Consider the following 72,089-nt stretch of genomic DNA (forward strand, 5'->3'; position numbering starts at 1 on the left):
TCCGTAACTGTGCGGCAGAGAGGCCTGACACGCGCCCACCCGAAAAGAAGTGCCAGTTGCTGTTGTCTTCCGAGAGGGGGAATATCAACACCCGGGCGCCCGCAGGTAAACGTCGTGGTTATCGACTAGCCAATTTTCGGCGGGGAGCAGTCGTTGGCGGGTATTGTGGGAGGGATCGAAAATCTATCTATAAGTGTGTTCTTAAAACTGGCCCGTTGCGTCGGATCAGCCCTAGAGGACCGCGATCAATTCTGGCGAAACCTGCCGAGGTCTTGGTGTTTCCGGCTTATCATCGAGCTCATGCGGACCTAATAGAACCTTGCGCCAATTAATGGCACGCTATTCCTCGGAAAGGAGGATATGGTTGACGTACGTGTGTACGTGCATACGTGCATTTGTATGACATATGCTGGCTTGCCTGACAAAACCAGGAAACTGCGTTACCTTATGATTCGTTGGCAAAAACCGTTGGCACTGGGAGGGCATCGATCCTGCGACGATCACTACGTCTGCTGCTTCGACGACACGATGTGCTTCAAAATGACGGCAAGTTCGTCATTGTTGATGCCATGCAGTCGTGCAGGATACCTTGAATAGCATTAAATACGAACTGCTAAGACATCCACCAATGCACTAAAAAAAGCTTTTCCGCCCAACGCGCGGTCGGAAGTATCCCGGAAATCGATAGCGCAGTATGAATCCACTGCGCGCTAGACGATACCGGCTGCGAAATGAAGACATCTGGTTCGATAAACTTGGTCAAGTTGTAGTGGTGAAAACATATTACGTATTTAACGGATAGAAACACGCGTATGGCTCTATGAAAGTGGACTGAATACCTGTGAAACGCTAATTCCCTTTATAGTTTCCTAGTTTACTTTATATCTATATGTAACGAAAGGTAATCAAGGCTGACGACGTATCGCGTTCTATTAATTGCCTATGTTATATGCGATGTGTGCTCTTCTACAATGATAGGCTTGGCTTAGGACTCTGACTACCGCTGACTAGGTCGACAGTGAACTCTCCTGGTGGCTATGTTGTAGCTCGTCAGGAGACGATTTTTCTTTTATAGACGCAAACCGCCCATCTAACCTCACACAAAATACGTGATCAAGGTAACTGTAAGTTAACAGAAAAAAAAGTTCGATCGCCACTACGTACAGGGTACACCTCGGCCTTCTACTCATTTTATTGTAGAGCACTAGTACAATTATTTGAAAATTTCATTTCTAAATTGATCTTGACCGGTAAATCTAAACATATAAGCAGAGCTGGCAATAACGAATCGTTTTAATTATCTAAACATTATGAGTGCCGGTTATGCGCGCGAAATCCGTAAATAATTCCACGCTGCTACATGAAAGCACCGCTTTGATCTGTCATTGTGTCCTGCCAACAAGTTATGCCCATTTCGGCAACGATTTCAACAAACTACACAGACGGAACGCTAGGTACGTAGATATATTAAATATCGTATAAGCTTATACAGAACATCAATAGATCTACTTGCCTGTAATATTCGTGCTATTATTACTATAAGGCAAGTCGAACGTACCTTCGACCCATTACACTACCATTTCTCCTCTAGCCCAACTTTCGTCGTATGTCACCTTTTCTCTCAAGTCGTTTTTCCAGATGCGTTTTTGCCTTAGCGATCAATTGGTTTCGACTGGCCTGCCTTTCTTTGGCTGCTCCGAGCAGGCACCAGGAGCTCGATCACAGCCGTCATCATTTGATTTGTCCTTGCCTATGTGCGTCTGTGCCTGTTTTTTTGTGTGACGAGATATCTACGTGTGAGGCGCTAGTTGTAAATGGTCAGCAATTAATAAACAGTTGATGCTTTTGCCCCTCTCGCTGCGTGTTTCTCTCACTGTTTGATTTGATTTAGAGAGAAGCAAAAATCATCTACATTATTCATGAACTTGTGGGCGGCTTACTTTACGGACTAATACACGAACGAACAAAAACAAATGAACGTCGGATAGTATTTAGGAGGCCATCAGCCACCAGAAACACCGTGGCCGACCGATTCGCTGTTCGGAGCGTGAACATTGCCAGGCTTCGCGTATTGCTGCTGCTGTGGCTGCGCCTGATGCCGTTGTTACCCAGACCACACGCACGATTCTGAGGATCGCGCACATTGAAGTAGTATAGAACCAAACGAAATCGGCTTTCACAAGTGTTCCAGTCATTGACACCCAAACAGCGACCGTGACGCCAGCGGCGCTGAGGACACGGCGACGGCGGCGGCATTAGTAACAGCGGCCACAGGTCAATTTCTGGCAGATTCTCGATATCGCCGCTACCAACGTCGTATCGTTTGTAATTTTGATACGTATGTTTGCTTTGTGTCCGAGTGTTTTAGGCTGGTTTCAACAATGTCGGTCTGCTGTTTTTACTAAGTACTACAATTGTAGCCTGTGGCAATTGTGACATTGCTACAGGTGTTGCATAGGTCAACGTTTGTCTATGGTAAACTGCAGATCGTTGATGTCGCATGCGCTGGCGTCGATTGTGCGCATCCGACACATCACTCAAACAACAGTAAAACGTTTCCTGCAAACTGATCTATTTTTTCGCACTATTACAACTACTAATAATACCTAATCCAACATGGCGCTGGACATATTTTCTTGACTGTTTCTCACGTTACCGCCATTGCGATTGTTGTTATTGTTACTACAGCGTAAGGCTAAATTTCGATCTTGTTAAAGAAGGATCGTTTATGAAAAATCAGCAAAAATGCTCTAAATCGTTAAATCAGTAAACTCTGTCCAGAAACTTTGCCCTCGTTCTCATTTCAGATTTATGAAAATTCGAAACTTTTTTTTTAAACAAATGTCATGTTTTACAGCAGCAACACCCTGGGTTACGTCATTCGGCAATTGTTAGATGAAAAAACAACGTACAATTTATATGCGAACGTGTATCATTATCTCTAACTACTTAATTTTCCCCAGAATATATAATAATAATAATAAGAAGAAGAAGAGGTGTTTTATGTCTAGTTATAGCTATAGTGAAAACAGCATAACTGGAACTGCAATACGACATTTAAGTTATATATTCGTATGCAATCGTTAGTACCGGCACAACACTGCCGAGTAACAAATTATCGGAGATAAAATAACGCATGATCCCAATTGTAAGAACCTCAGATCAGCTTATCAAGCTCTGTCGTGCGCGGAACACGTTTGAGTCTATTCACACCTTAATTGTTCATTTTCTACTATAATTGATTGTCAGTTAGAGCGTGCAGTCATATAACGCTTACAGCTTGGTAGCCAATGCGTTTGGCGCCATCGTTGGTCTTTCTGTCGTGACCGCTAGCGCCATCTATGGCCAACCTCGAAAGCTTTCTTGCTCGTTTAGGCTCACCTTAATTCTCCCTGTTTTTGGTGACGAAGAGATAATCAGTCACCCAGGCCCATTCAGCCAACCGATCGGAAAGGGAATGAAACGACTGAGCCTGAACTGTGCACGGTGTTCACTATGTCATCCAGAATATTTAGTGTGATAAGTCAATAAATCTGTAGCAGTCGAATAGGGCTTATTGACTTATGCTTGTCGTCTTTCTTCGCATGCTTTTCCTTAGCGTCCACTTTTCTTTTTCAATTTTTAGGTGTCACTGCGGCGGCGGCGGCTGCTGCTGCTGCTGCTGCTGTCGTCTCCTCAACGGCACCATAATCATCATCAGCGTCATATTTATTTTCATTTTCAGCAGCACGGGACGACAGACGGGCGGTGCCCGCCTCGCCAATTCACGAATTTGAATTGAATGCATAATCAAGTAGAAAGTTACAGTCAACAAGTAGTAAGCGTCCTCATCGTTATTAATGTATATGGTGTTATAAATGTGCACAAACGGACCGTCTTCCTGCTTTTTCTTCTGCTCATTAGTCCTTTTTCTGTCGATTGTTGTCAGTTTAGTCTGCGCCGTGGTGCTTAGAGCATCACTTGTTCGGGCCATTTGATTTGCCTCTTTTATAACGTTATTTAATTGGGCTGGCTGAGCAACGGTGATCGGTCGGCTGATGGAAGATACATATACGAAGGAGCGATCACGTGTACTTTGATCATCGCGTTGACTGTCGCTAATTCCGATCATTGTGATGTTCAGTGACACTGCCATCTGCGACTGCTGCAATAAATATTACTTGAAGATAAAATTATTTTTTTGTGTTAACTGACTCACGCTACATTTTAGTATAAAGCAACATCGGTACTGTTGTTTCTAGGTGCTGTTACTCTTTCTAGCTTGTTCCAGTCACTTGATGAGCATCTGAGATCATTGGATTTTTTCGTAATGGCTACCCGCCACAACAGGCCGGACTGCGTAGCCATCTTCCCTAATTCGTTTTCTGTTTCTTCACTCTCACGCAACAAGTGCTACGTACCTATTATATTTTGTTCATTCATTTTCGAATTTCTTCAACGGATATATTGCATTTTATGCTCGTTCATAGCTTTGTTCCCCCGCCCCCCTCTCTTCCCTTTTAACTTGTATGTTACTTTACTCTAAGTTGTTTTTGTCTCCACAATTTTGCGTCCTTTTGTATTGGGCATCTTCCGCACATCGAGCACAGTAGTAGGTCTTTTTACCTTCGTCTACTATCCTATCTGAAGGTGATGGCCAATGTTGACATGTGACAGCTTTTCCCGTTGCAGCCGTGGGCGCTGACTAGCGTATGATGTTGCTTGTGACGGCTGTAACTTTAACTTGAGAGTCAACGCACGTCGCTTTTATCATCTTGTCTAATTGAACGATAGCACACCGCGTGTCGAAGATTGATTAAGGCATACGATTTGGCGAGAACGTAACGCAATTCATAAAGTCGAACATGAGAAAACGCTAGACGACGTCACCAAATATGGCAGGAGTCAATAACTGTAGCAAAGTTTGCAATGGACCATTGTATTTTTCAAGCCGATTACAAACACTATACAGTTAATAGGTACACAGCAGAATCGTACGCCTTTCGTACCTAAAATCGAATACGCATAACTCGTGTAATAGCCGTGTCCTTATTCCATAAGGTAGTGGCCGTCAATCTCGACATCGGCGTGTGCATGTGTGCCTATTCTTATGAGTGATCCCTTGTTAATAACTGGTTTGGTCCCTCACATGGAGGTCAATAACGACGATCTACAATTTTACGCCTACTTCGTCGCTTTTTTCGTCTAATGCTACGAGTGCCGGCGGTACACAAAATTGACTATGTGCGCATGAACGGTACGAGCCAGGTGGGTACTGCAGTGGGTGTTGATATGGACGACTAAGGAAGCAAACTTCACGGGGTTCGGGCGATAGTTTCGTACAGTGGCTTAGACTGAGTTTGTAGGAGTCGTAGACATGGTATAATCATCTCAGCCATAGGAGAGTATAAACTAAAGGGGTCCTGTAGATTTGTTTACCCTTGATTAGCATTTTTGGAGAGTTGTTTCAAAGGATATTCGAGAGAATAGGCCTATCGCTCAGACTTCTCGCATTGTTATCTGCTGCTGCTGGCACTCTCACCGTTACTCTGTTTAGGCGTTACATAGCCGTCCAATGCAGGTCCCAGCTTCGTACGAGAGCAGAAGTAAGGTCTTATATAGGCAAAAAAGTGATCAAGAACAAAAAAAAAAAAGTAAAATATAAAAAAAGACGAAGCTGACGACAACGTATAAAACAATTATTAACGTAGTCTATTTTTGAGAAATAGGTGAACTTCATATTCTCGAAATGTTCAAAAACAAGCAAAATAGTTATTAATAAGGGCCTTTAGCAGAAGCCGTTGCTGTTAGGTAATGCTTTCTATCTTGTGACGAGCGTCACATTTGTTTCATAATAGCATCTCCTATTATATCACCTATTTAGTGAATTGTACTCTCTTATCATAAAGAAACGGGGCAAACAGGCAGCCTTCGAGTAAATGAAAACCTATTAGTTGCCACACAATAACGCACCGATCTATGTGTAGCTGAGGTACAAAAATAAGATTAAATAATAATAAGGAGAGTAACTATCATTATTGGCGCGCTGGTAAGTTTATCTTACAGTAAATGATTGATTAATCACCATATATATATCACACACACAAACCACATGGCCAGAACAGCAGTCTTCTATGCGGAGCAGTTCAATAGGTCGTTACTTTTAGAGAAGTAACATGGAAACCCTACAAAGCTCCGAAACACCTACAGTTTATTTACATATCCATTAGTGGAATTACTGAATACTATCTATATAGCAAAAAATAACAGCGACCACAAATATTAGACGTCTGATCAGCCATCACCGAGCCTAAACCTTAGCGAATGGTCATCCAAGTATGTGTTTCCTACGCATTATGTCTCTCTGCCAACCTACAAATAGCAATCATATAACGTAACAACGACGATATATGGTAGTAGCCGTCGCTAGGACTTAAGCGTTCTTGTTGTCGTGTGACGCAGAAGAGCTTTGAATATTTCAATTTGTCTGTGAAAAGCGGTTTGGCAATGATGGTGGCGGTGATTGTTATGCCATGGCCCGAGGGCATAGTCGAGGCCTCTCCCGAGTGTGATGCTTGCTGCATCAGCGAGTTCAGATCGTTCCTTCGCTTCTTCGGCTAGAGCTGAGCTTCCCCAGAGAGAAGGACTCCCTGAGGGACCTGAAAAGAGCGCTCCATCGTCATTGAGGCGGTCGGATAGTGGTGTGGTTCTGTTTGATGATATTTTTCATAATTAATGCACCTGTCACCATCCGTCAGAAACAGTAGTGGCGGCTGCTGAGCCTGTTAGGTGTCGATTCACCTTTTTTCCAACCTTTTCCGCTGTTGCTTTCAAGACGAGAGCTCACAGAAAACACTGCTGAATCATAATATCTACTTACACAGAGGATGGAAATTGTCGGCACAATGGCTTTGTTAAAAATCTACTAAAAAAGAAAATGGTCGTGCATACATACAGACATTGTTAGATGATCTCTACTTGAACGCACAAAATTCTCACAAGCATTTAAAGATCATCAATCTATCACAGTTTTATCAAGTACTTGGAGTATTAACACCGTACGTATCGATGAAAACAGCTTTTCTGGTTTGACTTACCATAGAGGAGAGAAAGTTTATTTATATTTATCTGACAGCGCTTTGTCAATTTTCTCATATTGACGGCACGTAGAAATTAAAATCGTTAGTGAACCCGTAAAACGTTGTCTTCTGATTGTATCAATTTATGTCTGTCGATATCTTTATTTTATCTAGCCAATTTTCACTGATGATAAACAGCATTCATTCAATTCACTAATTAACTTATGCAGTACTAATTATCTCTTTTTTGTTCCCCATGATAAATCAAATAGTCCGCCATATACCAGCTTGCTGTATCTGTAATGAGCCGTACAAGACATATGCTAGAATGTCGAGAGCGACATAGATGTTGGATGACAAATGCAAAAAGCTATACACACTCGGATTCAGCTACTATGTCAGTGAGATGTTTTTGAGACATATCTTTGAGCAGATACCAACTGTGTTTACATAATTAGGCAAATAATAGAAAATTGTTGAATATCATTCAAGCGTCTTACCAGTAATTTACCTAAGGTTTGTCCTGTTGACAATTTGTAGATTTCCATCGCTATCGTTATGGGTCCTAAGAGATATTTTACTAATGACTTATCACTACCGGCTGATTTTTTACGGATCGGCATTGTAATCGGGACTGGCTGATCACAATCAACAAGATCGATTGATTCGGGTTCTTGGCAAAGCTCTTGTGGGACACCAAGGCAAACCAAGTCCTTGCTAGCGAAAGAGTGTACAAGATCCCTCGAGGTGGTAACCAGAAGAGAAGGGTCCCGGTAGGAGGAATCAAATCTAGGTAAAGGATAGCGGAGAAAGCGGTACAACCGACTATGAGGGGTTGCTCAACGGGGATTGATTTCGAGACAAGCGCGGCGGAAGACGCTGTTGAGAAAGCGCATAAAGCTCATGAGCGACAGAAGGGCAATGTCTAAAGAAACCTGGATTGTCTTCTACGGTCCAGATCTCATTTATTGTCAAACAGGCAGTACAATACTGTTGTAGCAGAGCTGGATGCGTTAGTCATAACCGAGTACCGCACCGTTCTATTCACTTTGGTCGTCCAGTTGGTGAAGCTCGTTCCGAAGAGAATCGAAGCTGCCCGGATCGCTATATGAAGCGGGACAAGAACGTGGGCTGGTGCGAGTACTTTCGTGCAGAAGGTGACCGGTAGAGTGAAGGACACAAAAGCAAAATTAACCTTTCGAGTTTTACGCTCGTTGGTGACAAAGTTTGTAAGGTCCAAGACAATTGCGCTTACGATATAGCTAGGAACGGTAAATATTCGATAATCAACGGCTCCTAGAGGACTTACGAAGAGATGACAACAGTAAATAAAAGGTGTACAAGGCACGTGGATAGCGATATCAGCTAACTTCTCAACGTGATTTCCCACTGATTGGCCTTATTGAATGGACCTGTCTCACCATAACACACGTCGAGCAAGCAAATATCATGGTTATCACGAAGAACTTCTTCGCAGTACTGTTATTCCGCTCAAGCAAATACATCTTTAGTGAATCCATGGCTTTTGTTTATTTGTGTATGTTACAGGAGCCATACGTGCCCAGATCCACATATATACATACAGCAAACGAAATCGCAACATACAACGACGTCTACAAACAAACCAACACAATCTCATAGTCTACGTACATCATTTTCAGATATAAACGCACCGGCAGCTCAGACTACGCACTGTTAACATCGCTACCTCATCTTGTCATACCAAGTGAAACAATCGGTCCATTGTTATTTGTATAGTTCAGTAGCTCGCAACGCGTTGAAGGCTCTAAGGTTAACTAAACAATATATTGAATACGGACACTAACTGGCCACTAAGTGGCCGACGTAAGAGCAGAAACGGGAGTCACAGTTTTCCAATCGATACTGAAGTTTTGCGGGTTAGCTAATTGTTAGGCAAGGGCGATGTTTACGTATCGTGATAACGGACCCACAGGCTCAGTTAACCCGCTATAAGGTAAGAGCCATGGAGGCTAAGCGGTTTTGCCACCAAGACTGATGGTTTGCGACCGAAATGCCTTAACCTACTCGTAGAAGAGGCACGGTAAGCAGTTGTATAGTTTGGTAGCGTAAACAGACTCAGTGGTCAGGCCAGGTACAGCCTACAGTTAAAGGCAACGGTGCTTATCAAGGGATAAACGGCAAGCCACGGAACGCAGTCACACGTCATAGTCCCGCGTTTTCATGATGCGCATTACTATGCGCTTTATCAAACTTAATAACGGTTGCTAGATATTGCATTTATTAATTCTACTGGCCTCAAGTTTAGGCATAGAGAACATTACATTTCTATTTAGCTTTACAGCAAACGGGAATAGAAGTGGAATGGCTAAGAAATACAGGACAAAAGCGTGTACAGAGGCGCGAAGTGGCACAGTACAATCAATCGGCGGCCCACGGCAACGGTATAACGCTGAATAATCTTGGCTGCTTTTGCATTTATTGCACCTTTAGTTTGCCGTAACCTCCGCATAAACATGATTACCAGTGATCCATCTACACATGATAGCAGTTAAATATGTCTTAAACAATCTAGTACTTCAATGCAGATATATTTTATCATAATATTCAGGTCTTAAATGTGTGTGAACTACATTTCTCCAGAACTTTTTTTACACCTTGCTGAAACAATAAAGCGCGTTATCAGCGCCTTCCCTGTAGCGGGAACACACGGTACATCTGTCATTCATTGCTATTACCGATGTGGTTCGTATTTCATCACCACGATACTAAACACTTCTTTAAGTATAGCCTTTACTGCTAGGTTGCTTTGTGGTCCCATCGCATCACATTAAGCACTTTGCCCTGGTATCCCGGTACTCAACATGACTTCGGTGTCCAAATTGCCCCAAGCTATGCCGTAAATGGATGATTGGATGAATGCCCGTGATAATGGCATCGACGGAGGCGCCCGCAAACACAAAAGCCAAAACAACGCGCCACGTCAGTTTTAGCTGACGTCCATCAGCTTTGACAGCCAGTGACTTATAAATGGAGAAAAAGTGCACCCTGCTGTAGTTATGGACATTGCATTCGCTAGCGATTCCCGTACACTCTTGCACGCACCTTCAAACAGGAACATACCGAAAAGGCCCGCGGCACTCACAGTCTCCTATGCCCTGGGGTGGAGTCGTCCGCCCACCCGCACCCAAACCCCTTCTTCCTGCCAAACGCCCGCCACCCGCCTTTACTGCGAGCCACTCCATTTTCTGGCTGTAGCGATGGTTGCAATGGAGGTAGCCACGCAATAAGCAGCGTATCTACAGGGGCTGACGATCACGACAGGATAATTGCAAAAGCATAGTACCAGTGGAAGAGAGTGAGTTTCTAGGCTTGGCCTAGCTCGGCCCCCGAGGTGGGTGGGCGTCCCGCATGATGTTAAGCTGATACGGTGCTACGGTACAGGTTTTGTTGTAATTGAAGGAGGAATGGACGTTTGGACGACCAAACGTTGGATCTTGATATAGAAAAAGAAGACCCGGACCAAATGAGATCTTTTGCCTCGAAGATCTCGTCTTACCTTTTACTCTGTTGAATATCTACTTTCACCCGATCGCACTGGGATTTTCCGATTCTCTTGAGTAGCTGAATAATAACAGCCGCTGGTGGTCATGATGGTGATCGTGTTCCTTCCGTTGCCAGGACCTACTAGTCGTCATGCTATTACAGCTTCAGTAGCAGAATCAACAACAATATTAACTGTAAAACGGGTCCGTTGCCAGCGACAGAGCAATTCACAGACCGACCGACGCTACCGCCTGTTTGGAGTTAAGTGGCCCCCCTCTCCGCAGCCGCCGCCGCCGCTTCCGCCCTCGTTATGGCCTGGATTGTTGTGGCACCGCCTCCGGCCATCACAATTATACTGACTTTCGGCACTCCACACATCGCAACGCCACTCCAGCGTTGCCACCAGCAGTTACTACATCTACTATTATATTACTACGGTTGCTTCTATGACAGAAGTAACCGAAATCACCGCCGCCCCTGCCGTCTTTGTCGGTGCTAGCCCTGTAGCAAAACCTTTGCTGTTGGGTCTTGCTAGGGATAATCCTAGCAGCGTCTTCTACACTAACTATACCCCGGATCGGTGACACGGCCGCCTCCACAATAGGCTGCATCGCTCACAGTCATTACAACCATAGCCGATGCGGCTAAAGCCAGCGACGCTGCCACTGACGCCGGTAGGGTCAGGTCAGGTCAGAAAGTGCATAATGGCTGATGGCAAGCAATCCTAAGCCTGCTACTGCCTGCCGAGCCCGGGCCGACCCGGCACAGACTGGCCCGCTATGCTCACTTGAATCTCTACTCGGTGACTGGCTGGGGACATCGCTACGGTATGAGACGGATGGAGTGCATTGTGGCACCAAATGAAGTGGGCTGGACGTGGATGAATGCGTGGTTTGGTTTTGCCCTCGTTCAGTGTCTCCGTGTGTATGTGCATGCATGTTGATGGTATCTATCGTCCGCACGGTTTGCTGGTGAGGCGACAGTAGCCGCGGCCGCCTCAGCGAGTTCGTCAGCTAGGGCTAATGCGATAGATAACAACGCAATACTGGGCTGCAGACTTGAATAGCAGCAACGATGAAACTGTTACACATGACTGCGTTACATAACACAGCTCACACTACATAACAACGAGTGACCCGTATCACCGTGAAGCGAGCAGAAGGGAATTCACCGAATGGCCGGTTCGGCTGGCAAAAGCGAACGCTCACTGACTATATCGACTGGGGCAATACGAGAACTCTATGGAAACGGGACGTCGCTGCTGGCATAGCCGTCCTCCCCGCCTCCATACACAGCGATTTGCCATAATGTAACAGAACCCGCTCCGCCGCTGATAATCGTTTACTAACTTATGAGAGAACAATGGCTTGTTCTGTGTATGTATTTCTGACGCCACGACGTGAAGAACTCGCGGCAGGAAGATCGCTCGTACTCACTGCTGTATAAGGAAGTCATCGTAGAACGATGTAGCACAGTAGCATTGTATGTGTAATTTTCTAACAAGCCGAGTAAAAAGTAAAAGCAGTAACTTTATTGAAAGCGAGCTCGTTGGAGGCAATATAAAGCACCTATCCTTGCTGTAACTCTGTGCGCATAAAAAGAAGGAGTTCCGCGCGGATTCATGCAGAATACTTAGAACGCTATTAGTACTTTGGAGAAAATTGCAGTTACTATTATCTCTTGGGCAGATGTATAAGTTGTTCATAATAGATTGGTGATCTACATACGTCAATACGCTTCATTCAAGAAAAATAAGTTATTCAACGAAATAATAATAATAATGATATTGAAACTGAGTTTAGAGAATAATATTCAATTTTCTTCTATGAGTCAATCCGACAAGCTATAAATATTATGTTTATATGTGACTCATATAAAATTGAGGTGAAACATCTCAGTCGCGTATACCGTTAGAGATCATTATATTTAAATGTGTGTCCACATAACTACAGATCCGTAGACACTTGCCACTTGCCTGTTATTTTCCGTCACAATTATGCAGAGAGAGAGAGAGAGAGAGAGAGAGAGTGTGTGTCGATGGGCTTGGACAAGATTGTTCCGTAAAATCAAGTCTGGTAAAAAAGGCAGCCCATTTTTCTATGAATGAATATTGTTGGTGTTTCACGACAGACATCTAATCGATAATCTAGGCTTTTTTTTACTGTTTCAATATCGTACAACGTAATATTATTACCTCCAGTTAGCCGACCTCGTGTATAATCCTTCAATATGAACATTCAATATTGTAGTCTCATGACCGGCAAGCGATTGGTTCCGACAGACAAATCCGTTCGGCCGGACACGATTTCTAACAGCTGCTTAAAACTTCCAATCAACTGTAACTTCATGAGCTTATAATGAATCTAGGTATCTATACATGCATAGTCTATGTATTTATTCTGGATACAATATATAGCCAACAAGTTAACATTGATACTAAGTTACAATGACCGCATGAGATTATTGATGCTAACGAGCGTGCAATCATCGTTCTATTTGACGATATAACGTATTCTATAATAATACATGCTTTATTCGCGTATTTATGATCATCATCTCTTTTTAATGTGTTCCGTCTATTCATCGATCCACGCCTTCTCCTCAATCGTTTATTAAATCAATCAATCAATCAATAGACATTTGCCTGGTAGCTCACCCTGACTCAGAAACGGAAATAGACATCATTTCCCCATTAGCGACAAACGAAGTGACGTCGGCCTGTAGGACAAGACCAAGCGCGTCACGATCGCAAAGTGTTTGCTCTATTTTCCTATCCTACCATTTGCCAGGATAACGTTCTCGATGCACCACCATCAGACAGCAGCGTTACACTGTTTCCTCGGCGGACAAAAATACGCGCGGTGTCGCTCTATCCCGTAACGACGGTCACCAAGATCCTAAGGTTCGTTTCCATTACCACCCTCCAGTGTTTGGTCTGCTCTCGTCGGCTGAGTTCCTGTCGAGAGGCAGATAGCCACCACCGAGACCATTTGCTGTTTTGTGCGGATCACGGCAAATACCACCATTCGTTGGAAGCTTGTTGTTAGAGTAAGGTCCCACAGCAAGAGGACGAACCATTACGTCTTGTGGCCGTCAGACCGGTTACCTGAGGGAAGCGAAGTGAAAACGCAGAGAAGTGCCCTCCGCGTCATCTGTAGTAAGTTGTTGTAAAGTACCGTTGTTATCCTCCTTATTCAAGATAGCCTCACAGTTGTTAGCCCTGCCCCTTCTTCACAGGCGAACACAGAAATCGCAAATATCCGTTGTCAATACCGCCTGTTTGGAACATGGTCTTCGCGTAAGTAAACGCATTCAGCAAATACACATCTGCAGACAAAGAAACGATCTGCTTCGGTATATCGTTTGCAAGCCTTGTCCGTACAAAACGACTCATGAAACGTTAGGAAGCACGGCATATTGCGCTCGTCCCGTATTTCCATAAGTTATTCTCGTATTTCCCGAAAACAAACACAATTATCGTAACTGCACCTCGAGTAGACGGTGTACACCCAGAAAGATCTCGAACAGCATCAAAAAGCACAGTATAGATAATAAGCATGCTGTTCTTGTTGCTGATGCTGATATATGATGGCAGTAGACGGGACCATGATGCGGCTCATTGCGGGACATTTACCTTGAAGCGTTCTTTTTTTTCCATTCCCGCTTCCACTGTAGGCATCGATCAATGCTGCTATCATATAGAAACTAGACCAAGAACACTTCTCTCATTCTTTCTCCCGCTCCTCCTCTCTCGTTTGAGCCTTTCTGGGTCTTATTCGTTGGTGCCCAGTTACGTTCACCGGATTCTGCTCAGCCCAACTTCAGGCCCCCGCTTGCTAGCACGCGATAGTTCCTCCACAAGTCCCGAAAGCATTCCCCCAAAATCCCACCTCAGAGAAGCGCAGAATCTTGCTTCCCTTACTTCTTCCCTGTTGTCCTTATGATGATGGTAACGGTGGTGGGGTAGAAAGCGTGTTGGCCGTTGTGATGGTGCTCCGTGGCCGTTGTTGGTGATGGCTAGATTTCAGAGCTGGCTAGCTAGCTGACTGGGCTCGAAGGTACTGTGGCGGGGAATAGTGACGAGTAGTACGTGCCGCATTAGCATCTCATATGCATTCCCTATTATATGCCGCCAACCCGACTTGCCCCAAGCTCCATTCCCTCCAAGTCCTGGAACATAGCCTCCTAGTGCTGAAACAGCCGGGGTTAGACCCAGTTGCCTGTGCTAGATCCTGCTGGTTCAACACCGCTTGGGGGTTTTCAGGAATGACTATCGTAAGGTGGCGGCGTTGGTGATGGTGTGCGGCGCAGCCTCCAGGTTCGCTTGTGCTGCTGCATGGCGCACTCCTCAAAGGGGCCTGTCTCGACTCTTTCTCTCTTTGACTCCCAGCCTCTTGTATATCCCCATTCTCCCTACCGACTCCTATACTCCTGCGGCTTCCGATGCGGCTGCTGCTGCTGCTGTTGCTAGAGCTAGCTAAGGCAAGCGGAGGATCCATCAGGCGGGAGGTAGAATAGTGCCGTCAATTTCATGTGCCCATGGGGCGGAGTAGCGTCAGCTAACGTGGGAAGTGGTAGGGCCGGCACGCGTGCGGTGTAGCGGGAATACGCGCGAATACGCCAAAGGGCCAAAAGAGGAAGAAAAGCTTGCGTTCAAGAGACTGTCAAGGGTGGGGGATACAACAGCAGCTCTGTTCAAGGGGCTGGGGCATGCGACAGGAACTCTTTAACGACGAGGAAACAGTCCACGACGATGACGACAACGACAATCACAATAACAGTCTACGTGTGTGCTTCTGTGAGAGCCAGTCACAAGAGCAGGCGACAGAAAAAACTTCAGCAACGTCTGCTTGCCAGCCGGCTGGCATCTATGTGATGCAGAATCGCCTTGCTAAATAAAGGCGATTCTGTATCACATAGATACTGCTGCGGCTGCCGCTCTTAGTGAAGAAGATTTGATCACCGAAATAATAGTTTGAATAGTTGTTGCAGAATGAATGAATGCGCTTATGACTTGTACTTAGAGAAGTAGATACAAAATCTTTTCTTTTGGCTACCTCAACGGAATTATTGACGAGTAGAAATCTGCTCAAATAAGCACTCAGGTTCGATTCGTGTCAATATATGTTTAATGAAGCTCATAACCCTCAAGCACCTGAACTATGCAAAGTTCTTACCACGTGCCCGTGAACTGCGAAAACCCTCTCCGTCGCGGTTTCTCTCTGACTCTCCCTCTCTGGGGTGTTTTTAGACATTAAAGCAAGGTCGGCGTATCGCATTATATGTTACAAAATGTGTTTTCCACGTCCCCTGACTGACAAGTCCGTCCTAAACCGGTCGTTTCCGATTAACGTCCAAAGTAGGCACAAAACGTCACAGCAGTGATGGGAGCAAGCGGCTTTTAAACATTCTGCAACTAATAGCACGTTTATACAATACGAATGTCTGCTTTAGCTATAATTTGGACACGCGGCAAATAGATAATAAATGATATACAGTTTATAATGAAGCTAGTGACAATTACGGTAGCACATCTGTGTGCACAAGATCTTATAATTATTAATTTAAAATTCTAGCTTAGGCTGCAACTTGTCGCTGTGGGCCTTGTTCCACCTGCGTAGGCCCAATCTCTGTCAACTATCTGATCTGAGGCGGCCTCTGACAGCGCGTAATACATACGCAAAACAGTTGAACAGCTTAAATATACTTTCATAGACATATACCATAATTGACATCTGCTCTCGCTAAGCGTATGAGCAACTACTGTCTGAGTAACTAAACCTTTGAGCTCTTCGAACGTTCTTCAGTATTAACTATTTAGAAATCTATAATCCGTAACGTATGAGTAGTACCCTTAATAGGTGCAACCAGTACTATATATATATATATAAAGTAACGATCCAAAATCGGCGCTATAATGGAAACAAAACCACTGAATTTCGGAGTCGACAGATATTAGGCAGGGATCAGCTAATAAATCTCGCATTGTCCCTTAGAGAGGAAGCACAGCCGGATTTTGGATACTAGCCTAGCTATATAGGTCAGTGGTACGCAACGGATCAGAGAAAAAGCAAGATAAAACTATACATTGCCAATAACAATTATGATGCTTTATTTTCCAATTACTGTTTTTACGAAGCAGCAAATTAATGGAACTATATAGATTCTCCATTAAACGAATATCGATGAGTTCGCGTGTTTTAAAAATAAAGGCTAGAAATCAACTAATTGTGATAATGCGTTCAAGTTTTTAATCAAAAACCCACCGCGCTCGACCTTGCCTACCGCCATTATTCAATGTCGAGTAAAATTTTTAGCTGGCTTTTTAATATGGACCATTTTTTTTCATCGACGCTAGGATCAAATTGTAAAAATGCGTATATTGCATCTTATCTCTGTTGTACAAACGCAATGCTATATTAGATCTGCTATTAGCCAATCAACGATAAGGTTGACTTCGGTCATTTTCTCCAATAGCGCAAAGTACGTGTGGGTTTAGGGCAAGACCCGTTTGATCTTTGGCGTTCGGGACGTTAAGCGCCATTTCAAAAGATCAAGAATGCGCATCTCGTGCTGAGTTAGTGAACCTCGACGAGTATCAAATCTTTGGCTGTGCATATTTTTAGCGTTATAATGAGTATACACACAGGCCCACACTCAACTTCTGTTCGAGTAGCTCGTATCGGGGCCTCCGCAGCAGCAGCAGCAACAACGACCTATGAAATATTCATAGGACTTGGGAGCATGCTGTTGAGTATCAGACGTGCCGGCCAAGGTTATGACCTCTAGGAATTAGCATAGCATTACGATGCCTTTGCATGATCTCTGTCTAGGTGTTGATACCTCAATCAAATGATATAATGTGATATATATGAAGGTTTAATCGCGTAACACATGCTGCTAAATATTACTGATGGACGTCGCCGATCGTGGAACAGTTGACGCAAACTTAAATTCATTTTCGGCCTTACGACAGTCAGCGAATCTTTCAAGCTTCCATTTGCACAGAATCTGTGGGTTGATCTCTTCATTGATAGGCAGATTGATAGCACCACTCAAATTTCCATGTCGATGAGGCGTGTCCAACGAACGGAACGACGATCGATGAACGAATCAGCGTCTAAAACTGTGTGAGAAAAAACGAAACTCGGTCATTGGATGATCCGTCTATTGTGTCAATGAGTGTTACGAAATGATATGGGACAAAGCGAAAGTCTTCATCAGAGCCGCTTGTTACATTCCATACATGATAAGCTGTATATTAGAACTTCTTCATACTAATCCTCTTGACGTACGTACGTACGTACGTACGTACCCCTATAGTGAAGTCGGTCGGTCGGTCTGAGTAATGCTTCAACAGATTCGATTCTCCAGTTGTATCTATCTCCAGTAAAAAATCAAAGTATAACTGTGTTCGCCGTGGTTCAATAATCCAATACATGAAAAGCAGCAATGCGTATTGATAATGACAACAGCTTGGTTGAGTTGCAACTCACACTTCAAGAACGTTAATGGCTTTCCTGATATTTTTCACCAAAACTAAAAAAAAAAACCTTTTCCTAAACCTATAATAGCCATATAGCAGCTATAGCATCCGAAAGGAGCATACGTTATGCAAGCGTTTACCGCGCATACGTCTCGTGTAACGAAGGCAGCCGATTTATTTTACGTCACCTCCGCCTGATAAGACAATAGGATTTCGGACACGCCGCTTATCGTCGTTGCTCCTGCTCCAGTATAGTTCTTCCCTTACCGCAACTAGGGCGTCGGCAACCCCTCAGTCTTCGGCAGTCTTTCCGATGACATGAACTACAGCAGCGTTTAGATCGCCTGTTGCCCAAATACTGGTTCATCCACATACAGCAGCCTAGGATAGGCACAGAAACGTGCATGGTTCTCCTCCATCGACGAACGTGCATATACGTGCCGCCTAGTCGATGTGTTGCTCGAGAGTCCTGCGCATTTTATCATAGACCACATTGCTCGAAAAAGGACTATTGTGTGGATAGCGCAGTCAGCCTGCTCTGCTAGTGTGTTTAATCCAGAAGCTGCCGCCGGCCTAAGCTATGACGCTGACGTTGGGATGTAACCATTTGCCCTGGCCAGTTGGCCGGTCGTGTTCCTCTAGCGGGCATCGGAATACATTTGCATTTTAACTAGCATACTGCCTTACTGCACGCGTTGCTTGTCCCGGTGACTAGCGGCTATCTGCCCTTACGTCTGCTTCCGTAAACCGGCCGACCCTCAACGCAATACTTTTAAGTGCCGGACCGCGTCCAAACGCGTCGTCGTCTTGCCGGCGTTCGAGTAACCAACAAAGCGACCTTAGGCTTTGCGGTTTCGTTAATCATCATCAATATCGGTGTCTATAGCAAGAGATAAGTTGAATAGATCCACAGTTGGAACAGAATCCGGCCGTGAAGTCGACGCTGCCAGTCTGCCGTAACTTGGGAACATTATGTATATAGTTCGGTAAAAAGATGGGTACAAGAGCTTCTTAAATTGGGGATTTGTTGTTTTATTACGAAGATGTTTTAGTTTTTTCTTGCTATACACTTAAAGTGTAAACCTAGAGTCAGTACTGACCCGTATATGAGATGTCACGACATTTGTAGCGGAACTTCGAAAAGGAGTCAAATTCTAACTTAATTGCATAATTGCTCTGAAAAGGCTTTATTAGTTTCTGGGAGTTGGGATTTCTGTTGTCTTCGTATTGACTCTAATTCTAAACAGAACAATCACTGGATTTCTATTTAGTAAACGCGTGATAATATTTCTACTAATAAAAATGGAATATTTACATCTATACATAACAAGTTACAGTTAGTAAAGTTTCGTACGAGGATATACACAACAGTAACATATCAATATTAATTTAGCAATTCACCTAATGACTATGCGATATCTTTAAAAAAACGGTAAGAGTGCTGTTCAGGCCGTCACCCGGGCCGTTGTCCTTTAACGATCTTCGTTCCATTGTCTTTTTTGTCTGTAGACTGCTGGACCGCCCACTCGGGTGCTTCGTCAAATATTGCCCGTTATATAGTTTTCAATTTTATTCAAGTTAAAGCACGTCAGAAACACCTTTTCGTCGAAAAAACTCTTGTTGAGAAATTGTTATTACATTTGAACAGCAGCCATTAGGCAGTCTTCATTCTGTGTAGCCACGTATATGAAAATATAGCATGAGGAAAAATGCCAAAAATATATGTTAATAATTTGGTTAAGTTAGTTAGAGTTAATTGGTGATGACGAATAGGATTGGTCCAGCTGAGGCGCTATCTTTCAAATTTAGACATTTCCATTTGGCTAGCAAATAAACCCTTAATACTGCATGTTTATATGGGCACAAACGATTGCCAGTGGGCCTATCATAGATAGGGCCGCAGCATCCTGTTTGCGCTAGGACGCTTCCAATATGACAAGGCTGTCGCAGCGATAGCAGTGTCTAACGGCGCTGCGTTGTCCTTTAATTTTAACTAGGTGTCAAGGTGTGTACATTTGTCAAAGCGTACTTCCGACCGTAAAGACGATATATCGGTTGAAGGAATATAAAGGCATGGCAGAACAACGGGCACATATGTTGATTCGTCTTGTTGGCGTGGCATCTCAACGGACGTCTGTAGAAAAACGGTTACAACCGTTATGATTGAATTGTTTTCTTTTCGACCGTGATTCAGCGATACACAGTTTACAGCAGACGAACAATTATCCACACACACACACGTAAAGGGTAACTTCGAGCTGGCACTGTCAACATGTAATTACTGCTACCATTTACACCTGGACAATTATCATGACCTTTTTGAATGAATTGTTTTGTCAGTTAGAATTTTTTCGTCTACGTTGCGGTTGAACCTGTTTCTTAAAACTGTGTAAGCTCGCCATCCTGTGTTGGAAGCCCATCGTTATGCAGGGTCCGTATTTCATTGTCTATTCTAAGTATAGAGCTCCTTCTATAGCTGTTGATTTTAACACAGAAGTTTTAACAAGTTGGAAACAGATACACAAAGTATCACTGCTTTGACGAAACGGTAATACTTTCACAAATGCCGCTATGCGGATCTTTTTATATAACCACTCGTGAATTTGATATTAGTGTTATCACTAATGAATTGTCATGAAGGAGACACTATAATTATTTCTAGAAATAAGATTTTAACTTAATTACTAATCATGTAGAAATTCTGGACGAATGATGAAACGTAAAATGGTAAATAATATATATCTAAGTCGCCATATTAAGTAAGGAAAGAACCCGTATGGTAATACGGGTTTCTTCCTTACTTAATAAGACGATAATGACCACTTACTTCTTATAGCTAAGATATAGTTATAATCAAGTGTCTGTTATAGATCATATGTAGGCTAAGAGTAATTCAAGGAGTGACTCGCCAAGCTTCAGCAAGTTCCGTTATAGGAAAATTGCTAGTCCTGACTCTGTCATAGCAGTCGTTATACATCTTAGGGAACGAATATCTTGTACCTAGTTGGGTACCTACAAGGACTAGATGATAAACGGCGTTACTAGAATTACTCGAAAGCCAAACGTATCTCTAGGCCTCTCTGAGAATGAGGATACGTGCTTCCGTTAAAATGATTCGTTGTCAAATGGACCTCTTTAGGCGGGAACTGTATTTTTGATCACAGAATTCGGAGGTCCGTACATCAGTCCATTCGGCAACACTCGCCCCCCGATGATGCTCTAAGAGTTCTTCTAGCCGTTGCTTCGTCCTTCTCGTTCATTCTCCTCTTTCGTCTTTTCGTTGTCTGCGCTTCAGCGGTTCTCAAATGGATTCGTTCGTCCACCGGTTCTTTTAACTTCCTTACTTTTTTCTCTTTCCACCTCTGGATCTTCGTCATTCTCTACGACTCTGAAGCTGCCTCCCCGCCCTACCCCAAACAATGCCCTAGAACCAAGGACCTTCCATCGAATCAGCCAAGCCGCCTAGTCCCTGAGATGGATGAGAGGAAGGTTTTTGTCGAAGCAGAAGCTGATCGTAAAGGACTAAAAAGAAAGGTAGAGATTCAATTTTTCCCTCTATCCGGTTCCAGCAGAAAACTGCTGCTACAACCGTTTGCGTCGACCAACTGAAAGGTCCATGGCGGCCCCCGATCCTGCTTTTCTTTCGTAGGACCCTGCCAGGTCCACGACCACTACCAGCAGCAGCACCATCACCTTTTAGCTTGCTAACGCGTCTCGAAGTTTCGTCGTGTTCCCTGGCTTTCTTTTGTACTCCTTACCGATTTTTTCCTGGTCTGCGTCTCATCTTCGTTCCTCCTTTGACTGTAATTCGACAGTCACCTTTCGTCGCGTAGTTTTCCTCTATTGCTGCTGCCGTTTTTTATTTTGCTTCTGCTCCGTTTTTCCTGTCGCCATTGCCGATGCCTCGTCTTCAGAATGCTGCCTTCCGGAGCTGGCTGCGTGACGTGGATCGTTCAACCATGTTGGGAATGGGCGATGGAGAAGGAAGCATGCCCTCCGCCCCATGGCAGAAATAGCGTCATTTCTAATGTAGTGTGATCATGGCTTGCTCGCCTGGCTTCTCTGCTTTTCCCTCTTAAACTCTATTCGAACACTCAGTTGCCGGCAGTTTCCTGGTAGAGCCAATATGAAGCAGGCCGTTTGAGCTGATCGGAACGGCAGACCCTGCATCCGGCCCGCCAGGCAGGGGGATCCATGCCGCCATCATGTTCGCACGCCCCATGGGCTTCTTGGTTAAGTCCAAGAGTTCGTGATCTTCTCCGCGGAGAGAGGGCAAACCCGCTGCAGGGCGAGAGTGACACAGAGTCGAGAGGGAGATAGCTGGAGCGGAAGGGCGTCCCTGGTCCTCCGGTCCCTCAGTGGGGGAGGTCCGTATTGATTATGTAAATGAGGACGGTCTCACCGTCACCACCAACACTATTGCGGCTGGCACCAACGCCGTGTGCCGGATGCCCCAGGACCGACTAACTCTTCCAGGTCACACAAACCCACGCATCGACCGCTGCTATCGGCAGCACGTTATCCTCGATGGGCTTGCCTCGACTAGCCATCAGCGTTTGCCTCACCATGACTCTCGACTCGACCTAGCCGGACTCATAGAGTGAGCCCCTTCAAGTGTGTCTGACTGCGTATACGTGTGGAAGCATGCGGACATCGGAGGAATCGGCTTGGTAGTTCGCTAGTCGTTGCGTATAGTACATCACAGTACCACACTGGTAGGACCAGTGAGCACACGTTTGGTCGATGTTCGTCGACAGGCAGCCATAGCGGCTATTGGACACTGCAGCCTGTGGCCTGTCAAGGCAGGACAACAAAACTTCTCCCTTTGTCAAGGCTCCGTTAGCGCTATGTCGTCGTTTCCCTCGATCGTCTCGGCAGTACTGCCTGTTCGACTTGGCTACTCAATATGCAGCCCTGCGCTGGGCTGTTCAGCCAGAGAGCTGCTTCCTTTAGTCAAGGTTTGCCCCTCTGCAGTCTCTCGATTCTGTTTTTCCCGGTTGGTTCTGCTTGCGCCGAGAGTCCACGCTCTTCCTGGTTCGCTGCTTAACTACGCCTGCTACTCGTCTAGAAGCTTCGCTAATGCCACTAACGCTAGTACTAGGAGTGAAGAACACGGCAAGAGAGAACAGCCAAATCAGCCAACAGCAGGCAGCACATCGAGTATGGGCGACAGCGACCACACCATAAACCGTTTTACGTCGCCGCTGCTAGGGACGGACCCTGTTAGGGATTGTGTAGGGCTGGAACAGTGCTGCTTCAGGCTGCAAAAGCAAGGCTGTTGGTGGATCGGCCGCTCACGCCGGCCGACAGACCGCCGGACTACTTGTTCGGAGAGGAGGATGCCACCATTCTTGTCGCCGTGTCCTGCACAGGCGGCGGCGACGGTGCTACTAATCCCTGCCGCCGACGGCCGTCATGGTCCTCGCCAGAAGCAGCAGCTCGAGCCACCTAACTATCCCTCCATAGCCCCTTCGCTCCGATCCAATAGAAAGTGGGGACTTTGTCCCCAAACTAAGTCAAGGCTTAAAACGAGCCTCACATAGGAACAGAGCCCAAGCAATGTCGTACTTGCAGCGGCAACTGTTCGACGGTATAGCGATCCAGCGGCAGTCCAAGAAGCCACAGATCAGCGTCCAGCTGCTCCGTGCTCCCAGAATCGTGTTCCGGTGATTGTATGCGGGTTGTTGGACGGTTTTAGCTAACGACTGCATTATATCTCGGCGTGGTCAACAATGCTTGTTGTCCGCGCCTTTTGTATAGCCCTAGAAACCACTTTAAAGTTGGACGCAATATAGTGTTGGACAGGTATTTCACTTAGTTTTTCTAATATGTGTAAGGGTTTGTAATAGCAGTAACTTAAGTGGCAGGGTATATATAAAATGGTTCCACATTGATAATATCATTTTAATTGAAAAATTGGATTCCATTTCGCACGGTACTCATACACGTAACTTGACATTAGCCTCCTGGAAGCATGTTTCCCCAAAAGAGATATTCAAATGTAAAAGGCATACGTACTGAAATATTAGGATTTAGCCTTAACTCACATTAGTTATAGTAATAGTCGTCTAGCTATAGGGTCTTTTTCATTTAACTGTGGCCCGTTTGCTTGTATACGAAGCGGGGCAGTCTCCCATTAAATAATGGGACGTATCTCCCATTTCTTCAGTTTAAACCATTTAAATTTGCCGATTTTAGCCAACGTTGTTTCAATATAAATATAATTCAATTGAAAAAAACTAATTATTTTGAGTGAATTAAGTAATTTTACAGATTACGTCATATCACTTATTCTCCGAGAGTCGTGCAGGTTGAATAGCTCTGTCCATATTATTTCATAGTTTTTGGAATTCTGCTATGAGAACGACTGCTGGGTGAGGTAACCAGACATACTATATTGATAGCGGGCTTTAGATATAAGTATATCTATGAATCGAAACTTTTGCGTAGCCAGCTAACAGCACAAATGTCTTACACTATACTTCTGTCGTTTCGAAATCCTATTCCACAGCTATTTATATCGTTGTTTCTTCAAATTGCAGAAGAGTTTTCTGCATTAGCTAAAGCAACGGGCATTGCATATTCTCCCACTAGGAGGTCTTTAATCCGAATCTGTCAACAAATTAGGATCCTAGAAGCCGCCTACCTCATTTCATCAGCATTCATCCACCAGCGTAAAAACTAAAGCTGTATACACCTGTTGTTACGCGGGCTTTTTCAAATAGCATAAAAGTCGTATGATCTCACTTCGGTCAGGTAGAAGGCATGTCGAATTCAAATGTCTAGTGCTTTCTGTATTGAAGTACAAATCTAAGAAACGGATAGTGTCGGACAAATAGTTACAGTTTGTCTAATGCGTCAAATGTTCATCATTAAATATAAGCAGAACTTAGATATGTGCACAGCCGTAACACCAATCTTAGCACTATCTCAATATACATCTCTATTAAATACAATGCAGGAACTATCTGTGCTAGTCGTAATTGAATCGCCACCGACTTACCATTTATATAAGATAGTCACATACCTCAATGCTACCACTACCTAAAACCAGCACGACATTTTTCCTTTGTGGCCATAATCACTGATTTGGTCGTTCCGTTTTTTTCTCTCCCGTAGCCTCGCGGGCACCCTCAGCCATTGCTCGCGCTTCAATGTCAGACTCAATGACTTTTACTTCAAATGAGCTAATGAAAGAGCTAACGAGCAGTTCGCCGTCCCTAACTCTTAGACTGCTCTGCTTCGAATTTACCATGCCTGTGATTCCCGTAACCCCTGTAATACTCTACCCTACCCAATTTTTCTACGTACCCTCACTGACTTCGCCAACTTTCATCGACCGCGCTTTCATCACCATGAAACCGTGCGTTCCTATTTAGGCTTAACTTTCATTTTATGAAGGGACTTTATCGATATATAGTAGCCAACCGATCGCAGCTATTATGTAACGGAGACGACTGTTGCACAAGGTTTATGTTAGCGGAACGCTGCGCGGCCATCCAGACCTATAGATCCTAGGGAGTCTCCCTTCAAGTAGAAGCTTTTGGCATGAGTTTCACCTATAGACTTTCAAAACTGCCCTGATAGCTGTCAGTATGGCTGACGAACGTGCAGCACTTTTGTTATTACGACCGAGCTGTCTCGATTCCCCTACCCCCTCACCCATAGGTGTATATAAATTATATTTCTGCGTTATGTGTAAGCTGGTGAATAAGCTAGACCCCCGACGTAACCGTAGCCCCGAGTCACATGAGAGAGTGACCAACAGCAAACCACAAGACATTCACAAATGTAATATATGGCTAGGACAAAGCGAGAGAGAATCTTTCTCGCTTTTTGCCCCTAACGAAAATGCTTGGGAGGCTGTCATCGTTCAACGCGGTCTCTGCTCAACGGGCTCGACAGTAGACTTGACTAAGGTGGAACAAAGCCATCACTTATAAATCATTCGGACTAGTGCGATCTTTTTTTGGAACTCCATGCGGCTAACGGCACACACGCACTGCACTCGTCTCCCATAGTAAGGCTTTTCTATGTCGGCGAAAGCCAGCTTCTCAGCGCTCCTCAGCTTCGCCTGAGCCGAGTAGCAACCTCCTTTTTCTTTATAAGAAGGCTCTATCTTAAACAAAGAAATACGGGACGAAGGAGGGATTAAGGGAATTACCTACTAAGGGAGGGTCACTGAATATGGTTATCATGGCAGCAGCGGCGGAGCAGAAAAATGTAAGCAAATAAATGTATTTGCTGTAACAAATAAAAAGATAAAATAAATACGAATCAGGAAGCATTTGAATTGGTAAGAGGGCAAGGTCGTGACGGACGTAGGACTTTGACCAATTCAATGCCAGTTGATTGCTCCAAATAACTTACAAAATACCAGTGTTGTTTACATACCTCAGACGAGATTAGAGAAAGGTCAGTTAACTTATAATTTCGTCGATGAATATGTTGTGACCCCATAAATGGTTAACTGATTGCCTTTAAGTTAAGGCACCGTCAATACTCTTTTTGTTAATACAACATATACAAAGCAACTAAACTAACAACAATTATTAGCTTCAATGCTTCAGGCCTAGGCCCGCACTCACACGTAGACGCTATCCGATCATCACTTGTTTCATGGCTACCCCATGCTGCTAGAGGAAATCTAGCTTTTCACCGTGACCTTGGAGAAACATTAATTGAAGCTGTCTGTAATTTCGTTAGATAGGTGTGTGTGGCCAATGATAGCTTGCTCTCGTTTACATTGACCCTAATCCTCAGGCGTCGTCATCGTCTCAGACGGTCGAGACATGGTCAGCTACCTAATTTTCGTCTGTTCTGCTGGTTTCGCTACACCCCGTCAGCTGTGAGGTCAGCATACAAAACAGGCCGGTAGCCTGCGGCCCGCGGATGTACGGTCTGACGTGAGCGCACTTTCTGATGAATTCTCGCCTGTTCTAGCTGTGTATTTAACCTGAACTTGAAATATCCATCGTCGTCTCTCGAACTAAAAGTCAAAGTAATGCAATAAAAAGTTGTATGGCGGAAAACATGTTTGAAAAAAACCTGTTGCATAAGCCAAAATGAGGTAGAGCTATTTACTTATAGCGTGCCGTGAGGTAAAGTGAAGCTCAAACTAACTATCAGTAGGATAATCATTCCATTCTATTGAATGCAGATCATCTAATGAAGGTGTGAGACGTCGAAACTTTGATTTATAGACGTGACAGTGTATCATCTTAATTTGAAAAGAAAATGTAGAGCAGACACATTGAAGAAGCAGCAGCAAAACGACGATGTACTGCACAGAAATCCATCACGTTTGCAAATTTGTGTATATGTACTTACGAATAACCGTGTACAGAGCCAATTTCTAGAGACGTTTCATTTCGTTTCACTAATTCTTAGCCTATAGCGAAGAGGATTTGTCAGGTAACAGGTACAGTCAAATTAAAAAACAATTTTTTTATGAAACTACAGCCGAAATTCTTGTAAGTTGGCCCGAGCTTCTGACCATCGCCTAGGATACGATGGTATGAAATTATCCTAAGCTCTCCAGTTCGAATCTAGATTGAAATCTTGGCACTAAATCTAGGATAAGAACTACGATATTCTGCCGGTGATGGGTTACCAAAGATGCTTAGTGGCGCTATTGTTGCATCCGAAAATTTCTAGTTTATGCTGGCTCAAGTCTCCTCGAAAGGGTCGATCTTAGATCCTACAGTAAAATAACAAATATTCACGCTTGTTATTTATGCAAAAGTAAATAATGCGCACGTTAATTTCTGCTTGCACCTAATTATTTGAACGTGAACCCCATAACGACGTTAATTTCCGATGGGAAGTGAACAGTCATGAACAAGCGGCGCCACCGATGTTTTGTTGTTGGACACCTTTAGATACAGCATGCGTCGGAAGCTCCAATATTTCGAAGTAATACTACCGTGCACATACAACGGATTGAAGGCATATACAATACGGGCTGGCAAACCGTAACTCCCTTGACGCATCCGTTTAAGTGACGCGCACACAGCACGCTTCAGTAGCTGACTTACAATGAGGCTCAATAGCTGCCCATCTCTCTGCGGCAACAAGCGATGTTCGAATGCAAGAGACAGCGATAAAGAGCTCGTTACGTGAGGGTTTCAAAGTATTTCTCATCGGAGTAAATGTCGCCGTCGTTTCTGTGGCCATCGCCAGCTTTCCCACTGATTCTTGTATGGGTTACCGGTGGACAGCTGCGGGCTGCTGGTGTCAGTTTCATAGTTCGGTGGCTGGCGCGCGGGCAGGCAGGTATAGGCCGGTTGAGTGGTGATTTTAATGCCTGGCGAAGCCAGGCCATTCCTTCTTCAACTGGTTGGCCATCGCTGGTCGATTGTTCGAACTAACGTATTGACTGGGCGTTTGGGTGATTTAAGTGACCGGTGTGGCCATGTATGTGTGTGCGCGAAAACATATCGTCAGAGCGCGCTATATATTGCTGCGCAAAAGAAGATTATCCACAGTATGTCGATGCCCAGCCCCGAACCATTGTTTTACCGGAGGCGGAACACCACTGGTCCTTCTCGTCGATATGCGGCGAACGCTTTGTTAAAACATCAGTTTGGCTAGCGACGCCTGCCTGCCGATAAGTTCGTGCTCATCGAAACAGTGCCTCACATACGATACTGCGCTGCACATGTCCATTATCCATCCATAGGCAAACCGCGTTTGTCCTCATTGGAACTGCCCTTCATGACGCCGATGCCGTTGTCACCCCCCTGACATGATGCTGTCTCATGGACAGCTGGTGGCGCTGCAGCGAACCGTCGGCCCCGAGCGAATAGATCAGGCGTGGAGGGCTGGAGATGAGGGGCCGCGTTCTGCTCCTCGTTCGACGATGCCGGTCAGTGCTGTTACAATGTTCTCCGGCGGAGAAACTACGAGGGAGAGCGTGGGAGGCAGAGGGTGCAAGATAGGAAACGTACGAGGGAGAGCAGGTAGACAAATTGCTACTGTGTGTGACCTCCATGCTTAATGAGGAGGACGCCCTACAGACCGATCTGCGCTGGTCTCCTTTGTCAGCTTAGTGAGATAACTTCAGGGAAGCCGAGGAGTGAGCGGACGGCCTTTCCTCTAGTAGAGTTTGGATAGCGTATAACCAACGATGTTTGCCAGCATTGACTTCAACGTTACCTCGCCAACTTTAACGATATGAACATTTACAAGTAGAAGAAAAACTACGTGGTATTTTTTAGCCTTTTCATGCAACGAAGTAGTGGAGAACTCAAAATCTTTCTCAGGGGGCTTTTCGTACCCGGGTGAAACTGTGCAACTTCAAATGAATTCACCAGATGTCGAATAGTTGTCATACCTTACGTTAAATACGGGAAAAAATAGGTACTTCTCGATAGATTAAGTTTTACATATTAACTGACAAATATGGGGCATGTGTTGACAAGGGTACAGCATTGAAACTATTTTGTTTATATCTTTGTAACGGCGGCACTGATCAAAAGCCCAACAAGAATGCTATTTTTTTATGTAACAGAAATATCGAGATATTTTTTTAGAAGAGACCCTTAAACAATTAGTGAGTTATGTGCAAAAGAGGTGATTTCTGCGATAGATAGGCGTGGATATGCTTGTAACATCTAGCAAATCTTATAGTTCTATTCGTGAATAAGCAGGAAAAATGGAAATATAAATATCTTACTTCAAGCGCCTCGCCCTCGAACCAGATATTACTTACGGAATTAAGTTCCGTCTACTTCGCGCAACACAAATTGCAACCGAATCGCATAAGGAGACGCCAAAGATGGGTCGATTTAAGACATACAAAGAGCAGATGCGGTAAGCATGCGTAACCCTTTTGTACGTTTCTGCCTCTCCGTTTGCCATCAATGTGGCTTGTGAGATGTAGTGGATGACTTAAGTAAGTATCAGTTTAAGCTTGCCTCACAAAAACATATTCTGAATAGCAACGTATGCAGTAAATCTAATAAAAATCCTATTTTCTATTATGGGTGATACATTGAGTTTCAGTTTTAACGGGAACTTTCAACATGAACACAGGCGTTTTTTAATTTCTAATGATTTATTGAGTTAATTAAAGAACTCCAATAGATCTACTAAATTAACGATCCAACTATATCCTGCTACTACTGTTCCGTTGGGAATTGTCTTGCGAAAAACCTAGATCCTCCAACATGAGCATATAAACACTTGGAGCTAAAGTTCATAAACTAATACAGTATATTTATCTTTATAGTACTGTGATCGTAGAGCAGTGCATGCTTTTGAGAAAGACAAACGCCCGTACCTAACAAGGTGAGTCGCAGGCACCCTAGTTATGTTTTAGCAATATATATGAATGTATACAAATGAGGACCTCTAAATGCGCGGTGAGATTATTTTGCACGGTGTTTTTTTATTAGGAAAATTATTACGCAAGGGTAATTGTTTGCAGAGCTTCGAGGTATATATCACAACACGATGCCTTATCTTTTTTAGTTGAGATTATTGTAAATTATTTTTATTCTTTTATTGACAGTTTGATAGTTTAAGTTTAATCTAATAGTTAGCTTTGCTAAGGGGTGGCTGAAGTCTTTCTTGATCGCTTATCGTGTCCTGCGCTATCCCTTGGTAGAGCCTTTGCTAATTGACAGGCAGCTTTTAGCTGCATTAATTGTAGCTGAGTTAGCGTGTATGTGAAGGACGTGAACTATATTTCTTAGCCTGTGTGTCGGCGATGGTTTCCGAAAAACTTTTTCCTTCTATATCCCTGCCTAAATTTCTGCTGTCGGGGCTAAGAAAATGCAAATCACTTGCAAAGTCAATGGGGGAACGACGCAGATGTGGTTGGCTTTATAGTGCCCTGATTAATTGTCAGTTAGTTTTGTATTTAATAAATAGCGCTTGTGACTTATTGTTCTTTTTCTATCCTACAGATGAATTGCTTGTTATAACTTTACCAAACATCCGGTTTGCCAATAAGTCAACTACATACAGGTAAGTTCTGACCCTTGTGTTGCCTTCGAACTGTATAGTGCAAAGACCTCCGATTTCCAAGCTTAGAGAAACGCTTGTTTGGGGGAACGTCCGCCTTTTTGTTGTGCAATAATGCTAGCTAGCTAGCATTGTCGTTCATCCGGAATCGGTAAATTTCTACTGCGTCTTGCCTAGCGTCAAACGTCCCTTTTTCTTGTTGAAAACCTCTTTAACGATTGCCTCGATATTTTTCTAATTTCTCATTTTGTAATCTGGGTATCCTACAGATACGTACATTTTCTATTTTTGCTTATTGTTGGTGGACTTCAGTTTCGGGGAGCTTCTCTACCTCTTTGACAATATCAAGCATTTTTGAAATTCGCCACTTGTGGTCAATGCTTTAATGTCTTTCAGAACCTGTTCCAGTACCCTGGGATTCGGGAGTCTCAATGACTTGAAGTTGACTACAGTATCGTTGGCGGCCGGCTGCAATTTCGCGCGCAACACCTCATTGTTACGAGTACTATGTCGTTAGCCCGTAACCTGCGCTGTCTGTGGTTGTTTTGATATGTGTCCTGATGCTTTTCCATTTTGTAGAAGAGGGAGACGTAGATAAGTCTGTGCGGGTTTTTCATCTTTTGGAAGTGATCAATTTCTAGAGGCGGAAAATACAACAATTTTTCTGCTATTTTTTTAGATTGTGAAAATTTGGCCTATCCGCATAGGATGCAGCACTTAGATCGTAGCAATGAGCGTGCACTAATCCAGCTTTTGTCTTTTTCTGACGCAGCATTAGAATTGCGCTTCTCTTATGAACTTCCGATAGGAGTACAAGTAACATTTTAGATGATTAAACTTCTCTCGGATTTAGACAACTTTAAACCAATCGTTGCTCGATCGCTAGTTTGCTATCACTAACTTTTGCGCGGGAATCTGCAAGTTTTGCACTGGATAACGACTTTGTTGTATTGTTTCGGGAACACAAATCTAGGCGAGCGGCCTAGTTAGCTGACGTGTTGAAACTATTCTTACATAGGTGGTATTACATCATGACAAATCACGAAAATGCTCAATTGGAAATCCACGGTGGGTCTGGCGACAAATGAAAGTAGGCGACACTTTTTTCTCCAATGACTTCCCAGATTGCGAACATATTTTGTTGCTGCCTTCAATAGTTTACGGGGTGCTTTTATAGTCTCCTGGCTTGAGTTTTTTGTACTTGCCACCGACTAGTTGGATTCATATTTGTGATTTTAACAGATACATCGTATGCTTGACATGAGGCATAACATGGAGTGCGCTTAGAATGCCTCTTGGCCCGACAGCCCGAGGCGAGATCGTATAGCGTTGTTCCAGGCACGTAGGCCCCTGGATCTTTATCTAAAGTCTAACATTGATGGCTGAGTCTTGAGTTTAGTCTCGTGCTGCTTCGCTTGCATTCATGGGTAACGAATCCCACCTAACAGAAATTCATTTGAGACTCGTGCGAGGATCAAGAGGCTCGGTACGATTTATCTTTATGTAGAAGCATCGCTTCAAATGTATTTGTAAAGTAATAAATTACTATATAGTTAAGTTATGCTACACGTAATTTAATTGTAGGTGATCTTGTCAAGAGGGTCAATGTCAACCACAAAATAACACAAATAAAATCATCTCGAGACACCCAGTAGCTCGTTTAGTATTTCAGTCTGCTTGATGTCACCGTTTATTAAACGCCAGATCCTCGTACCTACAAAAGTAGTCGAGCAAAGGAACGGAATAAACACAGGAGACGAATTAGCTTTTCGTTCGACTCAGATCGTCACTGACGGCGGCAATGAAGTTCAAGTTCGGAGCGCTCGAGCAGTAACTGTAATACGAACGGCCCGATAACCGGATCTGTTCAGAAATGGTACTCGCCATACGAGAACTACCAACTGTGAAGTCTCATGATTGAAACAAGTAGAAATTGATTTGTCTCGTCCATCTTTGTCTCATCTATTTTTGTTGGGCTTGTCTCCATTTTAGCGTGTTCGAATCCGTCGTCCGACGCGTCCCGTTCTCAGTGAGCCGTCGTGACGGATATTATTAGCTGATGGATTCGAGTAGGTCAAAGACGACCGCAGTACTTCTTATGTAAACAGTAGTAGCAGCAGCAGCGACATGTGCCGAAGATCTAATAACAGTTTACTCGCTTGAATTTAGCGGGCTAAAAGAGGCTAGACCATCCCAGCAGGTGTCTGGCCCTGCTAATTCTATTTCGTTCTCCTGTTCATTCACTGCCATTACGTTACTCAACGAGAATTACTGTAAAATCGCAGCATAGCCCTACTGTAGATTGTGCTTTGTTCGAACGCACTGAGCTATTGCTATCAGCCGCGGTAAGCAGCGACTCGGTCTGACCCTCATGACAACGAGGCGTTCGACGGTTGGTTTTCGTGAGTGCTTCTTTTGTCTGTGTCGCGATCTACAATAGCTACCAAAACGAAATATTGACGCGACACGAATCGAGATGCTCCGAAACATTTCCATCCCAAACAATGGCTTTATGGAACAAGCGACTAAGGCAATCATCGTTCGACAGCTCGGTGAAAGGAAATACAGTTTATTTCTATCACGACAAGAACCTACTTTAAAGCAATCATTGCTTTCATTCATTGCTGATGGCTGAATATGACCATTTCTTCATTTAAATACCGTTAAACCAGCTTAATTGATAAGGCAGGTGGTGCCTACACGGAGACACAGTGGTAGCCGCCAGGCTTTCATAAAACATGTAATAAAAATGGCTGGAACATCTCATTACAACAGGAAGCAGATAAATCTCACGTTTATCATCGGTGGGCTTATTTAAGGAGGGCAGCTGATACTCATAGCAAATTGTTAAGCAGAGAATATATTTAGAATTAATCTACGTTTGCGATTGTGGCGTATGTTTCTTTGCGGTATAACCACTACAACCAGCAAATAAATACCGTATATCATGGTTTGAATAAGCTAATCAAACGGGGGCAAAAGAGCTCCTAGCCTCCAGTATAGATGCATAGAGCAGAATTCGTTGTGGCAAGCTTTTCATCTATATCTCTTGCGTGCAGGCGGCTACTCCCAGTCGAGGAGGCCAACGAAAGCACACGCGCAATTGCATTTAGTGACGTGAATTGAGGTAAGATGGTCGCATGTGTGGTGGTCGTGTACTTAGTGGCGTGCTGGCACGATCGGTGATCTGCGGACGAGGCTGTTTCGGCCAAGCACGTCAAGCAGTGGCTTCGGTCTCACCTCAGGGGGGTATATTGAAACTACTGAAGTGCGACGCGTTGCTGGTTGTGTTGAGCCCGATTGAGCTGAATAACGGCAAGCCGGCATCATTTCGAGAAAGGGTTATGGGTTTTGCATAAATTAGTCTCCTGAGCTACCGAGCGAGTGCTGTCTCTGTTCAAGCAGATCTGAACGGACGGTGCAAGGTCTGCGAGCAGGCTTCTCTTCGGTTTTTTCACACCGCAGCAGAACTGCTTGTATGTAGCTCGTTGTAACAGAAAGCCTTGCTTTGTGTATAACATCGCGCGGATGCCGCTTCAACTTAGAGCCGAATGCCAACTCCATCCCTATACGTTATCTTTGCATGGCATTGCAAACGTAGTTGTAGCAATTCACCACCAGCAATCCGCTCAATAGCAGGCTGCTGCTAGGACTCCAAATAGCCTTTTTGCGTTCACGAACGCAAACAAATGCGGACGCCCTTTTGGGAGTGCTATCAGCAGCGGCAGCCTGCTGCGGCCTGGCCAAGCACGACAACTTTCCTAGCTACAACTAGCTGGAACGGGATGATATCGTCAAGCGTCGCCGGCTCTGTTCTGCTCGCTCTCTAGAGGCTCATGCGCTCCCCCGGGTCGCGCTCGTGCCTGCTCCGTCTGCTACCGATGATGACGCTCGAGCTTCTTTTAGGACTAGAAGGGGAGGAAGAACGGAGTAGCCCCCAGAGATAAAGGTTTAGCAATATAACCTGCACAATTCAAGGGCAACAACAACAACAACAACGAGTTACTACAAGTGGGCGCGAGGCGACAAAAGTAAAGCGAGGCTCCATGTGCGATTCGTTAGAGGTCGACAATAACATTGCAACAAATGACACTAATGCCAAGCAGGTTTCAAAAAACACATTCGCCATGTGTATGACACGAATGTTTCTAAGGAAAAGATTGGGAACTCTCGACGATGATTCTGGAATTCAGTGCATAGCGAATGTAAATATTACAGCACATTTTTGAAGGACTGGTTTCGGACCTCGACGAACTCGTTCTGTGTAAAGCAAATTGAAAAGATCCTTCGAACAAAACTATAGGGAGCTAACTCGGCCCAGGTTTTGGAAAATCGTACTGTTATTATTATTATTATTATTATAGTTCATTCATAATCACTTAGCGTCATGAATCGTCATAATTGAAATATTCTCAATCAGTAGTTTTTAAATTCGCAGTTCCGTGAGCATACGCTCATTTTCACATAAGCTACTGTCACGGTAAACAATAAGCCGCTAATTGAACACTGTTCTAATAGATGCCACTATAATTGCACGCATTTCGTAGCGAGAATTCGTCCGCGCCACTTGACCTCTATACAAGGTCATTCCATCTATTAAACACATAGGCCGAGCTCGGCAATCGGACCTGAGTCACCAGCGACGTACGAAACGCATAACAGAATGTTTGCCGCCGTTTCATACGTCGGACCCCCTATCAACTCCTAAGTTATGTAAAAGTGATAGTTTTGATTAGCATGATGACGCTATTCAAGACTCGTGGAGATGTGACGACGCCAATAGCAGCTTTTCTGCTCAATATTTTCCTCCGTTCTCGTAACAGCAGTACTCTCTGCCTCTCGTTCGCGCCAAACTCCCGTTTGTGCTTCTGCTGTTCCGTCCAGAGACGATGCGATCCGAATCGTCGCTGTGGCGGCCGTCGTTCCGAAGTCGTTCGCTCCGCCGCCTGGCAATGCTCATTACAATTGCTAATATGTTGCGCTCTTTGCATACATAACGTGCGAAACGAACTGGGTTGGAAATAACAAGGGATAATCTGGGGTTTCGCGCCGCCGACGACAGGAAAGACTGGAATTCCTTTACGGTGTCGAGGAGTACACGAGATTAGTTACCCCACGTCAGACTCGTTCTACCAGCATGGGGTTGCCACTGTCGGACGTGAGGCTTGGAGCGGGCAGGCACAAAGGTAAAGTGGCGGCGGGGACAAGGACAGTTGGGCGCTGGCGAACTCGTCCGTTAACGGTTTTTTTTTTAGTCCACACGAACCTCTACGTAGCTATACTTTACGCTCCTAGTTGAACGTAGCTTTGATGCTGCTACCAACCACTTGACGAAAGGTTTTTATTATATAATATATTTGAGAGATCTTAAGTGGCGCGATACAAATCTAATTTCTGTCACATATCTAAAAACATACGACGTACAAATAGTGCACTGATCAAGAATAACGTATACCAAATAGAGACAGCCATTAAGTTAACGAGCGTCGTCTGTACGTTGACGGTTCGAATTTCTAGCATTTTTACATAATTCGCGTGACATTCGCCTCCGGCTTGTCCTAAAACTGTAGCGTATACAGTTCGTCCTTGAAATACCTAAATTCAAAGACAGGCCTTCGTTATTATGTGTTTGAGCGTAACGCATTCTTCCTACATACGCACCCTGGCTTCCTTTCTTCCACTTAAAATCTCTTTCTATACTCTTATCTTTTTTTTTTGGTTCATCCCTCTTCCCTGCAGAAATACTGAAACAACTAGTTGCTTCGTCCCTCGCAGAGTGACAAGTTCATCGTATGCCGGGGGGTGATCAAAGAAGCATCTTCGTCAGCTAAAATAAAAGCCTTATCTGCTATCGTCATCTCTCGTCCTTTTTTATTGTCTATTCCGTCCTTATTCTCAGTCACTTAACCAACGGCAGCGACCCGGCGGTTCGCTGTTCGAGGAACGGTCGATTCCGAAACCGACTAACCGTATGCCCGGCAGTCGCCCCGGTAATTCGTCGTCGTGGAGTGAGTTTAATTCGTTGCATAAATTTGATTGTATAAGTGAAGCAGCAGTCGACGAGCCTGCTGCTTACCAGTCTGCCGGCCCCTTCGTTCTCTCCATCTCACTCCGGCCTGACGTAGCTACGTCGTACAAGGATCTACGAAAGGAAGCAAACAGGTTCGCATACCACTTGCGGAAATCTCTGCTTTGCTTGCCACCGCCGTCGCTACGGAAGAAAGGCACCAGGAGCAGCTTTTGTGCGGTGGCTATCAACAGCAGCAGGAAGAATCAGTGTTTATGGCGGTCGCTTCTGGCTGCGGCTGCAATCGTCCTCGTGCGCTGCTGCTGTTTTTGCGGGTGGCGGTCGGCGATGTTGAGTCGCTGCTGGCGGTTTTGGCTGCGGCTGGCTCTCCGGCTGCTGGCCGTGTTCATTTCCATTGCTAATACACTTTCGTCTTTTGCATGCATAAAACGCCGTCGCAGCAGCAGCAGCAGCAGCAGCAGCAGCCGTGGCGGCTGCTGCTGGCGCTACTCGCTCGTGCTGCCAGCGGCAGCGGGACCAGCCCGCCAGCTGGGTGGCTGGCTCTGTCGTGTCGATCGCACAGCTCGCCTCGGTCGTCTGTCTGGTGGAAGCGCTCGCTGTGTTAGTGCGGATGATGGGCGCGACGACGGTGGATGTGGCTATAGAGGCAGTGGTTAGCCGAGTTGGTCATGTCGCCGTTTTCGTCATTGTTGCCATCTTTACGGTCGTGGCAATGTTGATAATGGTAAGGGCTCTTGTCACTGCTACAGCCGCTGCTGCTGCTGCTGCTGCTGCTGCTGCTACTGCTACTGTGCTAAGGACGTACTGGAGTCATCAATACGGCCGACACAGCTATCGGTGGCAAAGGAATAGTTGCATAGTAGCGTCATACGATAGAGAGCGTTTGTCGGTTGGTGCTGCGCGACCGCACGATGCTAAGAAGTTGCCCCCTGTGTCCCTGTCGTTGAGTCTGGCGCGCCCAAAACGTTCAGTTCCTCTTGTACATCTCGACTGGATTGCTGACTCGGCTAGCTCAATGGCCCATGGGATTGCTTCTATCGAATCTATTAAAGGCCGTTTAAGGACTTTTCCGTGAAATGTTTAAATACTGCCATGTCGCTTATTGTTCATAAGTATGTTATTCGTATGCCGTGAATGATTGTGGAGTGTCAGTCGGTACATCGTCTATTGTCTGCGCGTCAGGTCGGCTTATGTTACCGCCACATCGGACTAACAAAGTATTTCATGATCGGACATCTACGCGACAGAGACTATTCGGTAAGAAGCCCGTGGACGATATGCCATCGGACTTCCTTCAGCGGCAGAGCCACGTAGGAGGGCCACGTAGGAAAACTAAGGATGCCATTGTGTTGACGTTAACGTGACTTTGGTCGGCTTGACGCTGGCGGAGCTGTCTTGCTGTAACTTTTTCGTTGCTGGAATTTTTTATTGTCAAATTAAGTTCGGTAGGAGGTACCGAGACGGAGGTACGAGGTCTGTACTTGCTACCCGTCACGACAACCGACTGCTCCATCGACGGCACCCTCTAACGAGGTGTTCTCTATGGGGAGTAAATAAAAGTGGGCTGTGTACTCGTTCAGTATCATATGTGCTACGATACACCCAAAGCACAGCCTCGACTCATTGTGAAGCACTTCCTATGTTGAAGTGTATTGCACTTTTCCATGCATATTCCAGAGTAAGTAAGTTACAGTTCGCAGTTATTGCAGACATATGTAAGTGTGTGGACATGTGCGTGTAAGTACAAAGGTGACAGTTATGGGAGTGTATGAAGTACTCCGAAACGTGTGAACCGACCCAAATAAATCTTTCTGTGATATGCCGAACGCCGGATATATCAGGATTCACTTGATACCTTGAGAATAACAAAAAAAATACAAACATCCTGTATGATAGTCAATGATAGCAGCTGTGGCAGAATCAACATACGTATCGATTGCGTATATTAATGGGTTCCGCAAAATTAGCCAATATAGTCAATTATCTATGAAATGAGTAAGCGTAGATCAATAAAAATGAAATACAACTGTTTAAATTCAAAGTACTTTCCGTGTAGTCTTTTTCTATATTATTAACAATACGCACGATCACATAAATCTTGACTCATCGTTATTTGATTGCGTCCGTCACACTATGGGTTTTTAACCAGGTCCGAATTGAGTCGGCACGGATATAATCATCCCAGCACTTAATTGTCTCGTAAATTATCACACAATTTCATGCAGTTATATAACGACATGTTGTTTCGTATCGCCAAACATAATCGAAACAACGAACTGGCAGCCGGAATGTATTTCACAAGAAGTGTGATAGATCCAAATACTCACCCAGGACAGACTTTTCCTTGTATTCCCTCTGATGTCATTCTTCTAGCTTCGTTCCAGATTTGCCCGCGTCTTAGTCTGTGCCTTGGTCGTACTAGCAGCGCTCAGTACGACTGTCCCTGATCTGTGTGCCCTCCTGTACCGGGTAACGTTCGAAGACGACGGCATCTTCTTTGCTTCCTGCTGTCGAGGCCAGGAACTTCGTGCGGGCTCCTTTTGTCCCAACGCCTTCCTTGCTTTCGCCGCCATTGTGGTCCATCCATGCCTCTGTTTCCATCGTTACTCGGGCGTACAACAGCTATAGGAACACTAGCAGCAGCAGCAGCAGCAGCAGCAGCGGTCTTTCATGGCTGAATAGCGACGCACTACCTTTACGCTGAAACCGCCTGTCTGTTGTTGGACAGGATATAAATAGGAAGGAGCTACGCAGGACACGCCGGCAGGTCCCCTCTTGGTATGTTCCACTTACTTAGCATGCAACTCACACCGCCTAGCCACCACCTGTCTCCTTTACTCCGACGTCCTTAGCGGGACGGCGACGACAGAAACGACACCAACGCCGTCGTCATCACCGTTCGCAGTGGCAATCTGTAACGTCTATGCTGGACTGTGATAGCGCTGTTACGTACTACGGGCGCTACAGGCAGTTTGAGAACAAAAAGAAAAAGTCGGGTTTATTTTAGGGCCAATTGCTTCTCAGCTAGTGTCGAGTGCTGTCTGTGAGCCGAGATAACGCAGCTTCTCAGTCGAGACGCAAAAGAAACGGATAGACAAGCTCGTGTCTCACTGCAATTTGTACTTCGTCTTTTATTACTGCCTTCCGATAAGGTTCGTCAGCTAGCTCTGCTGCGGAACATATAGTTCTGTTATTACAATTAGAGATTTCCTAGAGAGGATATAAAAATAATTACGAGTAAGGAGCATCTCGCACTATTTTGCTTACTATTCTGTGAGTTTTTTGTTCTTTATAGCGAGGTAAGCTTACTATAGTGAATACGGCACGAACGTTAGTTATTGAATAATAATAGGTTTGTTTGATAGCCTCATGTTATTCTAGGCTATATCAACGCGAAACTAACGGGACTCGTTTTTCTCAGTGCACTTGTCGTTAATATTTTCAGTAACGCTACGATCAACGATCTGATTCGCAATAACGCAGCCGCAGTTTATGAGTACCAATTTTTGTTAGGGATGACCGTAGGACAGAGAAGAAGCGGAAAAAAAATGGGCCCTAAAAATAGTCCCTTTTATATTGTTCTACTCAGTTAACTCGATAGCGAGTTTCACTGCAGCTTACTTCTGCCCGAGTCCTGCACTAACGCTCCATTGCTATATTTTGATGGTCTGTCCATAAATCCCTATGCTCCTGTTCATGTGTTTGTATGCTCCTAACTGTATTATCTGTTTCTGATGGCTCCAAAGACCACGACAACGACATTAACAACAACAGCAGACGTAGACAGCACTCAACGTCTAACGGCCACATAGAACAGCGAGCGCTGCAGCCGACGCAAGGCGTCGGCGACAGTCACATCGACATAACGGAACAGAGGCTCTATGGTACTACTATATATAATAAGTGGTGGCGTCCTGCCCGTGGCTGTCCGGTGGGCGCCCCGTGGGCAGCCTTTGGATTGGCCGTGACGTCGGTAGGGGAGCTGCATAATCAGCGGGGCCCTCCCTTTTGAAAGCCCCTCAACGACCCTTCTCCTACCCAACTCGGGTCTACCCCACCGTAGGCGATCTCTGCCTCTCTCAGCATGGCTATCCAGTCCTGGCCTGCTGCTGTTGTCCCCTCGGGGCCCGCGCCCCATTTGTGAAGTAGTGCCGCTGCTGCCGGTAGTCGCAATAGTAGCAGTATGTAGTGGCGTATGTGAGACTGACTAGCTGCCTGGCATGCAGACTGCTGCTGCTGAGGCTGCCGAGACGCCCTCTCGCTTCCTCGGGCCATCTTCCCACCTTAATCCGATTCCTCGTCGGTTCGGTCGCTGCTTGCTCGCTTCGGCCCTTCGTTTGCCTGGTCTGTCAGTTCGGTCGGTCGCCCGTTCGGCCGGTTGCTTGCCAGGAGGGGCTGGTTGAGGCCCAATACCGCGCACGCTCAGCAGCAGCCCTCGCGCAGCTAGGGAGTGGGCAAGCAGGAACGCAGGCACAGCCTTCTCGTTCATCTCTTCGCCCACCAGGCTGGCTGGCTGTTTTCGCCCGTTCTATCGAGCCTTCTTTCCCATCCCTTCAGCCTGACGGCTCTCTAGCTGGCTGCTTGCTGCTTCATCGAGCTTTCTTCTACCCATTCGCTCTTCTCCCTTGCCACTATTTCTGTAGTCCTGCTGCCGCCACTTCCGCCGCCGCCGTCGCTTGCTTTGAACCTACTTGCTGGTTCGCTGTTCCGGCTCTGTCTGCGGACCATGCCGAGCGAAGCTGCGGCGCGCCATCGTACATCCTGTGGCCGTCACTTCGTGGCACAGGGAGGTCTCTGAACAGAGTTGCTGAGGCCCCGCCAGGGCTGCTCCTGCCCCGTTTTTCTCCCCTGTCAGGCGCGCAGACGCTGCCGCCTCTGACTGCATTGGCGGGACGGCTGATAGAAGACCAAGGGTTGCAGAGCAGGGGTGGCCAGGGGCCAACAGGGGGACTACAGAGAATGCAAAGGAATGGGAAAGAACGGAGAGCGGAACTGAGCGGCGTTAGCGACGGCATTGGCAGCGGCTGCTATCGCAACCCACTGGCAAACTAGCGCAAACGGCATAGCAGAACGTAATAGCAGAGCGCAAGATAGAACAGCCCGTAACGTCTCTCTCTACTCGCCTGCCTCCCGTCCCACCGTTTGGAGAAACCCGGCGACGAGCGACGGATAGGGCTGGTCATGGTCTGGCAGTGGAAGAAGCGGCGGACGAGGATGGATCCTGAGGGAAGTCGCTAGTGGAGATAGGGCAAACGGGACAAGCGGACAGACAGCAGGCGGACCAACGCCGCCACCACCGACTAAGAGAACTCGAGCCTAAGACCTTATCCGGTGCCGTCCTTAGTGGGCCAAACCATTTCAAGCTTCCTTACGCCGACCCCGATTTCCCGGGCCCTTTTATTCATCTGCAACGAACGAGAGCGAACGAACCAACGAGAGGACTTGTGGGTGTGTACTCTACTGCCGCCTATTCTGCTCCGTGGAGTGTTTGGTGTGTTACAGCAGATCCGAGTGTAGTTTGAGACGAGAGCTGCTAGTCGGCGGCCCGAGTCGAGTTGCCGGGGCCACAGCTGTGCCAGGGGACCATCTATCTCGGCCAGCGGCTAGGGAGGGAACGAGCTAGCAAACTCGGAGCCTGAGGTCCTTCGGCTTGCGCCTGAAGCTCGCCTGCCAAATACGCGGACAGCCAACCGACCGTACGAGGCCAAGCAGCCAACCTTCGTTTAGACGTTTAGGCCAACTCATGCTTTGCTGCTGCCCCGTCTGCCCAAGCAAGAAGAACGCGCGACTTGTTTCACGAAGCTTTGACACAATCCAGGAAAGGCGGATGGGAGGATGGCCTTTTCTCACATATCCGTACGTATGTATGATACAATACTCACAGCAACATGCACATGCCAGGACCCAGATACGGCCTCACACTGGCTCAGAGACATAGGGAGAATAATTTTCGCGGGATGGCCACCCCGTTCGAGTGGAGTACTTGTCAAGCAGTCGTATATAGCTTACATGTATACCTGAATATTCCAGTCGACTCAGATTACTACAGGGCGCATAAGTGAATATTGTAAGCATCACCAGAATCTACACCTGAATAGGTGCGACTGATTAGCCAAAGCCAAAATGCCCCTTCACAAAACGTACAATACATTAGCACACAAATACAATAGCAAATCAGATAATCAACGTCGATATTATTGATAATAAATCACGCGCATCGGTGGTTATTAAAAAAAGGTCTCTATTTTCTGTTGGACAAAAAAAGATATCGTTTTCAAGCAGGCTTACTCACTAAGACAATTCTTTGAATTAACCAAAACCATAATGAACGATATGTAACAATAGCGCAATCAAATAGGACCACCTAGAAATTTCATACATTGTCGAGCTTGAATAAAGATAGCTCCATGTTTGAAATAAGCATCCGCGTGTGATTTTTTTTATGTAAACACTGATCCTTTTCGCTTTTTAATGGTAGTACATGGCAAGTGATGACAGTGTCGCTAACGAAACATTTTCAAACCACACTGGAACAAAGGACACCTATTAAGGTTCCTATCTGGACTCCCGATACCCGGCTGTGTGATCACTGCTGTAGCTTGCTTGGGTATGCTTCAAATGCACCTTCCGGGTTCTAGGCCCACAGTTGAAGAACTATGATCTTGCATTGCAAGATGTTCATGATGTCTTATCCGGCCCTGACTCGCCCTCTAACATGATGCTACACGTTTTCAATTAGATCCAAGTCGGGTGAATTTTCAGATTATAGCAGAACCTTGACACCTCAAAGACACACTACACCATTTGATCTGACGACTTTTGATATATCGACACATGTCTCCTATTTGTGTACACGGCGACCCCGCGCTCTGTTACCGTTTGGCACAATCGATAACCCTCTATACATTGGGCTTTTTGTACTTTATGGCGCTGTGCACCATTTTCAGTTTTCGTGCTTTTTTTTCTCGAAGAGCGAAACCCTTCATTTTCCACTTTTTAGGCCACATTGTCTATTGCACACTTCGCTATTTCGGTCTATTCCATTTGCGGTTACTTTTTGTATACGCCTCTGGTTATTAGAATCAGCTGCTTTTCCATAGTTATAACAGAAAGAAGAACATCGAAATTTACTTAAACATGATCTTTAGTCGTAATGAAGTCGTTATTATCGGATAGATGAGAATAGCTATGAATCACCTACGTCTTGCCATGACTTCAATATTCGTACATGTTGAAAGGAACAGCTAATCCACCGACCACCCTAGTGAATGCCTTCCCTTCCACGTTGTTTTTCTGGCAGTTGTCTCGTCACCGTAATGTTCTACCAGTGCAGAGATATCTTTGACCATGCGTGAAACTTCTGAACGGCCTTATTCGATTGACCAATGAATTTATATATATATATATATATATATAAAATAACAATTTAGCTTCGCACCGTTGGCAGACGAAGTTTGGTAACTATTTTATTGATCAACTATCATTAAAAAAGCTTCGTTCTATGATAAAGATACTGCTTACCACTGAATGTCAATTTAGTTCAGCGAAACAGAGCACTCAATTTAAGATTGTTACAAGAAATAGATGTTATAACATTTACACAGATAGGCGACAAACGAGGAACGAACTACAGAGTATCGATTCCTAACAGATAAGTTTAAATAACTACTCTTAGTTATCATAGACGACGCGCGGGTCAGGATACGCAGCCCACCGGAGAAGGTTCAGGAAACGAAATGGCATCAAACAGGTCGGGAAGAGACTTCGGTAGCGGCGTTGAATAGATTAGAACATAAACTGGTACTCATATTAGTCATGGTATTGACAGCATTCGTTGTTGCAAAAAAACTCCCTAAAAAAGGACGTCCAGTTCTGTCAGACACCTCGAACTCCTGCAGGGTGTTATCGATAACGCAGGACCCGACCGCCGTGAACGATCTCATTGCGTTTCTCAATCGATGCCTGGATCGCCAAAGAAAATATTAATTGAGCAATTGTTTTCATTACAAATTTGCTCGATATATGCCATAGGTGGAATGCAAAACCTATCGTCGACTGTGTTAAACTATCAATAATCTCAAGTCGCAGATGTACAAATACCGACAAACCCTCAGAACATTGAATTCAATATGTAACAGGTAAAGGGAAGCAGGCCTAACATACATCGAAGTTCTTCGACAAGCGATTGACCACAAACCAGATTCGTGCACGTTATTGTAAAGCTTTTCCAAAGTATCACTCTCTTATTTTCCTTCAGAATTAGTACAGTAGACGGATCAATTATAATATTGTACCCCCACGAAACGTTGTTTTTCAACATGTGGTTATTTTATCGATCTTATTCTATCGGTCGGCACTAATTATTTCGAGATTGATACTCTTGGGGGTGACAGGGGTGCAGTTGCGCACCACGTACTTTTTCGCGCATTTCATTGTGTATTCGTTCGCTACTGCTTCTGCGGCTGCCGGTTCTTCTGCTCCGTCAGGTGTTTTCAAATAAAGGCGCCAAACGCAGATAGGGTAAAAGCCCTCACTCCTGATACACGCACTCCTAATTATCATTCCACTCGCTAGGTCAGCACTTGTAGCGGGAGAACCTGCCGGAACCTGGTAAAGCATGACAGGTGAGCAAACGACCGGATGTCTTTCGTCTTTTGCTCGCTGTTTTGGCAGCTTACTATATAGCTAGTATGTCAATGGCTTTGAAGCTTTTGGCAACATCAACGATTGCAGCGTTTTTGGTTCGTCGAAAGCGAGAACTGCATTGTCTTGCCGGTCATCCCTGATCTGATAGTGAAACACTCGATCAGCGATTTCTTTGTTGCAGTGAAGGGAAGGTAAGTAGTATGAGCATCTTCTCTCCGGCACTGAAGTGCGATTCGTCCGACTAGTAACAATGATGCAAGAGTGAATGAACACCTTAAAGTTCATACTGAAAATAACGCCACATATTTAAGTACCAAAAGACGGAACGATCATGTTTATCCGGTAACTTTTGTTTTACAACTCCCATAACGAAAGACTTCATCATAACTGACCTACCCTCAGGCTGCACTTTGATGTAATCAGAAGCAGGCGAAGATCAACAAAGTGGTCATTTGTGCCGCTTGTTCTTCTTCTTACTTCTATCGACTAGCTCTGTATTCCAAGTGATATAAAATACTGTTGCCTATCCGCAACGAGCGAATCAAAAGATGAGCGAGAAAAATGGCGAGGACGTACAAACGCAGTCAATCAAGTCGCGCAACGACGGATCACTGAACAGGGGAGTGTAGTGGAAGTAGTCGAAATGACTCAGATGTTCGTTTGACGTTTGCACACATTAGGATCTTAAAGTAAAAAAGAAACGAGTTACAAAAATTCGCACCTTTCCATCCCACAGGAACATGGGAGCTCGGACGAAGAATAGCGAGCAAATCACGCTTTCGGCCCTGACCGTCTCGTGTGGTCTTCACCATGAACGAAAATAAGGGGCGGCGGGAAAGACCTATCTTATTCTCGCTGATCGATTCAGCCTTTTTCTTCTCTTGTTGTGCCCGTTCCCCTTTCGAGTGGCGGTCGGTCGGTTGGTTGGTTTTCGAGCATCTTCGCCTTTTTCCCGTGTTCTCCTGTGGTGATCAACGCCATCTGATGCTCAAACAAGGGGCCAGCCGCTCATGACAGTTTTATACGAACATCAGCGCTCGGTTACCCAACACAGAATCTACAGAGCGTAACTGTATATTGCTGCGAGGTAACAGGCAACCCTTCACGATGCCTGCTAGGCGTGTACCATTACAACTAGGCGTGAAAGGATAGAAGGAAAACTCGGTACTTGGTAGGGTGAAAAGCGATGCGTTAGGTTGTAGCAGCAACAAGCCCAAAGAAGGCAGCCCAACCGTTGGAAGAAATGAAAGGTAAAAAACGAGGACAGGTCGTGCACGAAGGAGCTCCAGTGAATCGTTTGCTTGAGGAAAAATGGTGCTGGCAAAAAGGGGGCCAGCGTTTGAGATGGGAAAAGAAGTTGCCTATGGTCTTCTTTTATAGTCGTGTAGTTCTCTTGGCAAGCACTTTCAGTTTCTTCTCGGCATGTACGAAAAATACCCTCATCACGACTATCGCCTTCGACAGAACCCCTTTAGATTCTGGCCGGGTATAGCAAATCCGCGAGTAACAGCGTGAGCGGCGTGGTGGTGGCTTAGGTTGCCCGGCGCGTACATCCCAAGCACCGTGGCCGGTCCCCTTCCAGTTGCTCTTGGAAAAGGATTAACGCAAGGCGTATAGTAAAGCTTTGGTGGTCGCCGAGACGACAGTAGTAGCAGCAACGGCACCCACAAGGCCCGAATAATTCATCCTACAGGAAACAGGTATTTGGTGGTCTTTCGTTGTCTCTGCGTGTCTATGTGAGCGTACGTCGCTTAGAAGGAGTTCCCGCGTCTCGTTTCAGGTTGCCCCTCGCCTTCTGGCCTTCCCAAGTTGCCTCAAAAGCACAAACCACTACCAACGTGAGCAAGGAAGGAAGCTACCGAGCCGTCGGCAGTGCCCCTAACGACGATCTTTGATAGCACAGCGGTGTCAGTAGTAGTCTCAACGGCTGGGCGGCCTCTACCGGTCGCTTGCCCGCCCCGCCTGCCATCTCTGCCTGCTCCGTAACGAGGATGGAATCTGACACCGCAGACCGCATAAGAGGATCACCGAGAGATGGCCTCGGCTCGAGCAGCAATGCCCCGTGGTATAGCAAGGTGTGCCTGAGTCTGTCTAGTACACATATATATCCCAGGTAAGGGAAGCAGTTTGGGACACAGTGTCAGCGACATACGAGGTAGGAACGCTCCTTAAGAGAGACACACGGCCTTGTCTAGCCAAACCTACCTAGCCTGGTGAGCCTAGGTAGTAGCCTGAGCTGATGAAAACCTGCCTGAGAATCGTCGTGGTGGTCGAGCTCGTCGTCGTTGCTTTCGCCGCCGCCGCCGCCGCCGCCGTCGTCATCGTCATCATCGTCGCCAAGGCCCGATCATCCTTCCAGTCCGTCGGCAGCAACAGCGGCGGGTAAAGCAAAGGCGGTTGAAGGCGTAACTCATGAGGACCGAGCAAGCATCAAGAAGAGACGAGGAAGATGAGAAGGTGACAGTGCCCTGTAGAAACTCACACATTCTACCTAGCACTCGCTGACTGAACCCTTTGAGTTCACGCTTCGAGGAGCTCGGTTTCAACTCCATCCTCTACTCCCCTCACCCCCTACTTACCCCCTGGCTGGATGTACCAACGGCCGTGATGCTCGTCGTTATCAGTCCTCCGTTCAGTCTCTCAATACGGTTTCATTGCAGCAACAGCAGCGCTGCAGCGAAGTGAGTGAAGCGCAAGAGCTTGAGCAAGCGGGGGAGTGAGATCGAATATATAGATGGGTTCCCCGGGTCTCGGCTGTTCCGAAGATCAAACCGAACCAACTCGGAAGCCTAGGAAAGGCAAGACATACAGGAACATCCCTTGGTCAAGAGTGAGCTTGCGCTTTTCGGCTAAACCTGAATTCCTACATTACCACTGCCACTACCCTGCAGAGCACACCAAACGGTGCGACACAGCACAGAACGACACGGGCAGACAGGGAGAACGCATTTGCAGGCATACATCCACAGTCGGTCCTGGCGGCGGGAGCGCGGCCGCGACTATCGCCGCTTTTTCGATTCGTTGCTAGCCAGCTACACACAAGGCTTAACGGGCCTTACGCCTTTGCGGACTTACTTAGATATAGCAAAGGGGATACGACCACTGGCAGTCGTTGGGCGGTGATAGTTGAGTAAGCGGGTGAACCTGAGAATTGCATGCTGAAGAGCATATAGAAAGAGCTGGCTGTTCTTAGAACACTTGCACTCACGCAGTGGATTAGTTTGCGGAGTTCCGCTCAGAGATGGAGGAGCATATTGATGATGATGATAATGATTAGGTTCGTTGACTGACTAGGTAGCTGGCTGGTTCCCTGCTGCTTCGGTATCCTATGTTCGCATAGCTTTTAAACGACAAACAAGTTTGTGCGAGCCCACGACTAGTGCATGCAGGCTGTGTAATCACGGCAAACGTAAGCTTCCTTCAAGGTACCGATAGAAATTAGGGGACACGAGTACAAGCGTCAATAACGAAGTTCTGAGATTGATTTATTTGAAGTTTACGTCGAAAAGATTGTTAAAAGCTGGGAAAGCTAAGCGAACAATAACGCAAACCGGAAGCGTAGATCATCACGTGATGGCAGTAGCCAAGATGTTAGGCTACTGTTGAATTTAATCGAAATTGCATGCTCAGGTCCACTTTGTACCGCCTTATAGAACGATTTTGCCCTTGTTCATAGGTCTGTAAATTTCGAAGAAGATAGCTGTTTGCATCTATAAAGTGCTGACTGGAACTAATCTATTTACCTTGGCCAATCGTGGTTAAGTTCCAAAATCGTTCCTGATGTGGCTGTAAAGGTAACTCTGTCAAACCTTACTCGGTGGGAAGCCTATAAGTAATTAAGTCTCGCCCTGGCCATTGTTGTTCCGCTGCCACTCGAGAAGTATGTAAATAAGCGGAGGTAGAGTGAAATGAGCCAAAACTTTAAGAAGCAAACCTTGCGAGATACGCCTTAGTTAAAAGTCACAAATTGAAGGCGGGTGTTTAACTTGAGATACTTGGGATAGCACGAATCGAAGTGACTCCGTACGTCGGCAGGGGGCCTTAAAAGCTTGTTTAACAATCAAATATATACATTTGATGATTTTTTTTTATAGAACTAAAATTGAATTTAATGAAACTTATCAACAAGTATATTTTACAGGGCTTCGTGCAAGGTATATTATGTTGTATTGCCAGTTTTAAAGCAAATGCCACAAGGAGACTGAGTTTGCGAACGCTATAATTGTCCGGCGATGCTTTTACCTCCAGGCCTTATTACCTACATGACAAAGTATATAGATATTTTCAATTTAACTCTAAATCTTTAGTAAAATTCTAGATCTATATAGTAGATGAAATACCTATTGGCAGATAAACATACTATAGCTACATTGGTTCTATTTATATTACCTTAAAATATTTCGTACGTTACAATGAAACGTGTGTAAAGTAGTTCTACAGCGCTTTACTGGAAATGGAGCAAATATGCCTTGTTATAGTTATCGTCAATGCCTGTGCCTTATTGTATTAGCGGCATTTTTATGATCCAAGAACTTTGTGTGTTTTTGCCTCATTAAGTCGAACTGTCAGCAGGACAACTGAATAATCTGTGGTGAGAAAACCTCAACTTTCATTAAGTCTCTCGAAGCTATTGGAGTTAACTCCTAGACACTTAAGGTTATTGGCCTGTTTTTGGTTGACTGGCTGGCTAGAAGCATAACTAGGGGAGTGTTTTCCGCTTACGGTGTTACCCCATAGGACAGACCAATGATGTTATATAGCCTGTTCTGCGCAATAACTTTCGTCACCTCGCAGTGATCGTTTACTAGATCCCTAGAAATACAGTGCACTCCTATACCACTTGGATTTCGATCAGCGGCAATTCCTTGTCGGATTGATGTCATCACTGAAGTCGCGGTCCCTTCCCTCGTATCTCCGTACATGAGTGCATTGTAACGTAATAATCTCTCTCCAGACTCCCTCCGCCCCCCGTACGTTCTCTATAAAGTCCCCCATAGAAGCGAGCCACGCACCGGCAATTTGGGCATTTCTCGAACAAAGTGCCATGTGACCACATGAGCTTCAACTCGAATCTCAAACGTGGATGAGGACACTTATATAACCAAGAGTAGTCATTTTTCTTTGAGAGATAGATAATTTGTGTCACAAATGATGTTTTGAATGACTAGATATGAATAAACACTAAGATCAGAAGAAACGTATATTTGTTGATAAAACGCACCAAGGTTTGCCTTTACATACATCCCTAGTACACTAACAATGTAATATTATATTGTAAAAGCAATTTGACATAAAAGAGTCTTAAAGAGCGGTTACCGTAATGGCCTATCGGAAGCTAAAGTGTGTACGGACCGCACTTCCTAAACGAACACCACATGCGTAATAAGATAATATGATGACATTTATAAATTCATTTGTACCAATATTGCTCCTATGTGTATAATCTGAACCCGATCACAGTTGAATCATGCTATTCACAATTTCTGAGCGACAAACCTGAGTCAGATAAACTAATGAATTCCGACATCACCGTATTGCCGTTTTCGGTAGAGCCATCTGCCATTTATGCCAACGACAGGCACCCGGATCCTAGCTCAGAGTCCTTTTCAGGCCGAAGACGCTAAAGCGCAAGTCAATTGCACTCAGCTTCTAGAACAAGGAGATTCAATAGCGACTTGGTCGGCAGCGGCATCAATTGAATCTGTTCGTGATTCTGAGTCGACTCCATGAAGCCACTACGTACTAGCAGTAGCTGTCATGGCTGTACAGTGTTTATGTCACCTCGGCCCGTATCATATCGCCACCCAAAGCGCCTCATCATCTCAAGTCCCTGGGGCTGTTCAGGCTATGCCGGCCAGCTCAAGTCAAGCACTTAAACGACCACGCTTCGCATCGTGGTCTGTATCCGCTCGCTATGCCAAGACCAAAGACGCCTGGAGACGCTGACCTTCGGTACGAAATAAATATGAGCTCCACCAACATGAGCTTTGATGGTTACGCTGATGATGACGAGGGATGGCTATGATGACTATTTTGGTAAGTGGGATAAATGGCATGATGGTGTTGGCAGTGGTGATGTTGAGTACCTATAGAGTACCACGTCGCTCGTTTCGATTCGTTTCGAGCAGTAGTAACCTCAATTGTAGTAGGACACCACCAGGTTATTCTTTAAATGGAAAAGGGACGAATGGAGGAAGGCAACGATGCCCGCAGCGATATCCTAAGTTCTGACTCCGCTCCCTCTCTCTCTCTCTCTCTGTTTTTTGGCCTGCTGTTAATGAACGGCCAGTTAGGCTTCGTCTTGGCGGCGCTATGCGGAGTCCACATGAAAGGTGCCACTTAACAGCCTGAGACGAGTTCACAACGGTACCGAGGCGTGGGCATAATATACTCATGTGCGTGGGATATGAGCACGCAAGGATATTGAGGCCATGCACAATCGTACATCTCGAGCAGTTATACTTCACGCTTAACTATTCCGCTTGTCCCACTTACTTCATGTATGCGTGTAGGTGTCCGTGTGTATTGAGAATGTAGTTGGAGGCGTAGTAGCGAGAAATATCTCGTGTTAGGTGTTTTCCCCTCTATGAATCAGTAGGCCTTCGAATCGCGTCGATCTCAATGACGACAATGATTTCTATCTCTACAGGATCGATCTGCCCCACCCGTATGTACCCCACGAGTATAGATATAGTCGTGAACTAGATAGCACCGTGCCGTGAGCTGCGCATTTATCCGGTGAATGATTTATCGAAGTATAGAAGCACAGCGTACATATTGTGCTGGTTATAGGGGTATACACAGGCCGAAATTATCTACGGTATCGTGGATAAAGGTAGAATACCTAACCTTATCCTCGTTGTTTTAAAGGCTATCTAAACACAATTATACAATAGTTATTATAATTTTCGCTTAAAAATGCCACTCATTTTGTTAGTTTGTCTGTACCGGAACGAAGTAACTTAATGGGTTTGAGGGCTACGTCTGCGGCATCGAGGTAAGGTACCTTCGGTCATGTTTCAGATTTAACTAAGGACAACTAAGGGATACGAAGTAAATCTAACAAGTGGCAAATTCTTTCCGTATTAATTCGGAATCGTTGCTAAAGCCTCTATTGTCGGAGACCTTTGGCGTATATACCTATTTTTGGCCAGAACATTGTTTTTGACATTTTGAAATTTTTACACGAGGGTTTGTTTCTATCACTTAAGCATATTTTTTACTATTTTCTATAAAGCAACTAAAATATAGTTTAAGAACGCGGATACACTCGAACAAGCGAACTGGCCGAAAGATTGTGATGAAAAAAACACATTTCATAGATAAATAAAAAAGCAAAAGTTTAGCAATTTGTATATGACGCCGATGTCTGATTATTAGTGACATATTGTCCAGTATACGTCTACGTTGCAAACTTCTCACACTATATGTAACTAGGTGTATCACCAGATCATAAAGGAAGACATAGGTACATTAAACAAGCTTATTCCGCTGTATCTCTGCTGAAACGACATTCGTTACGGTAGATAAAGTAGACATGGCAAACCGGTTTACTGGCCTTGGATCTGAACCAACCCCTAATGAGAAACTTATACATGAAGAACCCTGCGATCTTTTAATTTAGGTTCACCTATTTAGCTTGTCGACGCTCTCTAATTGCTATATTTGTACAAGGACAGCCGGCATCCATCCATTTTACCCCATAAACCTTCATCCCTACCTTCGGCGTCCCGAAAATGCTTACATTCGACATTAATTTTACCAGCATGTTCCTGTCAATAACTCAACGTCAACAATCGTACCAATAACAACGCTACTGAAGCAGCGATCTCTCGCTTTAATTCGGAATTGATTTCTACTGATTACTCTCTGTGCTTGGACCGTCAATCTTTCTCCGTTACCCCTTATCCCCAGTTCTACGGCTTATATAGTATATCATAGGATAGTGTATATGCAGCCAGTGAAGATTGTCAACGAAACAGAACCAGTTACCTCTCAAAACGGCTATTTCTGCTAGTGCTATCGCTGCCGATCCCGAAGAATATGATACAGCCTGTGTCTGTTTCGTTGCCGTTACTGGCCTCCCTCTCCCTGGGAATATTGCAGAAACAACTGCGGTTTATGCTGGGCCCGCTGTCTAAATAACTCTTTCATGTCTACTTCATCGAACTTCGCATTGGATCGGCGGACTGATTTCATTAGCAGGAACAGCAAGAAAATGTTCGCTGGCTTACTAGTGGCCATTCTAAGCTGAATTGAGTGGCTTTTTCTGTAAGCTAAAGTAGCGGGTTTCGGCGGTGGCAGTGAGTGGGTAGCAGGTCCAGTGGATTCAGCTGTTTCCGTCTTATACGATCGTGTCTGGCCTCCGACAGGCGGCTCCTGTGCTATTGCTGCGGTTGTAATGTATTCGTCGTTGACTCCCTTATTCAAATCAGTATCATTATTATTTAATCGTCGTTCGTGTCATGCTCTCAATGGTTCCATTGTTGATGGCAGTTTTCGGTAGTATTTTGCCCTGCCCAATGGGTAGGTTCCGCAGTACGGCTTGTTCCAAGTTGACAGTTGTTGTCTTTGCCTAATTTAGTTGAATTTGTTCGTGACTGATGAAGACTTGAACGAGCCTTCAAAACTTCGCGGTAATTTTAAGTTTTTTCAGCCGCCGCTTCACTACACCCTAACCGCAGAACCATTCAGTCAAAACTCCCCGTGTATACCCCACATGAATACGTAAACAAAAATTCACGTGATCAGCTATGAGACAGAAATAAGCGTAATGCTGAGCATCTCGTGATCGGACCGGCAAGAGGTGACAGATCAGCTTTGTAAAAAGATACATCGTAATTGACGATAAAATCATTTTCTCTCTAGAATAATGGGAACACTAAAAAGCTGAGCGCTTCGCGTTTTGCGTTCGGCGATACCTTTAAGCTTCACGTCAGACAGGTATTGCCAGCACCGAACAAAAAAGTATCTGTATCCTGACTCGAACCCGGTCTACCACGTGTCCTCAGGGCCTGCAGACCATAGCGACCTTAATATTTCTGTTACCACTGGCCGCGCATTCAGCATATATCGTCGTCTTCACTTGGGCAAGCTTGGCTTAATCAGTTCATATCTTCAAATCTATCTTTTCTAGATTTCTCTTTCTAGATTTTTCTGACCCACTGGTAAATGAACGATACGTTGTTTAACAACTCCCTCCCGAAGATGCTGTGCTTTTCTCGCTAGTGTCTACCTTATCTAGAAATGGGGTCCAGCCAAACAATCATATGACGAATATGTCCTGTATTAGTAGTTAGTATAGTAGTTAATTGTACCGTTTCCCTGCAAGTATTAAAAAAAAACCCTACAGGCGAACCCTTGTGCGTGTTTTATATATTATAGTTAGCTGCAAAGCACCAGCATATTCCTTGTTCCGTTTATAACAATCGGCGTCACTTGCCCTGTGGCAACTCTGAAATATTTTATCATATCTTATCGGTGTATCTTTAGCTACATAAATTCGAAGTTACATATCTCAGGTAATGTAAGTGGACAAAACGCAAATTGACGCGAAAGCAGCTAACGCAATGTATTTGGTGGGGCCGGAAAGGAATCGTACGTTATAGGTTGTTATCGCCTGGGAAGACAAATTATTTAGACCACCGCTAACAACATCACGATAACTTGCCAATGAAAAAAATCGACCGGAAGCGTCGTCTTTTATCTTTAGCCACCTGAAAAGGATTGAAAGGACTTGAATAGGGAAATTTTCAAACCTATCTAAACTATCAAAATCTGTTTCGGCCTCTGCAGCACTCCCTATTAATTTTGTTTATTCAATTTCGATGAAAGGATGAAAAAATCATTTATTACAATTTCTTCATGAAGAAGCAACGCAACTATTACGGAACGGATTATGGGTTGCCAAAACAAATGGTAGAAGATCGTCGCTCATAATGGGGAATATCTAGCTTAGTAAGCTTAATTTTAGATTAAAAAAAAAAAAAAAAACCTTTGCCCCCATCTTGGCTTAAAAACAGTATATACTCTTTCAACGATCCTGTATACAGATATAATGTATCTACTTGTACGGTACTAATTTGTTTTGGCAAGGAACCGTCATTAAGGACGGCAGCTGTACATGGCTTGTAGCCTGGCTCGCCGCTATGCAGATATTCGTCTCGTTCTGAATATTCCTAAATCCGCCGAACAAACAGGCCTGTTGTGGCCTTCTGATGCGTATCCGAGATCGGAATCGAGCGGTGACCTAGCCAGCGTCCAACAAGCCCGTTACCTCGGGCACCCTTTATAACTGCTACATGATTCAAACCTTGAAACCCAGCCTCCTACTAGAAGTATCATAAACGGGTCGACGAGGCACTGGTGACCGTCTACCTATTCTTGCGACGCCATTCGACAGTCATTTACAGCTATCGCTGTTCCCTCCCCAGCAGAGTGTCTCTGTTGTATGATCATCAACATATGATGATCTTATGCTTGTATGCTCTCTAAAGGGATCTCACTCCATTCGCTTTATAACGATCGGTGCGATACTTTTCGGACCATCATTAGCGTCTGTATTGGCTATCATGTATTATTAATAGGTAACCGATCGTACCGAGCAACCAGCTCAGACCTGAGTCACCAGTTTCGGATTGTTGCAGCCTGTGTATGTATATACACGGATGGTCTGCAAAGGTAGGGGTAAAGGAGGGGCATATGATGCGGATGGAGCATGTTGCGATTCACCACATTGCCATACGTTCCTGCATTCGTGAAGGAAAAAAATGTATTTAAAATACATTGTACTCTTCAATTACACATCGAGAGCAATATGCCATGGCACGTGTTTATACATTTGTGTCAGATAGGACGGATGTATGAGTTACCATGGGTAGGCTTCAAGACCACGAGTTAGTCCAGAACGTGTCGAAACAAAGTAGTACGTACGGATTATTGAGGGAGTTCGACAATCAATTTGTTTTTAATCGCACCATAGTAACTTCAGTTCAGTGATATTTAGAATATATAGATGCTAAAGAAAGAAGACTACATATCAGACTGCGACGTACAGAGTTATAACCAAAGTTGAATTGCCGCGGGTCTATTGAGTCGATGAGTAAGCGACGACGCAATAGCGTTATCTTTTCTTGTCTATTCTCTTCGTCGGGCGCCCAGAGCCGTAAAAAAAACCTATAAATTACTATTTTTTTCATTTATCTTTGGTCACTTTCCATAGAGGCTATAGAAGGATTATTTATTTCTTTTGGTCTATCTTCCTCGCACCCTCTCTCTGCTCACGGGTAACATGGGAGAGGCCAGAGGCATACAAAAAATAAAAGAAAAAGCCATTTGTGACCATAGGCTTTTCTGCTCGAACCACACTCAGATCTCGCCATTCGAACAAATAGAACAGTAAGCGAAGCAGGAAACGAAAAAGAATTCAAAAAACATTTGCCACCTCTCTACAGCCCACAATCCGCGTAGAACTCGCTACGGTGGTATCTGTACCTCCTCCCCTCCCCCTCCCCCTGCTGCTAAGCACTCTCGGTATCGTTCGGTGAGACTTTGGGGGGAGGAGATTTGAGGGTTTTGGCTATGAGGAGCGAAGTAGTCTTTGCCACTACCACTACGACTACCTACTCGAAGTAGACGATTGTAGATCTCGTTCATCCTCACTAGCCAGGACTACTCTCGGTGATAGACGGTGTGGTTGGCTCCGCCAGCTACCGCAACAGCTGTTGCCTTCGCTAGCAGGGCTGCGGCACTGGGTTGGCCTGCCCTGGATTGGGCGAAACGCAAGCGGACTTTTTGCCTGGGCGCTAGATGCTTTCCTGAGCCATTCGAAGCGGGCCTAAAAAACCCAGCAGTGCTATAGTACTTTGAAAATGACGCCGATGGCGGTCGCCGGAGATCGCGTTCGACAAATGGGCTAGCAAGTCATAGGTGACTATCGCTCTGACAAATAAACGAGGAAAACCCTCACGCCTGAAAATAATGAGGGAAGAGCCGCTGAGTGTAGAGTGTTCGACGAATTTCAATAGTGGCGTAATCGGCTGTTGAGAAGTCGCTTGGGTGGTTCGGCGGACGGAAAAGTAAATCGACTTGAACACGCCTGAAATGGTTGAACACTTGTGAGCAAACACAAATGTTCAAAATTACATCGGTTTCAAGCGGTCTTAAATGACCGACCGAGAAGGAGATCGTGCGTTGAGCTGAAAACAATACAGAGACATTTTGTAGTCAAGTGCAGGAGCAGGAGTCGTCAACACGGCGGTGTTCGGGTCACTGAGACTGGATTTGAGCTATATCAAGAAATGACGGTGACGACCACCGCATAATTCGATGTTGTTCGGCTAGGCAGTTGAGCACGACAACATTCAAGCCGATTAAGATTCGAAACTGAGACAGATTTTTCGAAATTAATTTACGTACATAGTTTAAATGTATATTCGTAATCGGTGCCCCTTAAGAGATGAAAGTATTAGACTTGTACATGAATTGTACAGGTTTATGCATAGCACTAGCAGTGGCTCAGATGTGCAAACGTTTGGCCGAGAGAGCTAGCGGTCGCTATCTTAATTCCCACCAATAGCACACAGGTGTGATTAAATAAAGGCAACGTACGAGAAGAACGTCTTTCGTTTTCCTGTTGTTTTGACGGAGCGCAAACTACGGCTGAGCGCAAAAGTTCCGCACCTCGTGAAACCGATTGGCCACATTAACCCCCAGGTCACAGTATTGCCAATATAGCCACCTCTCGACATTTGCGCTCGCAACTGTTTCAAGCTGGCTTCTAGCGTTGATTTTGTGGGAAGTCATCAGCTTCAGTGGTACGGTCTGTCACGTCTCTTTATTCTACAGACGATAACTGCAGTCTCGGCGACAGCTCTCCACGCTCTTCTTTGGTCAGCCCGCGTTTACAGATGAGTCAATGCTTCACTGACAATGAACGGATACCTGAATGGCTTACTTTTGTTAGATACTTTGCCTGGCATTGTGCTCACTTCCCTTGTATTTCGTTAGTGTCTACGTGGGAACGTTCTTTCTTCTGTTCCGTCGACTTTGCCGTCCTATTCTTTTTCAGACGTTTTTTCATTTCGCCTTTATTTACAGTCGATCGTATAAGGCCCGTTGAAGTCCTATCGGGCCAAGATAGTGCGTGCCAGCATCTTAAACTATCCGTAGCGCGAAGGAGAAGAAAGCGTTAGTTAGTTGCGGCGGGGGCTCGGTCGCATCCAGTTGCTGCTGGAAAGTCGTTCGCCCTAGGATTTGTCTATGCATTCAACATATGCAATTCTCCCACCTTTATTCAATTTAAACATTTAGCTGTTCTATTAAACAACTTCGCCTCTCGTTTCCTGTCGCTTACGATGTTGTCATGCTTTTTGGTCTAATAGTTCTCTCCAGTGATTCCTATCTCATTACCTTGGAAACCGATACCGGAACGAGATGATCAAGCAGTAGGGAGCAAGGACTTACAAGAAAGGCTATTTTTAAGTAAAATTCTTATGTTATTATGTTAACATTTCTGCTATCAGTCCTAGAACGGCCAAAGGCAGCTTGCTTTTAGAGACACACATAACGGAAATATCGTATTATGAGGTGAATTAAGATAGTCTTTTAGAAGGTACAGCGATAAGACACTTCCATACTTTCGAACAGACGTTCGCCATTTATATATTAGATCAGTCACGAACATTTTCAACACTTCTTCTTAAACTCTGACAAAAGTGCACGGCAATCTTATTCTCAATTATGACTTATAAGCGGCACATCCTCAGTGTTCCATTCAAGACTGATACATCGTATAAAAATGAATTGTCTTTCAATTTACGATGACATGCATATAACGTCAAAAAGACCGAAGCGTTATATATGTTGCTAGACACAGGTTCCGTATTTCGCTTATGTTATCGCGATACGCAGAACTATGGCGTACGTCTATGAAGGTGCCCTACACGTTAGGAGCTTTGCAACGATTAGTGACAGCCGTACAACCGTCATCGACCTATCCAGTTCGCGTTATTCGCTGCTTTTTTACGACTCAGCGCAGCTACAGGTTTGATTTGAGCGAGTTATGTGCATTTGCGCACATGCACTGCATCAAGCTATTGTGGGGGCAGTTCCATTAGTAGGAACTATCAGCACTTTGATCATAATTGTGGTCTTTTCCGCTACCATCATCGTCATCATTGTTATAAATGAAGGGAAGCATCCGTGGGGCGGCACGAGGTGTTTCTGTCGCTGCAAACGTTGTGTTCGTTTTCGATGGCGCCTCGTTCCTTTGGTGAGACGCAAACTCGACAACAAGCGTGCTGGCAGCAAGCAATCCCTTGGAGACCTTTCAACAAAATAGCCCCCTGCGCCAGCATTCGTAGTCCGTTTCGTGCGTCCTCTAGTGTAGGAATCCCACTTTCTTCACAAACGCCTGCCGGCGACGCCGCCGCTCCCCGTTGCAGCAGGAGTGTTGTGGCAGGTCCCGCAAAGCGTACGTGAAGTCCCATTGAGACTGGCTACGGGGCCGTTCCAGCTGCTGGCACCTATGCTCCAACTCCAGTGGCCAGCCGTAAGCCGGCGAGAGTTGAATTCGACGCAAGCAGGAACTTTCACTTTCTTTTCTCATTCTCTTTTTCCTTTCGCTCCTCTCACACTAAGCACGGGTGAGTTCAAATCGAAAAGCATCACTGTTCGTTCTATCAGCCAACTGGACGCTTGTTACCAGGGCTACCGTTTGCTCAAGACGCTTGGCCAGCAGCGCTAACAGACCGCTTCCTTGCAAAAACTCGCTCTTGCTCTCTCTTTTTCTATCCGCGTCCCTCTGCCTCAAAACTCAAGGTAGACCCTGGGGAGTTAAAACTTTGTAAAGAATGAACGACTGAGAAACTAGGCTTGGCGATGGCGGCTTCGTGAAGCGGCGTCCGTGTGGACAGGGGTGCGTAGTGTGGTGCACCCGATGGAGCACGAAGGACCAGTAGCAGCAGTAAGGCGCCAAGGAATCTCATAGCCGGTCTAGAGAAACTATGACTGTGAGAAGAAGGGGGACAGTGTAAAATTTATAGAGTTTGCTCGTCGCACCTCGTCGTTGTTGTTGTTCGTCACGTTCCTTTACCTCCTCGTCTCCACTGGCGACCACGCTGCTTGTGCTTCCTGGTCCTGCCAGTGCAATGTCGACTGTTGGTGAAGAAGCCTGTGAGTGTGAAAGGCATGGATGGCACTTCCCCACTGTGGTAAGTCATGGGCAACAACGAGTGACTCGCGGCAAATAGGAGTGAAGAACAGGCGCTGCCGATGCTGAAGAAGAAGGTTTTTTCGAGATTGAAGGTAGAAGACGATGTACTGCATCGAACAAGGGATAAGCATCACCGGTCAACCATAGACACGATAAGATAAGATCTGCTCTTTCTCCTTCTTACTTCATGTCAACAAATTGGCTGATAATAAAAAAAGAGGACAGCACGCCACGGGCCGAGAATACGAACTCTGCTAGGGGGATGACATTGGGCGTGAGCATTTTGAAAATAGGAGACGGTGTCTACTCGCTGGCGATGATGAGGGAGTACGCTGCTGTGCCCAAATGCACACACGTACACATTCATACATAGATGAACAGAACTCCGGCTTTTTTGGACTGATCCACTTGAGCCACGAAGATCAACCACAGAATGTGAACTAAAGAGTAGTATAACAAAACTAGTCTCGTTTCATCGTGTAAATGTAGGTACGACGTTCTGATAGAGTGAAGCGCCAGGTAATCGGAAGACATCCCTCCTTCAGTCTTCAGACGATATGGGTGGTCCGCGCTGGCATCCACCGCACGATATAGCTCACAAGTACGGATAACAACCAAATGGTCATAAGGATTTCTGTTCTAACCAGATACATCTATGATCTGGTACTGATAAGGGTACAAGGAATCGACTTGTTCAATGATGATAGTTCTGTCACCTGGTTACGTCCGAGATAGAGAGACTTAATAGAAGTTGGCTTATTGAATGAAAATTCAGGTTGATTTAGAACGAAGTATAAGATAATGATTGAGATTAGCAGATAGTGCCCTCGGTGGGTGCAAGCTACCGATCGTCGAGGGCGAACCCTCGCACATCGGCCTTCAAGAAGCAAGTTTACTGTGGTAGGGTCTGACTACTATTCAAACGTGTAAACTCTTAATTTAAAAAAAATTAGATCTTAGCCTACTATGATTATGGAATTGGGACATATGAGTGTTTGGGGATTCCTTTTTACCTATTTTATGCGCTATTGATTTTAGGAAATATCTAAGCATTTTACTAAAGGTAATCTCCTTGGCTCTCAAATGACTCTTTCCACAATCCATGGATACGATCAATTCACAGGCCATTTTCAAACCTCGGCCTGGAGTTGCCTACCCTTTAGATCCCCTAAATTGTTCTGAGAAAACGTTAAAGTCGGGACGTTAAAGTGAAATACAGTAGAGCCTGATCATTGGCGGTTTTTCAATGTCCGATTTAATCGTAACGAAACCAGCAATAGAAAAACGTTGCGTTGAAAAGTGAACAAAATCGCGGCAGTGCAATAATCGGGGGGACAGAACGCTCCGAATGTGACAAAAAAAAAAACATCAATCCTATTTAAAAACTACACAACGTACCCCTTAGCATATCTAATAGTGTTAAATTTTGTAAATCGATTTTTAAACGCTTAAAAGCTACGCAAAGATACATTAACGCAGGGAAGTAAGTAGTTACCAAAAATAACTTTTTCTGCAAACTAATGCTTGATAAAATCGAGCTTATTCAAGTAGCACTGAAGATTTATATATAACGGCTTGACAAATGTAACATAACTTAGGAGTTACTCTAATGTTATAAGAACAATGATAAAAACGGCAATAGAGGCTGAATGTTACTTGAGATAAAGGCCAGTTTAAAGGGTCAATTATACGCTTGAAATACGTTTTGATATGAGCAGACATGAACATTTTGTCCACTACTCTATTTCTTATAACAGACCTAAGCAAACATAAAGGGACCTAGCTCGCATTGGTTGCTACATGTTGGGAATAAAATTGATCACTTAACAAAGCCTTGAGCGAATCTCCTGCAAGTGGACGTTTGGCTGTCTAGTCCAAGCTATGGGTTGTTTCGGATGGATACCGTTGCGCTGCTACCTCGTGTTGGGTGACAAGCCCTGGTTGGTTTTGATATTAAAAGGATTTAAAGTTGATGTGATCCTGGGTTATGAGCCCGAGATGTGGGCGTTGCCTGTGCATATGGCTAAGGTTGTAAAATCCATGAGATCTGCCCGTGAGCCCCGTAGCAGTAACGTGGTTCAGGCGAGACACGCAGGGTGGTTCAAGGTTTTCTTAAAACCTTGTCGCGCAAACACAAGCTCTACAGAGAAACTTCGCACAGCATCAAACTACGCATAGTCGTGCTCTCAGCAGATTTTCAGTAAATAGACAGCGAACTTTTGGGCTATACAAGCCCAGACCAGGAGCCTAATAATAGCCGCCTGAAATTGAAGCGTGAATCGTGGCAAGTTTACCACATATGCGTGTATTGACTGTGCACTATTGGTCTAAAAGGAAAGCTTCCTTACTTCTATTCAACTTCTTTACTTGAAATTATTACTTCGGAACTTCTTTGCTCGTATTCAGTCATGAAAACAAAACCGTTTAACTTGTTCCGAAACGGGACGAAATAGCGCACGACCCACAACTAAGACCTGGATCACTGTAGCAGACCGTATTTAACAGACGAATTTTAAGTTAGCGCTTAAGTTGTTGTAATTTTGTCAAACGTTTGCAATGGCCTAGGTGAATATTTTGTCACAGAGAGAATCAAGTACTTTACAGATGTAGCGGGAAGTAATTTTTGAGTTTCCTACCGATACACAACATCGTTAATTGTAGAAGATCAGCAAATGAAATTTACTTTTCGAATAGTCCGCGCGGTATTATCCTTAGTTTATTCTATGCGTCTACGAACGTTTTTTCTTTATTTACATTTTCGACTTGCGGCTGGTTTTTAGCCTTTGCTCGTTTGTTACCGAATCAGTTCGGATCTAAGCCGTTAAGTGTTACTACAAGAGTCATCCAGGTAAAAGCCTACTGCCTAAGTGGGCTTACTTCAGTCCCCCAGTAAAATCCGCGAAGGCCACGCTTACATTCCGGAGTATCAGCTCCGACGTGAAATACCATTAGCCATATTTTTTTTTTAATCGACTGTTGGTTATTTGACCTATGAATCTTGCTGGACTTATCCTGTTTTTTTTTTCTACAGACCAGCATGGTCACACGATGTCCTGACAACCATTCACAAATTTTGAACCAGCCGCATACGGATACTGGGATTAACAAGTCCAGATAAATTTCTTTGCTCTTAGTTAGCTACTGGTGATGGAATACATCTTTTGAGAATTGCTATATTCAAAATGCATGTGAAATGTTTATTTGCAGAACCCGATCTTGCGTTATTAAGTGTTGTGGCAACGACATATTTTGTTTATTCTTTCGGGGTTTGCCCTACTTGTAATACCGGAAGTGCAGTACTCTAGAGTTACCTTTAAGCTTGAATCTAACTAACCAACATATTTATTACACAGCGCTCAGGTCCTTCGGTGATCAGTTCGATAGCGATATAGCACGGCCGAGCCAATCGCATTCTATTAGAAGAAGGTGGAAGTCGTAATCGATGTGAGCGGTTCGGAAATCGAGAGGGCATATCTTAATGGGATCCACGTGATGCCATTTAGCCATTGTTGCCCGTTCAGCCGCCCACATCTCGCAGCATCGAACGAAAGACCAAAGCTAAGTGTCGCAGTGGTCATTCCCGGTAACACGCGCCACAAGGCACCATCCATGTGTGACTCCTCTATAGCAGTAGCTGCACCAGCAGCAAGTACCCTGTGCCAATGTGCAATCCATCTTTCCACCTTATCGACTAGAGACCAGGAACTGGGCAGAAATGATGGTCAGCTTGGGATTTACCATGCCACGATCTCCTGACCATAAGGACCCGACAACAGGCCTATTTGGGAGCATAGCGCCAATATAGCAGCCGAAACGCAAAGTGTACGTGCTCCGTCCATCGCTTCGTAGCAGCTGGCAACGGTCCATCCAGCCTGTGTGGTAATTATATCGAACGAATCGTGATTAAAATGCCAATTATTATATATTAGTGGTGAACGTCCAACGCTCGTTCAACAACAAAACAGGTCTGGATGACTCTGACCTTGCTGTTACTGGCAATGACACTTTTCGTTTACGGTTAATTCTTCTCTTTTTGCAAACATTTTACACTTCGTAGATGACAAAAAGTAGCAGGCATCGATTTCTAGTCTGAATAGTGGATTGCCATGATCCTATTGTTGCTCAGATCTCCAACGAATATTTACGTCAATTTTGCAGCTACAGAGTTCTCCAACGAATCTCCAAAGGTCAGGAATAGAACCAGTGCAGATAAGTTCCCCCAATGACGGATTTTCATGACTTTTTTTTAAACCCCACTTGCTCGTTTCGTTAACCCCTCTTGTCTCTTTGGTAGCCTCCTGTGGCGCACTCTACTCCTGGTGCTGCTACAAAGGCCACTAGCCGCTGACGAGCCGTCATCGCATGTTCGTCCAATCGAGCGACCGTTTAGCCGCCAAACGAACGAAGCAAAGAACTAACCAGCATCGTTGCACGACGCTTCTCCATGCTGCTTTTTTCCTGGCGGCGTGTGGCGGCCGCGTAGCAATGGCCGTGGTTTCTCCGGGAGCGCACGCGCTCCGCTGCTATCTTGTAGTAGGCACTCCATCACGCCATCAAACAGCGGCCATTTCCATCTTCCACAGAGCCCCGACATGTTCGGCTTAGTTTTCTGTCGTCTTCTGTCTTCTGATCACTCGACGTCTCTTATAGCCCTGCCTTAATGGCAGTGAGCCTTCATCCATCGAGACCGCCTAGCTTAAGAAGATGGGAGGCCTGCTAACTTCGTCGTTGTTCATTCGTGTCTTCGTCCGGTAACCGGTTCGGAGGCCACCACCGTTCAGCCGCCAAAGAGGAGGCGACGGCAGCAGCAGCGGAGACGACTGGGTCATTGCCGCATCGGTTTCTTACCGTCTAAAACTTTTCTGTTGACGAAGGCGGCTTTGCCGTCACACGCGCGTCAGCTGACGTCAGGCGTTGATGCTGATGCAAGTGCCATTGCCTCGTCTAGTGACGCATTGCCACGCACGCAACCTACCAGCCAGTAAATGGGGCCTGTCTGAAAGCAATTGGAAAAACGGCAGCAATAGTGACAGGGGACGACGAGACAGGAACAACGAAACGATAGTGTGGGGATAGCGATTGATCGGAGTGGCAGAAGCTCCTGTTTGATACTAGTTCGTCGACGCTGCCATCCGATTCGGAGGCCCGGCTTGCTGCCACTATCGTCGTGGCCATCGCCGTTCTTGCATCGTTCGTGGGTCGGTCGTTCGACTGATGGGTCCGTCCATCCTACATTAACTGCTTTTTCCTATGCCGCTTCTTCCGCCTGTCCGTCTTTTTGGTCCGCTATTATCCCTCTGTTTCTCTGGTCGAACAGGAGTCTGCCGGCGTCGAAACGAAGACAACGACGAGGCGGCGACAACTAAGTCTTTCCCTGCTCAACAACGACGACTGTACCGGTTCCGTCCGGTTCCACTAAACTCCACTTGGTAAACGTTACGAGTCCTGATGCTTCAGCAACTGCTGCAGCTGCTGTAGTTCTGTCTATGGATGGTACGGGCCGCGTCACGGTGTGTTTGCTGGTTCTTTTGCTTCCAGTGCACTAGCTGTCTCTGCCGATCTGTCGTGGCTGTTTGACCAGTTAGTTGGTCTGCCTTAGAGCCTGAACCGGCTATGCCCGGTAGTATTGCCCCGCTGTCTACTGAGTGAACAGTCAAAAGCGAAACACAGCGACAAACGACAGGGACTCGAAGTTCGCCGGCAGCCGCCGGTCACTGCGGCTACTCTAATGCTGCTGTCGTTGTCCGCTCTGTCCACTACCATCGCCGCTGCCAAGACTTCCATTACCGTTAGCGCGGCGTGCCAGCCTGCTTCCCCTCAATTCCCCTACGCACATAGACACAGACACACACGCACGCACCTACTTCGGAAAATATCTCAGGGAGTTTGCGCTCACAGAGCCAGGAACGAGAAAAAGCACCGCAAGAGAAAGGGAGGGCGCCCCCTGGTGGATCTAACATACTGTTCGTTGGTGCACAGGAAGCTTTGGTGGCACTAGCTATACAGGCCCATCATTTTTCAAACTTGCCCCTACATTACATTATGCATTCGGGCTCCCCTTGCTCGTGTCTCCCCAGAAGAAAGGGGCAGGATAGTCGCGACAATTTATTCGACACTGTGTCGTCACTGGACTAGCGTTTTCCATGTATATCAGAGTGTGCACGGTCTTAAACATAAGCCATTTTGCACATGCCAACACTACTGATGTACAGGAAAAACATGTTCCTGACTAATCGTGCTTGTCTTTATATATACGTGTGTGCATGTATTTCTGCGCGAATATATGCAGAATTTGATAATGTTTGCTTTGTTGGAATCTGTTATTAAAAGTTGGCCTCCGGTGTCGTTTGGTAGAAAATTACGCCAAATAATTTTAGCACCTAGACAACCGTAGTCTGGACGTTATCCCGTGCAGTATAAAATCTGAATTCTACGAGGCTGTCGTAACTAGTTGTTCCGCGCGGGCCCTTGCAAGTTTGGGATCAGGAGCATCCATCAGATCAATCGGAGTAGTGTTTGCAGCAAGGCAAGAGAAAACTCGCATTATAAGGGACAGCCCTCGCTCAAGCAGCGAGCATTTCGCTGTTTCCTCTGCCAGCCTGCTTGCCCCGTCATTGGCCTGTCTGGTTCACCACCGCCACAACCACGACCAACAGCATGGACGGCACCAACACCGCAATAGCAGCGGCAGGCGTAAGAATCACTACACGGCCCTACACACTCTTCCTACAAACACTACTAAACCGTCCTGTTCCTGCTTAGGCTCGGCTTGGGGCGGTCAGTTAGTGGAAGGCCGCGCCTTTCCGCAAAAGCGACCCTGCCATCTCCGGTGTCCTACCATCTCTCGTTGGTTTTCCATTGCAGGTTTTCCGCTTTCCCATCTATAGGAATGGTTGGACGGACCGGCCAACCGCCTCTGATTCGTTGCCCAGTTGCTTTGCTGTCCGCATGAGCCGTCTAGGCCTGTGTATCCTGATTCACTGGTGCTACATTTACCGATGTTACCTCCCACGCCATCTAAGATTTCCTGCCTCTATGTGATCGTAAGTAGAACGGAGCGACGGTACAGGCCGGCAGGCGATCAGATCAGTTGCCCCTAACTGCATAATTGGCCGATACATCCATGTCCACCCCTCACCTGGTCCCTGTTAGGCTTATGACCCTTACTTGACTTGCGAACGACCCTTCTTTACAGAAAAGATCTGCGTGGTGCTAACTCTTGAGTCCAACTTGACGATTCTGATTCGCGCCTGATCCTGAGCACACAGGAGTTTATATATTTTTACCTAGTTCTCAATATACCAAATAAACTTAGAAAAACGGGGTAGAGTATCGAGTGATTTTGGCAGTACACTCTCGCTAGTTCCCTTCAAACAATTTACCTTAGTTGTATTTTTGATATTTGAGCCTACCAATGAGATCAACCAGGCATTCAGGTTATACATGTTCTAGGAAAGCCGAGCATAAAGCGAAATATTAAAAAATAACAACCCTTAAATTAAAGAAAAAAATACGTTGGGTCTCATGCCATTAGAGTCATCGTTACTATTACCGGTCCAAAAAATATATGCGGGTATATTTTGATATATATCAAAAGTCAATATAAGGTGACATACTCCTTGACGAATAAAAGGTTTATATGGGAGGGTTCGACCTCGAAGCCAGTTTGGTAGAAGGACCTTTCTTGCGATTTTGTCACTTACGTTCTCTCTTTTGCAGAAATGCAATCCAAGACTAAGTGGCAAAGATCGATCAAAACTTGAACATCTTGATGCAGAGTCCATTAGTTGGCACAAAAAGGATAACAGCGGCAGCCCGATGGCAGACAGACGATAACCATCGTCCATTTGAATTGAAGGTAGCGTCGTGTTCACAGTCGGTGCCCGAACAGAAGGGGCGAGAAGATCTGAAGACATTTTACCCTAAAAAGAGATGTGACTATCTTACGGGAGACAGAGGGAGAAGGAGAGAGAGGCAGAGAAACAGGAGCAAGCAGGTAGGATAGGCGAGGCAAAGAAGCCAAGCAAGTGAGGGCCCTAGGGCCTTGAAAGACCCCTGTGTCCGGATTTCAGGTCAAACTCACCGAAAAGCGGGAAAAAAGGCAACTGACTTCAAAAGGAATATTGCACTCAGACTGCCGAAGCTGCTGCCGCTGCATCTATCTTCTGCGCCTTGTATCATCTCTAGCTATCCCTCCGTCTGTTTTCTTCTTTCAACTTACAAAGTCCAACCTTCGACCAGCTCCGGGCGATAACGGTGACATGGAGCCATTTCGTCGTAGAGATCTGCGCAGTCATGGCCGTAGCCAGCAGGGGGCCGTTGAAGAGTGTAACGCAGGCGGAACAGGCCGCTACTCGCCAGGGCTGCGCCCTGTCTCCCCACTCGTTATGGCTGAAACAAGTCTAAGTGAGTCGGCTGCTGCTGTCGTGAAAACAGTCCCTTTTCGGTGGCAGTTCGTGCCCCCGCACTTCCTTTCTCGAGGACGAAAAAGAATAAGAAGAGAAGGACGGCGAGGACGCTTCTAGTGCACAAGCAAAATCGGACCTCCCGAAGGCCGGCGGCGGGAGGATGAGCTCCCCTAGCGACGAGTCATAGTGACGGCAGTTGCTGCGCCGCTTAGTGGCAGCAGCAGTGTTGTTGTCGTATTCGAATATTTTATGGAAATCATCTTCTTGCTCCTTCGAGACAGACAGCTCCTTCAGATCAGTTCAGTCAGCCAACCCTGCTGGCAGCACCCGCGATCCACTCCGCTTTGCTCTATCTCGGCCGCTGCCGTCGAGCTTCTGCAGACAACCAAGAACTCTCTACATTTCGATTCGGTGCCCTATCAGTAGCGCCACAACTCCTGCTGGCAGTAGGACTCGCCATGCCAAGAAATAGCCAAAGGAGGAAGCAGCAGCAGCAATGGCTATAGTAGCCGAAGATCAGAGGCCACGCGAGAGCCTTCCAAGATATCATGAACTGTAGGGTCGTAAGAAAAGGACTACATTGCCATCCCACCGGCAGAAAGTTGCAGACGAAAGAACACAAAGATAAAGCGAGACGAGAGCGACGACAATGAGGTTTTTTTTTCTAGCTTCAGTAGAAGTATGGGGAAGACACTGAGAGTTTTCCTTTTTCTATGGGAAGGTTCTGGTTAGGGGTCGTGTGTAGAGACGAGAAACTAAGAGGTGAGGCTTCCTTTTGAAAAGCTGTGTAACGTCTCAAAGCGTCCAATTCAGGACCTGTCTCGTTGCTATTCCCGATGTAATATGTTAGAGAACGACCTTAAGTGGCTCCGGAGACGTACAATCCATTAATATAGACAACAGCTGTGTACGCAGTTCCGGGAATTGAGGTACGGATCGATGGACTAAATGAAATGTAGACAATCGCGCTAATCTAAGGAAAACAAACGGTGATCGAGGAATCCTAATATTTATTTCTGTTACTAAAGCATTCCCGTGATTTCCCTCACAAACCAGGATGTCTGCACGGGTATTTTGTTGACACTTATAATAAAATGGGTGTTATCTTAAAAGCAATGATTGAGCCGCAATGTATAACAGCAATGGTAAAAATTTCACTCTCAGAACTCGAATCGCGAGGGCATGCCTATGGTTCGCTAAGGAAATAATTGGAATCGCCATATTTGGAGCCTTGTATGGAGATGCTTTTTACCAAGCTTTTTGAAAGGAATGCTATGTAAAAAATAAATAAGCAAATCCTAAAGGTGGCCTGCTATTGAAGTTCCACTAGAAGATTGGCTATGCCTTTATAGAAATTAGCTAAAATATTTTCCCACCTGTGTCTAGTATGTAATTTCCAAAGAAGTATAATCAGTTTTATTTTAAAACTTTATCACCTATCAGTGAAAAGGAAAATAAATAAATGCTCGAAAACTGTTGTGAATAAGGGATCACATACAACTATGGCTAGCGCCTTCTCCCATCTAAAGGTAAAGATATATGCATATATGTGTGTATACACATATATGTATATATACACAAACTTAATAAAACGTATTTTCAGGCGGTTTTAACTAATCAGTATACCTCTAGCCTTAAAGGTATCTCTGATTGCCAGGGTTTTGTTACCCGTGTTGTATCAATGCGCGTTTATTTATTTCTCCATGTCATGGTGTGTCACTTTATGTGTATGTTTGCATGTATGTTTATGAGCGAATGTGTTTCTGCACGAGTCAGTTGCATGTAAATGCCTCTAGGGACGGCAGGGGGATGTTGGGCGCGACGTGATACTATCTCAAACGCAAATAGCTATAGTATCGTTAGTGGCGTATCCGTCGTTCCTGTTGTAGTTTATCGTTACCGTTCACTCTCGTCGCTACCGCCGCCGTCGCCGTCGCCGTCGTCGTCATCTCCCTCTTCGCCGTTATTCGTATTATGTTTTCGTAGTAGTTATTGTAGAACTACCGATAGTAGCGAGTTCGCAGACGGTCGTTCTTGGATTCGTTCATCGTTCCACGTAGATCTGTGACATACTGCGCCAGCGAATTGGCCATTGTTTGACGCGTTTAGAGCGTTCTGTAATCGCCTACGTAATGACGCATTCGTTTCAAATAAATTCAAACAGAGCGCGCCAAGTCTCGTTTTTCGTGAGAGTTGTCAACGCACCAATCCCGATCCTGCCGTGCGAGATCGTCGCCTTCTATAACCGTCTCACCGGCGGCGACGGTTCGACGCCTGCCGCTTGCCTGCGTCGTTCATGTACCACAGCGGACTACAACAGGAAGAAAAGCAATCATCAATCGAAAAGTGAACGAATAACAGCGAAGAGGGAGATGACGACGACGACGGCGGCGGCGGCGGCGGTGGTGGCGGCGACGAGACTGAACAGTAACGATAAACTACGACAGGAACGACAGATACGCCACTAACGAAAAGTGAACGAAGTTGCGTCGGTAGGGACGGTGAGTGCGAGCAGATTAGCTACAGGGAGCGATCGGAACCAACAAAGAACCAGCCCCTTCTATTACAACATTCTTCTTATGCTAAAGCTTCTATATCGGTAGTAACTCTGAGTGCCTATGTGTGTACAGATCTGACTATGGTGGATTCGATCGTAACCGTGGTGTCGCGAGTAGATGTCACGGACTCGATAAGCCATAGATAGGCTAAGCCCAGTAGGACAATAACTCGGGGACTGACTGCTTAACCTGAGGTA

The 72,089-nt window shown here is 45.4% G+C and overlaps 3 long non-coding RNA genes across 3 annotated transcripts in view; 2 read left to right on the forward strand and 1 right to left on the reverse strand.

The window, feature by feature from the left end:
- Positions 1-16,667: 16,667 nt before the first annotated feature.
- On the reverse strand, positions 16,668-40,015 carry LOC147756900 (uncharacterized). Its single transcript, XR_015323306.1, has 2 exons — positions 39,394-40,015; positions 16,668-17,709 (listed from the first exon to the last, which is right to left on the reverse strand). It is a non-coding gene; the product is annotated as an uncharacterized LOC147756900 (long non-coding RNA).
- Positions 40,016-40,113: 98 nt separating this feature from the next.
- LOC147756901 (uncharacterized) lies at positions 40,114-43,489 on the forward strand. The gene is made up of 2 exons (XR_015323307.1): positions 40,114-40,218; positions 40,488-43,489. It is a non-coding gene; the product is annotated as an uncharacterized LOC147756901 (long non-coding RNA).
- Positions 43,490-65,815: 22,326 nt separating this feature from the next.
- LOC147756902 (uncharacterized) overlaps positions 65,816-72,089 on the forward strand; it is a 10,437-nt gene continuing 4,163 nt past the window's right edge. Inside the window, exon 1 of the long non-coding RNA XR_015324083.1 lies at positions 65,816-72,086. This is a non-coding gene — a long non-coding RNA (uncharacterized LOC147756902). The remainder of the gene's footprint in view (positions 72,087-72,089) is intronic.

The sequence above is a fragment of the Varroa destructor genome, unplaced genomic scaffold (genome assembly GCF_002443255.2).
Source record: "Varroa destructor unplaced genomic scaffold, Vdes_3.0 BEIS01000003.1, whole genome shotgun sequence".
Taxonomy (NCBI): Eukaryota; Metazoa; Arthropoda; class Arachnida; order Mesostigmata; family Varroidae; genus Varroa; species Varroa destructor.